This window comes from Phodopus roborovskii, unplaced genomic scaffold, assembly GCF_943737965.1.
Source record: "Phodopus roborovskii unplaced genomic scaffold, PHOROB, whole genome shotgun sequence".
In the NCBI taxonomy this organism is placed as follows: domain Eukaryota; kingdom Metazoa; phylum Chordata; class Mammalia; order Rodentia; family Cricetidae; genus Phodopus; species Phodopus roborovskii.
Genome location: NW_026126480.1, coordinates 10,579,840 through 10,651,928, shown reverse-complemented (window position 1 = coordinate 10,651,928; position 72,089 = coordinate 10,579,840).

The following is a 72,089-nucleotide window of genomic DNA, read 5'->3' as shown; positions in this document are numbered from 1 at the left end:
CTCTGTCTTTTGGGAGCTAGAAGTGAACCAAAGAATAAAGGTCACTGGGCCCAGATGCACCTTACAACTCTTCTATTGGCATCTGGTTTCCTGAACTGGTAGTAGACACAGAAGTTCCATAGGCTTCCACTCAGTTTCTCAAAAGCAGCCATTCCTGACTCTGTAGCCCAAATCACAGGTTCAGCAGTAGAGCACATGGTCCAACTCTAGTCACATGTCCACCCTGACCCAGTCAGGAGTCAGGCCTGTGGCTGGATAAATGTGGTGCTGAGGGCTCTAGCTCTCAGGCCTGACCTCCAGGGAAGTGCTAGTCACTTCAGAAGGTAACTAGTGAATATCAAAGAGGGATCATATTAAGAGAAAACACTTTCACAAGAGACAACAAAAGGAGCTTACAAGACACATGTGAAATCCTACAAGGAGGAAACACAAACCAGGATTTAAAAAAAAAGTGGTAGGCACATTCCAAAGCCCCACTACAAGAGGCCATGACGGGCCCCTAGGTCTCCTCAGAGCTGGCCTTCCTGGCTCTGCAGTGAAGTGAAAAGAAGTAGGAAGCAGACAGATGCCTGGAAAGGCAAGGAGAGCCCTTCTCCTCCTCCCCATCCCCGCCCCCTCATTGCTCTGAGCACCCAATCAGCCTCACTGCTGGGCCAACAAGAACAAAGAGAGCAGCTGTCCTGAGACCTAACACAGAAAGCACCACCTTTGGCAGCTAGCTCTCTTCCTTCCTTTCCTCCTTCACACAAATCTCCCTGTCAAAGATCAAACTGAGGTGCTTCTTAGCTCCTTCATGAGTACCAGGGCAGTTTTTTTCTGGTTTCTCAGGGGTTCCCAACTGAGGAGATGCTAAGGGCTGACCTCGTCTCTTTAATGTACCACACCTTTCATGTTGCTGAGACATAACGGATAAAACGGATAACGGTGTAGGCTTAGTCTCCTCAGCCACCTCCAGGCTGTGTGGGTGTTTGTCTGACAGATGTAAACAGAGGTTGATCTCCCCACCCGCTATGGAGGCTGCTGGCCCACAGGATAGAATTCTGTCTGCCTGGGTCTCCCAAGGAGGAGCGGGCTTGCTGGCTTTCATAGGCCTGAGAACCACAGAGCCTTTGGGGAGCACAGAGCCCTGAGTTCATTGCTTGCCCTCCCTGTCCCAGCCTAGCCTGAGGTTGCTTGGGACACCCAATTCCTCCTGGAATCTCTATTTGGGTTTGGTTTGGGGTTGGAGTTTGTTTCCACTCAGGGCAACTTGATCCCATCCCAGCCTCCACTCTGCTCTACCCTGGGCATGCCTGCCCCTGTGGAGGAAACTTGACTTTGCCACATGCTGACAGGGCAGGGGCTCAGACCTCCCACAGAGGGCGAAGGAGGCTTGGTGGCCTTTGATGTCCCAGAAAGGAGGCCTCTAGCCTCAACCCCCTCTCCCTCAATACCTAAACAACTCAGCTTGAGAAGACCAAAAGCCACCCTGCGGGGAGAACTGTAAGGAGAAATAAGCTTAGGGAGGTGGAGGAGCTAGGGTATGGACACATCCTGGCCAGTTCCTCACTGTTTGATCCAGATGACCTCAACCCTGTGAGAAGTGGCAAAGATGGCAGCCCCAACAAATGGGCCACGTGGCCGATGCGGTCTCATCCAGTGCAGAAATGAACTGTAGGCCTTGCTGTAAGCTGCTTATGGTAGATTACAAAGTCAGAACCATTTTGCTCCTCCCCCAACCTCAAACAACTTGTGTAGATGGGGAACTAAATTCTAGATAATTTACTTGAGTCTCAGAGAAACAGCTACTCCCAGGAGCAGGATAGACTGGACTCAGCCAAGGATGCTGTTCTCTGCTCACTACATATGAGGAAATGGAACAGCATGGATGACTGGTTGTCAGGAAAAGGTTGCAGGGTGGGGGTGATGCCCAAGAAAGGGTTAAGTAAACTGTGCCCTTCCCCGTTGGGTGGAAGTGGGTGTCCTTAGTTCCCTTCCTTGACCTGACACTGCGTTTCTGTCTGTCTACCTCTGAACTTCATCAGGTCCCCAGAGCCTTCCAGAGAGCAAGGTGTTGTTCAGGACCCCACCCACCTGGAAAATGGCTGGAGTCAAGCTGTGTACAGAAGGCCAGAGGTGTGACTGCTATCCAGGCAGGGCTGGTGGGTGCTTCAGGGCTGGGATCAGACACATTCTGTGTGTCCTGCTGTTCTTTCCACCATGAAAAGAACATTGGCCACAGCCTCCATGCTTTGCTTGCTATGTGGCCCCTGACAAGGATCTTCACACATGCCATGGGCAGTGGGGCTTCTGGGTACAGTTTGACATTTTTGACACAGACAAGCTGGCTGGGGATGCTAGGATTTCAAACGTAACGATTCTGAGTATGGAATCTCTGGTTTTAACATAATAAAGTCTTAGATTACCATTGTGGCTTCCTATGATTCCATGATTGGAGGAATCTGGGATTACATCAGTTTAAACTTCTATTATTCTGTGATTCTAAAGTTTTAGAATTCCAATTCTCTTAAGAGCTTGGGCTCTGAGGAATAGGAAAACCCAGCTGGGATGGGGCTGAGGTGGTGAAGGCAGCTTTTCCATAGTGGACCTTTCTAACAGTGAAAGACAATGCGTTGCCTGATTTTCACTGTGTTCAAAGGAAAATGCTCGGTTAAGTGTGGCCAAGCCACATCAGAGTGTAAGTTCATCACCCCAGGGCAGACAGGCTCTGGAGTTGGTGGAGGCAGAGGGGAGGAGGGAGAGGTGGGGGCAGGGGCAGGGGCAGGGGCAGACTCTGTGTCTCCCTCATCCATCTTTTTAAGACAGTGTTTCTCTGTAGAGTCCTGGCTGTCCTAGAACTCATTCTGTAGACCAGGCTGGTGTGGCACACACAGAGATCTATCAGCCTCTGCCTGCCTCTGCTGGAATTAAAGGTATGCACCACTACCACCTGGCTTCATCCATCTTTTGGGAGAAACTGAAGGTGTCCTGCCCTGCAAAGGTCGTCCAGATGTTGAGGAAAGCTGGGGCCATGCACAGCCACTGTGTCCTGCAGAGCCCTTCCCAGAAGCTAGTGAACCCTGGCCTGCCAGAGGCTGGATGGAAACCAGTTCCCAGAGGTAATGGAGAGCCATGCTGCAGTCTGCACATCCTCCTACCCTAGCCACTCACTTCTGTGGGCCCCACCTTTCTGGACACCTGCTGCCACCACTGTTGTTCTTTTGATGCAACTGATGCCTATAAAACACAAACACGAGACTCAGCGCCCACGTGGAGTTTATTGAGAGAAGGGAGAGAAAGAGGGGGTAGCTGGTGGCCAACCGACAGCAGAAGAGAGAGAGAGAGAGAGAGAGAGAGAGAGAGAGAGAGAGAGAGAGAGAGAGGGGGGCAAGAGAGGAACCAGAGAGAGGAACCAGAGAACGAGACCAGAGAGAGCGGCACTCTTGGCGTGCTTGCTTTAAAAGGGGGCCTTGCACATGTGTAACTGAGTCCTCTGGCAGCCAGGTAAGGCTGACAGGGCCATGAGCATCCCGCCCATCTTCGGGGAGGGGGTCAGCTGGCTGCTAGTTCCTAACAACCACAGTTTCAGGTTCCCATCATGCAGCCTGGCTACTACTGGACTAATGGAAACAGTGCCTCCCAGAACCCAGGCTTGAGACCCTCTTAACCAGATGCCAAATGTACTTTAAACCACAGGAGCCACTGTGGGAGCCTCTTTAAGTCAGGAGAAAAGTAAAGCAGGGCCCTCTAGCATCTTCTGTTTGCAAAAAGTAGTAGATTTCCAAGTCCTTAGTCTCCTGCCAATTACTCAGCACTAGAGGACATCATCCTCTCTTAGTTCCTTGGCCTCCACAGATTGCAAATGTCTGCTCACCTCTGCATGTGATTAAGTGTGGTGCCTGCTGCTGCATTCTCTCCCTCAAGTAGGATGTTCCTGGTGGAGGAGTGATACTGGCTAAACATTTCGTCAATCATTTCAGGCTAGGATATCCTGGCTACCAAATGGTGCCATCTTCAAATCTGCAACAAACATCTGGGCCATTATCTACATGTATTCCCTTTAATACTGAGAATGCTGGGACTTCTCTGCAACATTGATGCAGTATATGTCCCTACACATCTCAAGGTCCTAAGGCTAGCTGAGTGTGCCCTATTCCTTCTGAGTGACAGACATTGATAACACCACACATATTTTTGCACTTCTCAAAGTCCACTATGCTGGTTTCTTAGAGAGGCATTTGAGAGAACTTTCATGTCCCTGAGTCCAGAACAGCTGGCTTAGCGAAGAGCCCCATCCATCCCGTCCCCAACTGCTTAGGTAGGTGTGTGTGTGTGTGTGTGTGTGTGTGTGTGTGTGTGTGTGTGTGTATACATATGTGTGCATGCCTGTGGAGGTCAGTGTCAACCCTGACTCTCAGTCCTTGGGATCTTTCACTGGCCTGGGACTCAGTGAGCAAACTAGACTAACTAGCCAGTAACCCTCAAGAATCTGCCTGTCTCTGATGCTCCAGCACCGTCATTGCAAACACATACTGCCATGCCTATTAGGTTCTGTGGATGGGACTTGGGTCCTCAAGCTTACAAAGTAAGCACTTTGCTGGATGGGTAATCTCCCCAGCTCAAACTTTTATTTGTTGTTAAAAAGATTTAGTTTTTGAGCTGGGTGGTGGTGGCTCATGCCTTTAATCCCAGTACTCAGAGGATGGCCTATCTCTGAGTTCAGGGTCAGCCTAGTCTACAGAGTGAGTTCCTGGATAGCTAGGGCTATACAGAGAAATCCTATCTACAAATAAACAATACTGTTTTCGTTGTTTTTGATTATGTGTACACATATGTAACTGGGGTGGGCAATATTCAATGTAGGTACTCAAGGAAGCCATAGGCTTTGGACCCTGTGAATCAGGAGTTACAGGCAGTTGTGAGTGGCCTGATGTGGGGGCTAGAAAGTGATCGTGGGTCTCTGCAAGACCAGTATATGCAGTTGGTAACTGCTAGGCTCTCACTCCAGCCCCCTAGTTTTTAAAAAATATTTCCATCTGTTATAGTTTGGAGATGAAATGTCTCCACCATCTCACTTGTTTGATCCCTCACTCGTGACTCTATTTGGGAACAGTGGACATGAGGCCTAGCTGGCAGCCTTCAGACATCGGGAGGGATTGCAGGCTGTAGGCTGTGTCTGCTTTCAGCCGGAATTCTCTGCCTCCTCCTCCTCCTCCTAGATGTAACAAAAGCTCATCTACACACTCCAGCTGCAATGAACTCCACTGTGCCATGATGGATGGTCCCCTCTCAAACTGTGAGCACAGGTAAAGCCTTCCCCCTTTACCCTTCTTCTGTCAGGTGTGTGTTCACAGGGATGAGAGAAGTAACTAACATACCACCAGGAAATAGTGTCTCTCTTGCCCCACTAAACCCTTACAAATTTCCCATTCTGTCTCCATCTAAAAGACCTGGAAGGCAGATAGAGGGCACACATTCCCAGGACCCATTGCCATGCTGTCCCATGGGTCAGACAGTCACTCATCTGAAAGGAAGCCTGTTCAGACCCTGTCAGATGTGGCTGTATACCCCTCTGTTACTGCAGTCTTATGACAAAGGGTCTGGGAGGCACAACCCCCTCCCAGGTCCAAATCATCCATGTCATGGGTGTTTATCCAAACACAGGGATGCCACATCAATCTGAGAGAGCATCCACAGGCAAAGGCACCACCAGCACACTTCCCAGATAGCACTGCCTTGACCCAGAGTTCACCCTGAGATGACATCGTCTCCAGCAACATCACCCCAACCCAAGGCCTCACTGTTGGAGATGACCTCACCCCTAGCACCAGAGACAATTGCATCCAAACACTCAGTCATTCCTATAAAGTAAAATCCTAGAGTAACAAGCCAACCATCCTGTAGCGAACTGAAGTTCCCAGAAGGAAAGGGGAGGAGAGCGCACCCATCTTAAGGTCCTAAGGGCCAAATAACTAAACTTTCAGATTGTGGAGAGTTTAAATGTTGCAGACTGGAGCCAAATTATCTTTCCCTTTGAAAGCAGTCCAGTGCTCACCCCGGAGTCTGACCTAATATCTTTATGACTGTCAAGACCTTTCAATGGATTCTTAGCAGAACACTAGCTCTGTCAATCCCAGCGCTCAAAGGGTCATCAAATAGCATCTGAAACCTAGAGCAGGATTTCCCAATGTGCTTTAGCCCATCTACCTGTTGCTGCCACCAATGTATTTGCTAAATATTATGAATCATTATTATCTTCAATTTGTAACTAATAGCTTGTACAACCACTTCCATAATGGAACATGGTATTTGGAGAAACCTGAATCTTTGCTCCTGGGCCATAGTCACTCATATTTGGCTCTAGAATAAAATATTGTCCCTTTGTGGAGAGGATTATTTGTATGTTGACAATATCTCCCCTGTCTTTCTTCACACTCTGCTCTGCCTGTCTGCTCTGGACTGGCTGCAGAGCATTCTGAGCTCTGTACCGGCCACACTCCCTCTGGATAGCTCCCTCAAATGCCTCCTATGCCCAAATTCCATTGAACATGGTTTCCCAGAGGCTATCCCTTTGCTTTCCAGACCTGCATCACCAAGCCTGTTGGGCACAAGTAATCACAGACAAGGGAATTGTACACCTGTACTTGTGTTCCTGAAGGATGAGGTGTATCTGTCTACCTGTAAGGTGAGGATGAGCATAGCAGCAAGGACTTCTCCAAGTAAGGGGTGTGTGTTCTGCTACCCTGGACATCCACCTTGCTGGAAACCACCAAATGAACTTGACCCACCCATGATAATGGGGAAGCTTTAGGAGGGATCCCCATACCCTCATACGACCTGGCATCTACAAATGGGCCACACTGGTGACTATCCTGGGACACATGGCCTGTGGGTCACGGGTTGGATGTGCTGGTGAATCTAAGTGTCTAAGGATAATGGTCAGTCCTGCTCTAACCAGGCTGCTCTTCCTGGGGATAAAGAGTGATCACAGGCAAGCAGCTCTAATGGAATTTGAGGCACCAGGGTGAGGCAGAGGGGGTGATAGTTAGAGGCTAAAGCATCCAAACCCCCAGAAATCCCACAATAGCTAAGTGTCAGTCATGGGCAGAACTTCAGAGCGCACCCACCCCCATGATGTCACTGAGCTCTTCCACTACCTTAACAAGGGCAGGAGGGTCTTTCTCGAATTCACAGAGACCGAGGCCCAGAGAGGTGGGGTGACTTCTGTGACATCCAACAACAAATATGGACAGGTGTTAGGGACAGTGAAAAATGGGCCTGGGGTCAAACTTGTAGTCCTCGGTGCCTGTGAGTCCATCACTTATCTCTGGCCATGAGTCTTCTGAATCGGAAAGGAGACTAAAAATCTCCACTTCGCAAGACTACACATGGTTCAAATCCTTCTCAGAAACCTGCTCTGTTCCACCATCCACCCAGCTACCATGCAGCCCCATGGCTAGTGATGTCATGATGGATTCTGAGTAATCAGTCCCAGGACTTCATCTTACACCCAGTACACCCAGTACACTGCCTCCTGCTCTAAGAGTCAGCCCCCTCTCTCAAGCAATATCAGCTAGTTTCCTTATTACTGTTATAAAACTTGATAACCTCAGGAAGGAAGAGTATGTTCTAGTTCACAGTTTGAGGGTACAGAAGGCATGGAGGGGGCAACACGAGGCAGCTGGTGACATAGCAACTATAGTCAGGAAGCAGAGAAATGGGCATTGGTGCTCAGCTCTCTTCCTGATCTGTGGAATGGTACCTACCACCTATATTCAGGCTGGGTCTTCTGACTTCAGCTAACCCAGGTTAGAAACTCCCTCATAGACTTGCCTAGAGGCGTGTCACTGGGGTGAGCCTAAGTTTATAATACTAATAATGTGATAATATGTGTGAATGAATGCTGCCATATGGGTGCCATGATGTATGGGGCGGTCAAAGGACACCTCTCAGGAGTCAGTTCTCACCTCCCATCTCATTATTGAGACAGGGTCTCGGTTTTGTTCTGCTGTGTACTTGAAGCTAGTTGACTTACACCCTTCCGGGCAATTCTCTTATGTTTGCCACCACCCCATCTCAAAGTAGGAGTGCTGAGATGACAGATGCCCCCCGCCCCCACGTCCAGCTTCTTCATGTGGGTCCACAAGCGAAGCTCAGGTTGTTGGGCTTGCATGGGAAGCACTTTGCCTGCTGAGCCATCTCACCAGCCCCTCTAGTGCGGTGGTTCTCAACTTGTGGGTCGTGACTCTTTGAGGGGGGCGTTAAAGGACCCTTTCACAAGGGTCACCTAAGGCCATCGGAAAGCACAGATATTTACATTATGATCTTAACAGTAGCATGATTAGAGTTAGGAAGTAGCAATGAAAATAACTTTATGGTTGGGGGCAGAGGGGGATCACCTCATCCTGAGGAACTGTATTAAAGGGTCACAGTGTTAGGAAGCTTGGGAACCATTGCTCTAGTTGGTTCTACACCCTTTCAACCATCACAGCTGGATTTAAGATTGTTGTCCTGGGACAAGCACCTAAAGTGCCTACAGAATGTTCCCCAGTACCTTCTAGGTGAGGACACTGGGTGGGTCTGTTGTGAGAGTCTTGGACCAGTTACTCTCACTTTCTGAGCCTCAGTTGCTTCAGCCCTAACCATGGAATTATGAAGTCTAGCCTCAAGCTTGTAGTGAGAGTCGAAGGAGAGCATGTAAGCAAAGTCACTCAGCTCAGCACCCAGGCATCTTAAGCACAGAAGTGTTAACTTTGGTGACTATGCCCATTTTATAGAACAGGAAAACTGAGGAGAGGGGCTATGCCCCCTCTGCAGAGAACAGATTCACACCAACTATAGGATTTTGAGTGCTCAGCAGTCAAAGGCCTGCTGATGAAGCCCTTTCTAATTGGGTTTTAGAGAAATCTTTGGGTCCTCTACCCTTTTAGCAAATCCCAGTTGATGTCTGGATCCACCCACAAGGCTACAAATGGACAGCTTGGGTTAGATCCCCCATCCTGGATATTCCAGAAGCCACACCCTGTCTCCAAGCCTCTCTAGAAACTCTGGCAGCCTTATCTGAAAGGGGAGGGAAGGGCTCAGACTGGCTGGGGGAATGTCAGAGGGAGGAGGAAAACAAGAGAGACAAAGATGGAGATAATGAATGAGATCTGGGCACATGAATTTGTAAGTGCTGCTGACCGCCAACCTGAACTCCATCCTATCCTGAAACCTCCTGGCTGACCTAGGATAAACCATTTCTCCTCTCTGGCCTCAGTTTCCCTGTCTCTGAAACAGGAAATAGAGGAGAGTGCTTGGTTGTGGGAAAGCACCTTGGAAAGCAGTTTCCTGAAGCTTGTGGCCTCCCCACTGCACAGCCCCACACCCACCTGCAAGAGTCTCAGAGTCTGTGGTATTTCATTTATCATCCTTGCGGTTCATAGGTACTGAGGCCGGCAGGCAGATTACTCAACAGGCTTATTGGACTCCTTGGTGACTAATAGATTCTTCTTCTGTTTGTGTTTCAAAGCCATAGCAATAGCACTGGATCTTAGGAATGGCATTGAAATCACCATTATTTAGCCTGACTCTACCTACAATGATAAACAAGCCAGCCAAAACATAGCTCCTTAGAGAAAGTAGGGGTCCTCGTCTCCTCTCTGGACCAGTGGCTGTGGTACCATAGCTGTGTGTTAGGGGAGGGCTGGTCTAATGAATTGCTGAGAATCAAGGATTAGATCATTCATCCAGTCCTTTCCAGCTCTGACCTACACATTAAGACTCCTCAAGGGAGAGCTGAATAGATACCATCTTGGCTTTGAAAGGTCGAGAGTGTAGGGTTAAGAGCCCGCCTGGGAGTCAGACAGCCTGGCTGTGGGTTGTGGCTCCACTACCTGCTGGCCAGGTGACCTTAGCAAGTTATATCTTCTTTGGGAGCTTGTCCTTTCTGAAAAGAGACAGAAATAAGATGACGTCAGGCTGAGCAGCGTGGTACATGCCTGTAATCCTAGCAATGGGGAAGCTGGGAAGGAAGATTGTTAAGCTTTTGAGGTCAGCTAGGAGGAAGTACCCCTGAGGAGAAGCACTCAGCACACAGTAGGCCCTGCACACAGTAGGCCCTGCACATACAGGCACTCAGAAGCTACAGCTGTGCCATGGTCTGAAGCTCAGCAGGATGCAGAGGCTCAGGATTGACATCAAGAGGGACTTGACACCAAGGGGGAGCAAGCCAAGGCTGGTCACTGTCAAAGCCACATGGCCTCTTTTTCTCTGTTTATCTGTCAAAGCCCCAAAGAACAAATTAGCTCAGAAACACAGCAGCCCCACGGGACCCCAGCATCTGTGTGCTGTGTAAAACTGCTAGTTGCTAAATTCTTCAGGAGCAGGGACTACATCCCATAGCTATTTGACTCGTTTCCCAGATCTCATAGGTTCAAAGCTTCCCGACTTGTTCTAGAGGCTTCCTGTCACCTGCCATAAGCAGTATGTCCCACTTCCATCTGCATCAGCCTGCAGGCCCCATGCCCCACCATTACATAGAGATGATCGAGGTTGATAACACTGCCTGCTTCCACTCACATGACAAAAGCCAGGGCAGCCGGTGAGCTAGTAAATATTTAACAGTCGCCTCCCTGAAGGAAAAGGAAAACTTGATTTATATCATTTGCCAATTTCCGTGGTGTAAATACTTCCTTCCTGACTGATTTCAACCTCCGGATCTAACAACAGGGAGCAGAGTTAGGAAGACACGGGGGCGCATGCACACTGCGTTCACTCATGTGGCTTGGCTCCGGCACAGCATTTGCAGAGTGAAACTGAGATGTAATAAATGGAAAGGAACTGCTAACACAAACACACAGGTCACCGTCTTCACGCTGGGGCTGGCAGCCCTTGAGGATGGACCAGATGGGTGCATAAGTAGGCTCTCTGTGGTGGCAGTTTCTATACACAGGCTGGGGGCTAGGAATGTCAAACCAGTCCAAAGATGTCCTGAACACAGGACAATCTTTCCCAGGTTAAAAGGTGACTATATTCCTGAAAAAAAAAGTGCACATATGTAAAAGAGTTAGGTCTGAATGATAGGTAATATCTTTTCAGTCATCTGTACATCCTAAAAGATGTCAAATGTCTTCACTCACAGAATGCCAGTGGAAACTCCTACTCATTGTGACCCCTAAAACTCACTCCCACAAGTTTCTAATAAAAAAATCTCCCTAACAGTCCCCCAGTCTAGTTTTGTAATGGCACTTGTTAAGATCTAAATGTGCATTTCTTCACCCCAGTAACCACTCTCTAAGACCCTCTCCCATGTTGGTGGCTTTATTAACTCCCTCACAATCTTCCTTCCAAAGTCTGACTTAAGTTTAACCATCAATCCACTCAAGATCCACCCACCACCATCTACCATCTTTCCATTCACCCATCAGTTCATCCATCCACCATCTACCTACTCCCCGTACACCTATCCATTTACCATTCATCCACCACCCATCTACCCATCCATACATTCACCATTCATAAATCCTTCATTCATCAACTACCTACCCATTCATCTACTATCCAAAACTTACCATTCATCTATCAGTCCATCTATCATCCACTCATTCATCCATTTATTCAACATCCATCCATCCATCCATCCATCCATCCATCCATCTTTTCTATTCCAGACCAACTACTGGCACCTCAGGACTCATGATGTTGTCAGCATGATTCCTGTCCTTTAGAAGCTCTCGGATTCTTGGATAAATGAGACACACATTCAGGTATATACCACAGAGCAGGTCAGTGTGGAGTGCCAAAGGGTGTTGATGAAGCAGGTGTCTTTGGCCAGTGTAGATTATGAGTCCCAATGTTGGTTTTGAACACCTGGATTTGATTTCTACCCCAGTGGGCATTTACTGTATAATCTCAGGAATGTGGTATCAATTTCTAGGTTTTACTTTTCTCAATTATAATATTAGGAAGTATAAAAGCCTGGTCTCACAGAGGTGTTACACTCAGGCGTTGGAATAAAGATCTTGGTGGCCACACGTGTCTAAGCAGGGGTCTCAGAATCCAGGTAGCCAGTCTTCTGGCTCCTAGTGGTGTCTGTAGCCTGACCCTGAAGGTGGGGAAGCTTCTGTCTCACCTAGGGTGGGAAGATTTCCATGGATAGAATGATTCATAGATGGCCCTAGGCTTCCCAGACCAAAACTCATAGTTAATTGGACTTTCCAAACTGACCCAGAGCTCTCACTGTGACCCTGACAGCTGGAGTGACCTGACTTGGGCAGGCCAGACAGCTCCGTAAAGCGGGTCACCCAGCCTGCTCTGGACCAGCCCTCCAAGTCAGGTGAAGCTGGGACATCTAAAGGTAAGTATAGTCCTAACTCAGGAAGCTGCAGTCTGACAAAGAAGGTAAGCCTGTCCCTGCCTCTCACCATCCTTGGCTTGTCCATATTACTCTCCACATTGGCTTCCATGTGACCAGCTGGTGGTCCCCAGCATACTCCATGCCTCCTGATACCTTCCTCCTAGACCCATGGCAGACCCCTGACTCCCTCAGGGGATGCTCCTGACAGGCTTCAGAGCTCTTGACTGCATTATGCCCCCTTGGGGAGGAGGAAATCACCCCACTTCCCTGTCTTCCCTCAACTCCAATATGATCAAGGCCCCATGGCCTACAAAATAGCAAACAGCTGCTGTGACCATGGGCTGCCCAGACCCCAGGGGCCAGAGGGAAGCGAGCCAAGGGGAACTTGGAGAAAGAGCTCTTAATAACATACCTTCCCCAAGCTGCTTCCAAAGAAACTTCTCCTCACAAATCATTCCATAAACACTTAGCAGGCTCTCAGGAAAGCGCACACGGCTCTCACCCGGCTATTAGGGGGCTCCTCACAAGTAAATTGAGACCAGGCAGCAGAGACCTGTGCCAAAACCCCCTTCCTGCCCTCTTCCCATGCGGCCTCTCCCTCCCCCACCCTGGGCCCTTCAGTTCCAAGGACCAGTGTCTCCCACTGTACCTTGGGCCTCTCTGGGGGTGGGTGGGGGCTTCTGTTTCCTTGGAAACCAGTCCAAACCCCTGTAACCCAGCTGCTAAGTTTTCAGAGGGTTCTCCTGGTTGTACATAGGCCTAAATTCTACAGAGATTTCTGAGGGCCACAGCACCAGGCAGGTTATCACGAGATTGGGAGATGCATATCCCCTGTTCTGTCCCCACAACCCCTTAGCTGAGGCTGCTGGTGCCTCTCAGGCTGGAGCTGCTCAGTGGGGAAATAGCACTAGGTTCATCCAAGTCACGCTGGAAAATCCCTCCCATCCAGCAAGCCCCCTCCAGGGAAAGCATTGAGCAACTCGCTTGGGCTGATATCCAGCCCTTGGCTAATATCCAGCCAGGATCAGGGAATGACCATTGTTCAGAAGTTGACACATTTGCTTAGACATTCACAGCTTGTTGTGGGGAATGGCTTTTATATGGATGTCTGAGAACAATGGAGCGGGCTGGTACCCCAGGACAGTTCTGGATCATAATTTGGCTTTGGGAAACACTTCAAAAATGACTTCTCCCTTTTCTTCTCTAGGCCAGTATCATTTTGAAGGTCAGAAAGCTCTAGTGCAAGCAGAAATAAACAAAGCATTTGGATGAAGAAATGTGTGGGTCCATAGAGCTTGAAATTAACACTAGATGGGCCTTGGCTGTGGGTCTTGGGTCGAATCCCAGCTCAGTGCTTACTGCAAGGCTGGTCCTGAGCAAAGCTGAGCTCCTCAGCTTTGCCATGGGGACAGGCCTGTCTGTCTCCTGGAGCTACAGCTTCTCCTGTGCCACCAGCCTTACACATACTCAGAGGAGCCCTCCCAAGGGCACTCACAGGCTGGGCCGTCACACAGCATGCCAGGAGCTGCCATCTGATCACTTCAGGAGATGACTCTGAGGCCATTCATTCTGAAGAGCATCCTCTATGCACTAGTATGCCTACCACAGAGGACACAGGCCTGCTCCATGAGAAGTGAGCAGAGAAAGGGGACACACATAAGGACAAGGGTGACTTGCACTTTTGGCAAGAGTCACTGTATCCCAGAAGTTCACGAATGGGCTTTCTTATGAGAGACAGGGCTCAGGCTGTAGGCTTGAAGCTGCCAGGAAACAGAAATGTAGGCCCAAAAGGCCTCAGTGAGAACCACCTTTCTGATATGTTAACTCCAGAGGAAGAAATGATGGATGGGAGCAAGGAGGTGTGGTGGTATTTTGTTTATGATAAAGCTTTCCTGAAGATCAGAGTGCAAAGCTAGCCACATTAGTTAGCCATAGAGGCCAGGCAGTGGTGGTACACCACCTTTAATCCCAGCACTCGGGAGACAGAAGCAGATGATCTCTGTGTATTCACGGACACCCTGGGCTATACCAGATTGAATCTGTCTAAAAGAGAAACAGAGCTGACAAAAAGGTGATCCCAGCATTTGGGATCAGACATCTTTAATCCCAGCACTAGGGAGGTGGAGACAGGAATGATATGGCTGGACTGAAAGAGGAATATAAGGTGGGAAGAGACAGAAGAGAGATGCAGTCTGCGGATTCGTAGAGACAGTCAGTCTGAGGATGCATTCAGTCTGAGAATCCACGAGACAGGATTGTCCCTTTGGTCAGGGGCAAAGTTAAGAGCCAGGGGCTGGCTGCTTTGCTTCTCTGATCTTTCAGCTTTCCCCCTAATATCTGACTCCGGGTTTTTATTACTAAGAACAATTAGAAAGGTACAAGGCACTGCTCAACACCACACAAAGAGTCATGTTAGCCCACTGTGCATATGTCTGACTTCAAGATAAGGTATTAACAGACCTATTCTCCAGGTCTAGGACAGAGGCTATCACCCCAGAAAGCCAAGCATGGTGGGCCCCACTCTACTCCTCAGTGACTAAAGTACCCAGCACAGAGGCTACAGCCTCTTCCAAAGGTTCTATCCTCTCAGAGTTCAGGGATTTGAGTACTCGTGGTTACTGAAGGGTTTAGCATAGTCTTCTCCAGACACCTCTATGCCATCTATTCTTGGCAGCCAGGGGACTCTTGTTTTTTGTTTTGTTTTGTTTTTTAACTACAAATTATTCAACATGGTACCCAATAATACCTGTCCACTCATAAGTCTGTCCACACACTGTGTTGGTCAGCAGGCCAAACTTCCGTTCCCACATCTTGGCTTTGCTAACGTGCCTTTCCACCTTCTCCCATCAGAGCACCCTTCATGTCCAGATTCCACTTCTTCCCAGAGCTTGTTCTGATTCTTCATCTTCCCAGAAGGCAACTCAAGAGGTGAGAGAAAACACAGTTCTGGCCAGGGCATCAGTGAACATGTGACCAAGAACGAATCTCTTCTCTTAGTCTCTGTGTTTCTTACCTATAAAGCAACAGTAAGATTCCTTGTTTCCTGCATGTTGGGTGATGATTAAATGAGGGGAGAGTATAGAAGATCTCTACAAACTTCATAATGCTCTCACATCATTGTTTGTGATCAATGATCTCATTATCATAGTGTGACAAAAATTAGCTTATGTGTCTAGGGGTAGTGGCATACATATGCAATCCCAGCACTTGGGAGGTGGAGATGGGAGGATCAAGAGTTCAAGGTCATCATGGTCATATGACCAAAACAAAGAGTCTTTCTCAATGGTCTCTATGAATAGTCAAACATTTAATCTCATGCTTCTGATGTCCTTTACTAAACAAGTCCAGGTAGCCAGAAAAAATATAGTTACTGAGGTTTAGGGACCACACTACCTGAAATAAATGAAGTAGTGTGTGAGGATGAGCAGAACAAGGCCACTGTGCAGACCTTTGGTGGTGACAATCATGTATGCTTTTTATTTAGACATAAAATAATACCTTCCTATCTCTTCTCCTCCCCCAAACAGAACAAAGCAAAGGCTTGTGATCACCTAAGTCTGAATCTCTACTTGATTTATAGTCTCTTCCTTCAAAGTTATATGTAGTCTTTGGGTCTTGTCTGCAACAAGCCATGATTACACACTAACAGAGAGAGAATTGGGTCACTGCAACAATTCATACTTCAAGGAAAAGAGAGCCTCTTCCTCTGGTTAAGGAAGGAGATAGTGGATGGAGTGACCAACCTCCTACTCCAAGTGTAAGGATTCAGGCATTATGCTGGCCTGCCCCTGTCACCTGGCAGAATGCACTCAGGCAGTACTCTGGTCAGCCCAGGGTTCCATAGTACTAGTCTGCAGGCAGGTGTAAAGGACCCCTTTAAAAAGTCAGACCCCTGCCCACTTACACTCTCTTTTGCTCTCTCTTTTGCTCTCTCTCTCTCTCTCTCTCCTGCTTTTGGTTGGCCAACAGCTACCCCCCTTCCTCTCTCCCCCTCTCTCCTCTGTTCCCTGTGCCTCTATGTCTCTTCCCTTCTCCCTCATTCCCCTTTCTAAATGAACTCCTCATTTAAGCTCTATCTGTCTGGCGTGTTATTCCCTCTGCCTCGGTCACCCTCACCTGCTATGGAACCTGCTATGCTCTCCCACGTGGTCCCTTACCTTGGGACCCCACTCACTTGGGACCCTCACTGGGGACCACTCACCCCCCTTCTGCAGCCTTTATTCTTATAATTGTAATGAAATAACAACACCAAGGATGCCCATACACTAATCCCTAGACTGTGATTATATAAGATTAAAAGACAAATAATGATTGAGATCCCAGAGGGAGTGAAGCATCAGTGTCACTCAGTTTCCCATGCTGGCATGAAATATTTGTGGCTGGGTAACTAACCAAGAAAAGAGATTTCTTTAGCTCACAGTTTTGAAGGGCAGAAGTCCAAACAGCCCTCTACACATACCACTTACTTCATGGTGGATGACGCTACACTATGGGGCCAGACAGGAAGCCAGAGAGAGGAAAGCCAGTATTGACCTTGTGATGATTAGCTTCACTTTCAACTTGACTGAATATAAAGTCATCATGAAAATACATCTCTTGGTACACCTGTTACAATGTTTCCAGAAAGATTTAACTGAGGGGGGGGGAACCCACTTCAAATGAGGGCAGCCCCGTCCCATAGGCTGAAGAGCTGGACTGGATAAAGAGGAGAAAGTGAGTTGAGCAGTCACTCATGGCTCTCAGATTCTTGATTGCAGGTGCAATGTGCTTCCTGCTTCTGCTGCTTTGTTCTCCCTATCATGATGGACTATGCCTGCAAACCATGAGCCGAAATAAGTTGCTTAGTCAGTTTACTATTTGTCATAGTAACTAGTACAGACTTCTCATAGGCTCTGTCTCTTAAATGTTTATCCTTTTTGTTTGTTTGTTTTTTTGGTTGGTTTTTCAAAACAGGGTTTCTCTGTGTAGCCCTGGCTGTCCTGGAACTGGCTCTGTAGACCAGGCTGGCCACAAACTCAGAGATCCACCTGCCTCTGCCTCCCAAATGCTTGGGATTAGACACATGTGTCACCACAGCCTAACGAGGTTTATTTTTTTTATTTTATATTTTTGTTATTTTTAGATCTATTGATTATTTGTTTGTGCACATGCATATGTGTGTGCACAGACGACAACCTTCTCCTGCTTGTCTTCAGGCCATGGTTTGTCCTCAGGTCATATCCTTGCCCAGCAGGGGGCACTCATGCCCACACACCAACAAAGCCGCAGGCTTCCTGGTGGGGCAGCCCAGAGGAAGGTGGCTGGAGTGTGGGACCATGGCTGACCAGATGATAATTCCGTGGCTGTGCTGGCCTCCTGCTTTCCTGGGAGGAGCACTTCCTGTCCAGACCTAGACTGCTATGCTCCTCTCATCTCTAGCCAACTCAAGGCCGAATCACTCTCAGCTGCACCAGTCTGTTCTGATGGAGGAACGGAGGGGCTTTGTCTCACGATTTATTCTCCTCTCTGTTGTCACCTCTATTCTCATCTGATCTGGGAATGTCCCTGGAGTGTTCCAAGGGAGGAAGGGCCAGTGCCTCCAATTTCTTCCTGACAAATGTGAAATGAGTCAGGGGCCATTGGGGAGGTAAAGAGATCCCTAAAAGTGCTTGTGAGCAGTGTGGGGTAGAGTAAGTTCATGTAGATGTAGGATCCTGAGGGTGCACTCCAGAGGCTATCCCAGCCATCTGACAGGCAGATACAGCTGCCTCCTTCTTTCCCAATGCACTTAACTCATGCAAAGACCCAGGTCACAGCCCTGGCTGAACTGGGAACAACCAAGGGTCCCAGACCACAACACTTAAATGTAGAACCTAGGACCGCCCAGGGAAACATCCAGGTTGATCTATTCATTGGCCCAGAGAAGGGAGTGGGTCACACGGTAAAGGCAGACCTTCTACCTGAATAGGACTTAGTTTTCTATTGGTAAAATACAGGCTCGTGGAGAAACTAGTATAGGCAGAACTTGCTAAACAAGCCAGAATGGGAAATAGCAGCCCTGTGTGGATCAGGCACAGGCTGCATGCAGGACACCTGACCCAGGGTGTGGCAGGCCTCTTCTTGTTCTGCCTTTATAGTGCTCTATGAAACTATCATTCCCCCTTTCTTCCTTCCTCTTTTCTTTCTTTCTTTCTTTCTTTCTTTCTTTCTTTCTTTCTTTCTTTCTTTGATGAAGAACCAAAGCTCCACAAGGGAACGTTTTAGAGAGGTGTGGGTAGCTATGGAAAACGTACATAAGCTATGCATGTCACTCTGCCAATTTTATACCTTTATTTGTTTAGATACTGGGAAACGGGCTCAGAGAAGTTAATGAACTATCTCAAGATTGCACAGCTGGGAAGTGGCAGAGCTCAGTCTTTAACTGTCTGCAAAATCCACAGCCATGCTGCTCAACACACGGTTGTGTCTCATGTCAGCATCCCAGTGACTCTGCCCCAGACATGGTTCCAATTTGCTGGACCCAGAGCCAAGGTGGCTGGAATATCTAGGAGGCTCCAATGGGAGGCAAAGGGATCTACATACAGGGCATTCACAGGCTTCCCAGTTGGCCCTTGTGCAGTACACAACTTAAAGGCCTACAGACATTTCTACACCCCAGGGCTCTAGGGCAATTCAAACCCAACCTCTGTTTCCAGAGCTGTGCCTTCCCCGCCCTCCTTGCAGCCCACAGCCTCTCTCCTCTGCATTTCCCTGCCTGGCCTCTTTCTTCTGTCTTATAGGCTGGACAGACAGGTCTCTAGGGGCCGCCTGCCTGGGGCTGTCTGAGCTCCCTGTGTGGGATGTGTACAAAGCCAGCACTCGAGTGGGGGCAATGGTCCTTGAAAAGCCCGAACACATTCCTTGTCAATGTGACGTGACGGCAGGGATCAGTGGGAAAGGGTGGGAGGGAGGAATGGGTCGTGGGAGAGAGCAAAGTCTAACAGATGCCCCTCTCATTGCTCAGCACCCAGTTGGGTAAGGCCTACCTGCACAGCTTGCCTCCTGAACCTGCTGCAAGTCAGGTGAAGTCAGAGGAGCTCAGAGAGCCCTAGTATTGTGCCCAGGGCACAAGCAGCACAGAAGTCTTGCTGAGCATGAACGCCAGACTGTGGCTCCATCTGAGGCCTCCTTCACCCTCCCCCAGATAGTCCCTGGCTCACATGGGGGGGGCGCTCAGGGAGGCAGGCAGCCCACCTGCCATGTGCACTGAGGCATTGGGGTGTCAGCAAGGATGGCTGAGATGCTTTCTCCTGGGAGGGGTCACGGTCTGGAGATGCTGTAGTTTGCTGGCTCTGTGAACAGGATAGAAAGAGAAGACCCACTTGTACCAGATAGGACTGTGCAGGACCCATGCCCTGATGCAGGGGGGTCTCAGCAGAACCAGAGAGACAGCAACACATGCCTGCTGAAATGGGGTGTTGAGAGATATGGTTCACCAAGCAAAACAGTTGTCACCTTTATCCGATCAGTTGTGCCTGCTTGCAAGAGGCATGAGAAGCCAGCTTGTTGATTGTTGACATTCCCTCAAAAGGAGGTAGAGGGTCATTAGACCCTGTCCTCTCAGTCACAGGCATGCACTAATGCCCTAAATGCACATGGCCTCAGGGTCTTGAGAGGGGCTAGAGTACCCTGGCTGGGCTGACTATAGAGAGGGTTCCATCTACATAGCCTTGGAGGACCATCACCCATGTTGGGTGTAGACTTCTCAAGGTGTCTGCTTTGGGTCACCAATGCTTTACAAGGAAGCCCAAAAACCTTTTTGGTGCCCTAGGGTGAACTCTGGTAAGACTGTATGGTTGTCGGGACCGTATAAGAATTCCAAGGAAGGAATTCCTCAAACCTCCTTTGTGGCTGGAGATGAATGAGAGACTGCCAGGTCAAGAGCAACCTTTCCCAGGCTCCTTGCAAATCAGGCAACAAGCAAGAGTGGAGGTGAGCATGGCAACTTTGGGGTCCCCGGCCTGGATGCAAATTTTAGCTACCTAAGTATGACCAGGGAAGCAAACCCACCTCACAGATGGGGACAGAAAGATCACTGTGGAGAGTGGTTGTGATGTTTCAATTTGAGCCATTTCCAGTATGTTAGGGCCAGGCAAGGATGACAACTCGTTATCTTTCCACAGGGCTTAGAGCTATTTGAGAAGGAACATGCACCAAAACCGCTCCTGGCAGCCCCGCCCACTTCTGGCTTCAGCCTTCCCTCACAAGTGAGTGATTCAGTGTCCAAATCTCCAAGTCCCCGTGGAGTGCCACACCATGCTCTGTTCAGTCCCCTCAGACAGTGAGGGCACAGTAATTAGGTAACTAGCTTCCTCACACCTCTTTGACAATCAAAACAAAGGACTTTTTTCTTTTCTTTTCTTTTCTTTTCTTTTTTTTTTTTTTAGTCTTTGGTGTGCACTGGTAAAGACTGAGGTGGGGCTTAGGACCAGATACACTTTCCCAGCCCACATTTGCCACTGAATGCTGTCTCTAAGGTTCCATTTCATCACATGTAAAATGGGGCTCACTGTCCTCCCTCACATGGGCAGGCTCCCTCACCAGAGCTGGAACTCCCCTGCTTTTTGGTGACTCAGTAAACCACCATAATGCCAGCTCAGGTGGAAGAGGTCCTGATGTGTCTAGGGGCCCCGGAAGACCAGCCTCACTCTTACTTTGCACAAGCATCAGGGTCCCCAGAGAAACCGCTTAGGGCTTCATGCTGGCAAAGGAAATGGTGACCCTCTTCCTTGCCATTGACACAGGAGTATATGGAGGGGAATCTCATGCTGTTCTTTGCAGTCCTGTGTATGCTCTAAATGCTCTACAATTAAAGGTTTTGAGTGTTTTGATGAATCACCTAAGTCATCTCAGATACAACCAGCAGCCTTCAGCAGTCAGCCAGACTTCACCAGGGGCCAGCCCTTCCACTCACTTGGCTTTGCCCACTCCAGACAAGCTCCAGTTGCTCCAGGGCGTCCAGAGAGCTGGCCGCACTCCCAGGCACACCCCCTTCATGGTTTGGTCCCCCCATGCCTCTAGTGATACAATCCCAAGATGAGAAGGCCCTCCTCTGCAGCCTCCCCTTGCTGGCTCCTAGCCTCTCTCCCTTCTATTCCTATCCTGGGTGGCCTGCAGGTGGGCTGAACCCCAGGTGGCAAATATTTGCTGACCGAGGGAATGTATTGTCACAGAAGACACTTGGCAGGTGTTTATGCATACACTCTCAAGAGGTGAACCGGGGGCCAGGGCCAGGGAAGGAAGCCTGCACCTGTTGGGGAGCCTAGGCACTGACCACCCCTAGCTCTAACTGGAGTCAGGTTCAAAGACTGAAGAAGGCCAGAGACAGGTCAGACACTTGAACAACAGACATGAGATGTGAAGACATTATCAGAGACTACAAGACAGCTCTCTAGCTATGGGGGAGGCAAGAATTGGAATGCAGGCCAGGTATGTCTAGCAGGGTGGGGGACTGTGCGTCTAGGAAAGACCTAGAGGCCAGCAGAAGGCTGAACATGCATGGTTGGAGAGAGCACAGCACAATGTAACACATTAAGAAGAAGCTGAGGAGAAGGTAGCTAGCTGTGCCATGTACTGGGCACAGTGCCCCCTACAGTTACAGTGCCATAACACCTCCCTTCTGGGTTCCCTCTGATGTCAGTACCAACGCCTGTGAGGCACTGGGGGACCTTGACTGCAGGCCTTTATAGAAGGGAGATACTCAACTGTCTCTAAGTATCTGAGGCAACCTGGGGCTGCTGGATACTCCTGATTGAGACTGGCCTCAACTGCCACAGGGGCAAACAAGTTCCCAATTAAGTGCCACAGGGGCAAACAAGTTCTGAGTTAATCTGGCCCATGCCTGTAATCCCAGTACTCGGGAGGCTGAAATGAGGAGATTGGGACTTCCAGACCAGCCTATATACATAGACCCAGTCTTGGGGGTGGAAAGAGAGAGAGAAAACAGAAAGGTGACCTCATGACCCCAGGACATCTTATTAAACACTTGCTGAGAGCTACACAGCTACTGCTTTGTGAAGGAAGCCATTCCAAAGGCATTCTGCATAAAATCATGCTTCATGGAGTGTTCCCATAGTGCTCCACCAGAGATGCAGATGTGGTGCTCCCTAAGAACTAGGGAAATAGTGCTCCCAAGATGTTGCTCAAGAGATGCAGATATGATGCTCCCCAAGATATGTTGATGAGCTATTCCTGTGATGCTCTCTGATATGAAGTAGAGCCCTCACAGTGCTCTTTAGGAGATGCAGATACTAGGACTACCTGCTCCAAGGCCAGCACATGCCACAGGATGCTGCGGCCAGCCAGTCCAACTTCAGGGCCCTGTTGGTCGGTGATGTTTTCCTTCCTGCAGCTTGTCACCCATACTGCTCAGAGGTCTCCTGCCTTTGTGGCTCTTAGAGCCTCTAGATGTAGGGACAACTGTGGGTCCGGGGAACTGAGACAATACACAGCCCTTTGGATTCACACTCAAGGCTGGAAGAACTTGGAGAGACATGGACCAGGACATGGGGAATGCCAATGCTGGACAGCCAGGAACCTCTAACATCTTGTCATGCACACTTGCACAGCCAGAGGTGGAAATGGGAAATCCCAGGGGTGTAGTTGGGGAGGGCATTGGTTCACCACCCTTCATGTTCTGGAGCTCAGAAATTTTATTGAGAAAACCTGGCCAAGGTCAGCTAATTGTGTGCTCAGCCTCACCTAGGTTGAGCCGCTAGGATGATAATAGAGGCACCTGTGAGTTACAGGGGCTTTGTTGAACTGGATTAGGAGGATCTTATTGCTTCATTCTGACCTTGGAAATCTCTGGACATTTGATTCTGCTGGTACTGAGAAAGGTCCCTACTCAGACAGCTCAGCCCAGCCTTACTCCATGCCTGCAATGTCCTGTCCCTCAACCTCCCAGTCTCCCCTCCTCCTGCATCTCCCCAGTTCCCCTCAAAGGCTCCAGGCAGAGAAAAGCAGAACATGCCCTGGAGCCTGAAGAACCTGGCTCACTCCACACCAGGGTACCCCTCATATGGCTCAAAGGGAAGTGGTGTGGGCAAGGCTGAGAGCTGAGCTGGTGCCTGAATGCCAGGTGAGGCTGTGAGCGTAAAGAAGTGTTGCCTGTCCTTAGATGGAGGACATAGGAAGACAGAGACCAGCACAGAAGCTCAAGGTACCTGGGAGGTCTGGCCAGGCATGGAGGGGGGGGTCCCAGAGCCTCAGCAGAAGTGTCAGGATGATGATCTGGGGAGTGGGTGCCTACTTCCTGCTTGGGACACTTGCTATGCCCAGGTTTTCCTGCTGTGAGGTAAAGGGAGAGCAGCGGTGCTCAGCTGAAGCTTGGGGCATGGACAGGACTTTCCCAAGAGGATCTGGGCCCACAGGTCAGTACAGTCAATCTGGATGGCATCACAGGAGCTGGCAGTATGACAATCCAAAATGAACTTAGCCAGACACAGGCAGGAAGCTCTCCCTCTCACTAACACCCCAGCCCACCTGACTAAGGCTGGCACACAGTTCCTGCCCAGTCTCTCTTGCCAACAGGGGCCCCCTCTCCCCAGGATTCCCTTGCCCTGGGACTCACCTTCAAGCTTCAGAACCAGATCCCCTTAGAAGCCTTCTTTAAGCCACTCACACTGGGCTTCTATGGTTCAGAGCTTCTCACTCTGATCATGATGCACTGGTGATGCTTTTGGCCTTGTGAGCTGAGGAAATTCAGGTTTGGGACTCTTAAATGTGTCTCTTCATAAATGTGGAATGGGTGGACAGAAAGAAAGGAAGGAAAGGCAAGAGAGAGAGGGAGGGAGAAAGAAAGGAAGGAAGATAGAAAGAACGAAAGGAAGAAAGGAAGGAAAGAAGTAAGAAAGGGAGGAAGGGAGGGAGGGAGGAAGGAAGGCAGACAGACAGGACAGAAGGAAGGAAGGGTGAATAGATGGGTAAATAGGCCAAGCATTGGTGGCGCATGCCTTTAATCCCAGCATTTCGGGAGACAGAGATAGGCACATCTCTGTGAGTTTGAGGCCAGCCTGGTTTACAGAGCGAGTTCCAGGACAGGCTCCAAAGCAATACAGAAAAACCCTGTCTCAAAAAAACTAACTAACTAACTAAATAAATAAATATGGGCAAATAGATAATAGATAGGTAGGTCAATGGATAGATAGCTGGGTGGATGGGTAGGTGGGTGGATGGATCGATGACAGGTGAGTGGATAGATGTGTGTGATGTATGAGTAGATGGATGGATAGGAGGAGGAGACATGGTAGATGGGTGAGTAGATGGGATAGATAGGTGGGTGGGTGGAAGAACAGATGGATGATGGATGGGTGTAGTGAATGGATAGATGGGTGAATAGATAGCTAATGGATAATGTCTTAGTTAGGGTTTCTATTGCTATGAAGAGACACCATGACTATAACTACTCTTATAAAGAAAACATTTAAGTGAGGTGGCTCACTTACAGCTTCAGAGGTTCAGTCCATTATCATCATGGCGGAGAGCATGGCAGCATGAAGGCAGACATGGTGCTGGAAAAGTAGTGAGAGTCCTACATCTTGCAGACAACAGGAAATGGTCTGAGGGTCACACCGAATAAAGCTTGAACAAAAGAGACCTCAAAGCCCACCCCCATAGTGACACACTTCTTCCAACAAGGTCACACCTGCTCATAGTGTCACTCCTTATGAGCTTATAGGGGCCAAGTACATTCAAACTAGTTAGCATTTCTATTTCTGTGAAGAGACACATTGACCACAGCAACCCTTATAAAGAAAACATTTAATTGGGGTGGTTCACTTAAGAGTTTCAGCAGTTTAGTTCATTATCATCATGGTGGGAAACATGGTGGGGAGCATGTGTGCAGGCAGACATGGTGCTGGTTACAGCTTGAGCAGAATGCAACAGGAAGTCAACTGAGATACTGGGTAGTATCTTGAGCATAGGAAAATTAAAAGCCCATCCCCTTACAGTGGCACACTTCCTCCAACAAGGCCATACCTTGATGGGAGATGTCATTCTGTAAATATGTTTCTCATACTGGTTAATGAATAAAGCACTGTTGGCCAATAGGAAAGGAAGATAGGAGGGACTAGGAGACAAGGAGGAAATAGGAAGTAGGAAGGAGGAGTGAAGATGGAGAATCTGGAGAGAATAGAACCGCTAGCTGCCTCTCGCTGGTAAGACCATGTGGAAATACATAGAAATGGGTTAATAATTAAGACAGAGCTAGCCGATAAGAAAGTAGTACCTGGCCAACAGCATAATATCAAATATAGAGTCTCTGTGTGTTAAATGGGACAAGACCAGGCAGCGGGCGGAAAATCCCATACTCATTACAATACCTACTCCAACAAAGCCACCTCTCCTAATAGTGCTGCCCTATGAGCTTATGGGGTCCAGTTACATTCAAACTATCTGAGAGAGAGAGAGAGAGAGAGAGAGAGAGAGAGAGAGAGAGAGAGACATATAATGTGAGAAAATGAAGGGTAAGTTGAGATAATGAGAGAGTATGTGTGTTCAACATTAAGTGTATCAAATTCTCATAGGCAAAGCTATTATGAGCCGTTTTCTGCCAGCCTGGTCCCGCAGCCACACCAGCCCCAAATAACACACAGAGATGCTGTATTATATATAAAGCTGTTGGCCTGTTACTAGTGTTTCTTATTGTCTAGCTCTGTCTTAAATATTAACCAATTTCTATTAATCTAAGTATTTCCATGTGGTCTTATCTTACCGGAGAGAGGGGCTGGCATTCTGCTCTCCCCATCCTACATCTTGAATCTCCTCCCTATTACTTCCTCTCTCCTCCTTGTCTCCTAGTCCCACCTATCTTGCTTTCCTATTGGCCAACAGTATTTTATTCATTAACCAATAGAGAAACATATTTACAGAATGACATCTTCCATCAGCAAACTGGTTAGATCCACCCTAAAATAGGCTCTGGGCTCTTCATGCAACAGAGAATCCACTAGGAGCACCCATCAGGGCCCCAACAAACCCCTCCAGGGCACCCATCAGTGTCAGAGGCTGGAAGCTGTATTGAGCCAGGACCCTGGTAGCTTGGGACATGGAGAAAGGGCATGAGGGTCCAGGGAGTATCTGGCATGAGGAGGGGGAGTGCTAGCACATTCGGGGTCTCCAGTGGTTTGGAGCTTTCATTTTAGGCATTTTAGATATTCCCTCTTCCCATCTGTTGAGCCAGCAGGAGAGGGGACTCGGCCAAGGTCACACTGTAGAAATGGCAGGGCTGTTCTTGTCATCAAAGTCCAGACCCTTTCTTTCTGTAAGGGCTGTTGCCCCCAAAAGAGTGACATGAAAAGTGAACCCACTGAGAATGAATCCCTGAGTAAGAGCCCAGGACAAGGCAAACCAAGGAATCATTGATAGGGAGAGTGGCTGGGGAGGGAGCCCCAAGGGGCCCAGCACTGGACAGGAAACAGTGTGACACTTCCAGGGTGGACAAGTTCTCTGTCCTGAAGTGACTGCCTCCTAAGTTCTGTGGAGTTGGGGTGAGGATAAGGGAAGAGTGTACCACCTGACTGTCTAAAGAGAAGACCCATGTGGCAATAACAAAATTATACAGGGGAAATCAGGATGCCCCTTGGAGGTTCTTAGTCTCGTTAATAAAATAATTGGAGGAAGGACTCAAAATGGAAGCTTAAGGACAATTTTATTGGAGTTTAAAACAAAACCCCCAAGGCAGGCAATCGGTAAACCTCGGCAGATGCCCAGAGGACAAGCATGGAGGAAAGGATAAAGGCCATGTCACTTAAGCTGGCGTGGAGGTCAGACACATGGCAGACAAGCAGCCCTCTGGTGGGAAGTGAGGCTTTAGGGAAAGTGTATGGAAGTCTGAAGAGTTGGAGGGAAAGTCTGAAAAGAAATAATGCTTAGAAAGGAGGCAGAAAGGAAAGGAGAAATTGCACTTTTTTGAATAATTCATAAAAATGGGCAGGACAGACTTAGACATGTTACATGGCTGTAGCCCTAAGTTACTACACTAGGGTCTGGGATTCTGCAAGGAAAAGTACAGTGTCTCACTAAGGCTAGTTATTCTGCCCATCTCTTCAGCACAGCTTAAGGGGATCCCTCCACCCCAAGGTTGGCCCCTTAGCTGAGAGAATGACATGACCCAACTGGAATGTTAGACCTCCACTTAGGCCAGACATTCTAGTCTCTTGACCAGAACTAACTCTAACAAAAACAGGGGTCCATGTTCCCAGGGATGCATGTCCCCAGGGGCGTTTGTACCACTTACTGTGGTACATCCATGCCTCTGGACCAGAGTCCCAATCTATGAAATGGTGCCACAATTGCCCCTAAGCTCACTCCACAGGGCTGCTAGGCCAGTCCTGACTGTGAGGGGAGAGCTCTGGGCATCTTCAGATGTCCCAGCATCCTCCTGTGAGTACGGCTGCCTGGGCTTAGCTCCTGGGTTCTGTGGAGAAAAGGGAGGGAGAAAGGAGGCCTCTCATCTGTCCTTGGTCTCAATGCAACACCTGTACCTCAGGGCCTTACCCAGCCTGCCCCTCCCTGCCCCTGCTCTGTCAGTCCCGGAAGCAGGTCCCCCAGGTCCCCATTGTTCTGGATGCTTCCCCAGATCACCCTCCTAATGTAAGTTCTGGGGACAATGCACATTTCATTCCAGGGATTCCATAGCACCCTCCTCCCCCACCCTCCCGCCCCTGCCCAGTCTCCTTCAGAGAGGTGTGGGGCTGGGATCTGTCCCTGAAGAGGTGCCAAGCTGCATGCCTCTCCCACCTCTCCGAGCTTAGGGCCTCTGAAGTCCTTCCAGCTGGCCCTTAAGAGGGGCCTGTGCTGGATGTTGTGGCCAGGCCAGGCCTCGTAGGAGGATTGGGCTCCACTCTCCTGGACTTGGGCCAGGATCTTCCTCAGACAGCCGGGGCAGTTCCATACAGCCACTGCTGGCTTCCACTTGGGACTTCATCCCCTCTCTGTGAAGGATGGTAGAGTCAGCAGAGTATGGTCATGAACAGGCCATAAGCTTTGCAGTCTGAGCCCCAGGCTGCTGCTCTTGGCTTTGACTCATGTGAGCCACTGGGTTGCCTCTAGTTCCCTCTGCCACGGAGGATGGTGCCAGCACTTGGCTCTCAGGTGGCATGTGGTTAGGCGAGCTGGAAAGGCACTCCACTGTACCACAGACAGGGTCTCCCTGGATTCATTGTTGGTCCCCATAAACTCCAGTGTGATCAAAGGTGGAACTTTTGGAAGTAATTATGTCATGGGGATGGAGCCCTCATGCTGGGATTCATGCCTTTTCCAGAGACATTTGGGCCTAGGAGAGGGCTCACCTGTTAAGCCTGACAGCCTGAGTCCCATCCCTGAAACTCACATGGCAGAGGAGAGAGAGAGAAATCCTCCACAACCCTGCCATGGCATATATATATATATATATATATATATATATATATATATATATATATATATATATTTCACATACTCTGCACACAAAAAATAAGTAAGTGTAAAAAATAAAAAATGAGAAAGCCCATTTCCTTTGTTTTTCACCATGAGATGGCTCTGTATGCAGACAGGCCAACTGTGAGCCCCTCGGTGGCCACGCATCTGTTTGTGTCTTGACCTGGGACTTCTAGCCAGAATGAAGAAAGAAGACCGTTGGTGCTAAGTGTTTTAGCATGAACCTGTATCTGTACTCTGGAGGCAGAGGCAGGAGGATCACTGTCATTGAGGTCAGCCTAGTCTACATAGTTTCAGGCCAGCCAAGGCTATATAGTGAGGCCTTGTCAAAACATCAAAACAAAACAAACAAAACTCCTAAATAAAAACCACACAAAGCCCCACCAAACCACACCACATGCATTGGCTAACTGCCCTTTTATAGAAATCATATTAGATCCATATAGAAGTCAGGGCCTGCCACCCACCTCAGGTCACTCATGTCAATAGCTGTCATCGCCCACATATACCGGGTTTGAAGGCCCCGGGAGGTAGGATCTGAGCCTGTCCTGTCATCAATCCCCTTTCCACCCAGGGCAGGCTTTGGCTTTACTGCTAAACAGAGGGCTGGATGATGGAAGGCAGGGTGGTAAATGGTGGGTTAATGGCCCTCCTGGGGCCCCAGGGCAGCTGTCCTGGGCCTGGTACCCCCTGATTCAGCTTCTCGGGGAGGGCGAAATATCCTCCCCTACCAGGTCTGATTTGTGCAGTCCCTGAGGCGGTAAGAGCAGTCTGCCCTCTCTTCTCAGCTTATCCTACATGGTCCCCTCAGAATCTTCCTGTCAGAGAGTTCTCCTAAGCCAATGGTTCTCAACCATAAAGATACTTTGTTTCTACTTCATAACTGTAATTTTGCTACTGCTATGAATCATAGTGCAAACATCTGATAAGCAGGATATCTGATATACAAACCCCAAGAGGTCACGACCCACAGGTGGGAGACATCTCTCAACAGCACCAGAGGACAGACATAGCCCTGTTCAACACCTGACTGCATTGCTTCACAGGGAAAAGCTCTGGTCTCCCTCCATGGTGAATTTCCCTTGGAGCCCTTTCCTAGGGCTGTCTTCTCCCCATGAGCACGACCTGCTCATTTCCTTCTGCAAACAAGACTTCCTGGCTTTGCAGGGAACCAGCGGGTGAAATGGACCATGGTCCAAGAAAAGTCTCAGTACCCCAGGCAGGCTGTGCCAGGATGGCCCCTCCCTAGCACATACCATCCTCCCAGAAGCCTCTGTGGGGACTTGAGGAGGGGCAGGCAGTGTGTCATTCAGTCAATGTCACCTGCTCCTCAGCTTCACCTTCTCCCAGGCTCCCAGCATGGGTGACAAGGGACACACCCTGTCTTTCCTCCAAGGCCTGGAGAAGAGAAGCCCAGGGCTGTCACTCCAGATTGGGTCCAAGTCCTGACTGGGCCAACCCAAGGCTGGGTGTCCCAGTGAGGATCCCCAGACCTTGGCACTGGATGCAGACAGGACAGGGCTGTGAATGGCTCAGGAGAGAGGTGCTCGTTGATATGAAACAGGCAACTGGGACAGAAATATTCAAACTAAGCAAGCAGTTCCTGCCAGAGACGCAAGACCTTTGCAAACAGGGATACATTGAGAAGAGCCACCGAGAGGCCCCACTGGAGACTGGAGGTTGGACTCTCTAAGGCCCCAGAGCCTGGCTTACTGTTGTACAGGAGGGAACACAGAGATCCCTAGAGGACCAGGATTGTCTCAGGTGCAGAACCAGGTTGTGACAATGGCTGGGATGGGAGATGCTGGAAGCCAGGTTCCATGTAGAAATCATATTACTGAAGGGAAGTCTCTGAAGCCTCCCACGAACCCGTGCCCAGGCTCTTTGTATCACAGAGAATTGAATAAGACACAGATAAAGCAGTAGTGGAGGGAGAAGCACCCTCCACAGGGTGGGAGCAGACTCGAGTAAGCCTGCTGCTCTACAGATCCTCTTTCTGAGTCCAGAGGGGAAGAGTAGCTCCCCAAAGGGGTGACCCTTCCTTGACTGGCATTGGTGAATGGCATTCTAAGTTATATAAAGTTATGTTCATTGTGTATGTACCACTCCACTGTCCTCTGCTGTAACCACAGTCAGGAGATGCAGTCCAGATGCATTAGGCTGTAAGTGGTTTATGATGTCTTGGGACACTCTTGTCCCTGGAATGCATGTCTATTTCCAGGGGAATTAGTTCTGTGTTTTCATCATGGTCAACTGCTTTCCATTTGTTGGAGGAAGTCTGTATGACTTGCAGTTGTGGGTATATGACCCTACCCTGTTCCCTCAGTCCTAGCACCTTAGGCAAAGAGGTATGCAGAGGGAGGGGAGAAAGATGTGGAGGACAAGGTCCAAGGCAGGTAGAGGATTAAGACTGGCTTGTAGGTGAGGGAGGAGCATGTGAATAAATGTGTTTATGCCCAGCCACCCTCAGACAGCCTGACTTTGTTGGACCCCTGGATATTCCCCAGCCTGTAGTTTCAACCCAGAATCAATGCAGGGCAATGATCACTTCCTGGGCCACCAGGTTATCAGAGGGTTCACCTGATGACACACTGAGACGGGTATGTTTACATCTTGTGACATTTCCTCTTTGTAAACTAAGCTTCCGGAAAGATTAGCCCTCCCTCCCCTACCTCTTTTTTCCTGAACAGTCTCCTGTAGTGTAGATTGTTCAAGACTTGAACTTGCTATATAGCCGGGGATAGCCTTGAACTTCTGATCCTTCTGCCTCCCTTCCCAAATGCTGGGAGTATAGGAATGTGCCATCAGACCTGTTTGCTAAGGCTTTGTGTTTGTTAGGCAAGCCTTTGACCAATTAACCCACACCCTCAGCCCCTCAAAAAAAAAAAAACTTTCCATTTAAAAAGGCAACAACCATAATTCCCCCTGTCAGTTATCCTTCTCCCCTTCCCCCACCCCCTGCCCATTCAGGCCATCATAAAGTCCCCTGGACCACAATTCTGGCTTTAGCTCCATCCTTGCTCCAAACTGGAGCTGCCACAATAAGTAATAAAAGTAAAAATACCCTCCCCTTAAAACCATTCATTTTAGGAATTGCAGATTTAACTTGATATGTGTATTTGACCCAATACCACTGACCCTAGTTTCCTGAGAGCCCTGGTCCTGGCTACTTAAGCCCTGTCCCAGATCCCCAAGTGATGGGGTCCACCTAAGTTCTTGAGAATGGTTTTCTCAGCTTCCAGACCCTTCTAGATTCTTTCATTCCTGTATCTCCCACACCAAAGCTACAGTAATGTTGTTAAGATTTATCCATCTCTCCACTCATTCAGAAGTTATTTACCAAGTGCTTATGAGTACTTATTGTGTATCCGCCTCTGCCCCAGCTGTGAGAGACTCTCCACAGCACTGTCATTTTGCAGGTGCTGTTCTGCCTAGGAATCCCTCCAGAGTTTAGCTAGCTGATTAATCCATCTTCAACATTCAGGTCAAGTTCCCACTACCCTCCCAGGGGATTCCCTGACCCTCCTGCCCTCAGGCAGTTTTGGGGGGGCTATCCTCAGGTTTCTCTTTGTCTCAGATGAGCACACTGGTTTGTCATTGTCACTGCCTGTGTCCACACCTGTCTCTCCATCAGTCTGTGACTTCATCCTGGACAAAGGCCAGGTCTGACTCATCTCAGGGTCCCCAGGCTCGCCTCAGAGCCTGGAGCATAGCTGGCACCAGGAAAGGTGTGTGGAGCATGGGGAGGAATGGGTGATAAATAAGCCAGTGTTCTGTCTATCTTTCCAGGTGCTCCCCCTAAGAACCCAGCTAGTATCAGACCACATGTCTTAACTGCAGCTTTGGTGCACATGTCCCCATCCACAGGAGATGCCCAGAGCCTGGGGTATGGTGACACACAGTGACCAGCAGCTGAACTGGAGGTTCTAGCTCCATCTCTACCTCAGTCTGTCACTGTCTCGGGCCCTCCCCAGCCTCTGCCCTGATGCTCTGAATAGGGCTGTGGAGACTGGAGGGCATCTGAGTGATCTTGCCACATGGCCATTTCAGTCCTCACTTGTCTTCTTCAAGCAGCCATGGGGCTCACGCTCCGTCGCCTCAGGCTGTGGGAGTTGACACCAACAGCAGCAGAGGTGAAACCCTGGTGCATTAATGGGGCCCCTGTTTACCCAGGCTGGGCCCATAAAATGCCTCAAGTGGAACTGAATTTAACTCAGAGCTGTGCAGCACTGTCCGTTCCAGCTGCTGATCTTTGGAATGGACCACCCGGAGGGCCTTTCCTTCCATAGACACCCTAGAAAACTGTAAAGGGAAGTCTGGGAATGCCTGGGAGCTGGAGAGTGAACAGGGGTGGATATGGGAGTAATAGGCTCTTGGTGGTGGGGGGGGGTCAAGCTTTGCCAGGGTCCCCTGGAAGCCATCTAATGACCCAAAGGAAGAAAGACATAGACTTCTGCTTGCTGCCTCTAAGCAGAAGTCTGCACTGGCACCCAACAGACAAGACTCGGGAACATGTCACCTCTGCCTAGTCTGTGTTCTCTTTCCCTATACTTGTGGAGATCTGGGGTAGAGCCCCTCTGGGTCTCCTGGTCCCTCTGTTTGCAACCTTGTCCTTTTCTGCCTCCATCTTCTGTGCCTTTCCCTGTGGTGAGCTCTCAGGACAAGAGATATGCCAGATTCAGTATTGCTTTGGGGAGTTTATTTCTAACCTAGACAATAGCTGGATACCCAACAGATTTGAGAATATAGCAAGAATCCATCCACCCATCCACCCACCCACCAATCCACTTCTTGAGAACAGTCGATCAGTTTCTTGAGCACAGAGTTACTAGTAAAGGTTCTAGGGTCCCATAAGCCTGACTTTAAACTTGCCTCTTATCATGTTGTCTCTGTCTTCCTAGACCTTAGCCACAGAGCTCTGTGGATTATAGTAGGGACTGGCACTGTGGCCAATGTACCAGGAAACTGATGAAATCCACAATGCAGGGCCTTTCTTTGAAATTCTTCCTCTGAAAGAAACCCTAGCAATGTGTTACCTTGGCAGTGTTCTGTGAAAATCTTGTAAAAAAGTGAGCTATGCTAGCCACAGAAGTTTGGACCACAGTTTCCTTCCACGCTGAGTTCCTTCCACCCTCCACAGGAGTGTTGAATGGTTGAGGCATTTGGGGACTTAGCCAAAAGGAACTGAGTTGAGGATTAGTGATGTATATTTACATGGTTTGCGGTCACTTATGGGTACAGTTTTTGCTAAAGGTCCCCATGTAGGAAGAGCTTCCAGAATGAACACCCTGCTGTCCACTGCACTCACATGACATCCTTAGAAGCCAGTAGAGAGTTAAAGAAACAAGTTTTGAAATGTTTGGCACTGGAATCTAGTCAGTGGAGTGTTCGTTCTTTCAGGCATCCAAAGTGTCAGAGTGTAGGCAAAGAGCTTGGGAACTAGCAAAACAGATTCTCTTCTGTCAAGAATATAACTGAAGGGCTGAGGAAATGGCTTAGATGGCACAGAACTTGCTACCCAAGCATGAGGATCTGAGTTGGGTCCCCAGGATCCATGTAAAAAGCCAGACCTGGTGGCATGCACTTGTGATCACAGCACTGGGAAGGCAGATATGGGAAGATCACTGAGGTTTGCTGACCAGCCAGTCTAGCCTCATCACCAAGCCCAAGGTTCTACAGCTAGACTCTCCCTTCCTCAAACAAAAAATAGCAAAAGAAACAAGGCGAGAAAATTCGGAGCAACAACACCCAACGTTGACTTCTGTCTCTACATGCAAGAGTGCACACATGCACGCACACACACACACACACACACACACACACACACACACAAATCATAGGTATGTGCAGCAAAAATATAACTGATAGTGCAGCCTATATAATTAGAGAACATAGCTGTATCTTTGTTTCCTTCTTGATTGAGAGTGTGTGAAGCAGAAGCTAGCAGCTGCTCTGTATTTGTCAGGCACCAAGGTAGAGCAGTACTGAAACCAGCAAGTGTATTTGGGTCTGAAGCTGTGTACTCTATACTGTAACTGTCAGCCATAGCAATCGATTCCAATGTCAGGGAGGATTGGACTGCCTTTCTCTTCTATGAGAAACATTTAAAAGTTATTATAATATAAAGCAGAAAACAAAAGGGGTAAGGTCCCAATTTGGATGGGGTGGGGTGGGGGTGGGAGGAAGGTTCAAGACAGGGTTTCTCTGCATAGCCCTGGCTGTTCTGAAACTTCTGTAAAACAAGCTGGCCTCAAATTCAGAGATCTGCCTTCCAAGTGCTAGGATTAAAGGCATGTGCCACCACCAGCAGCAAGGCCCAAACTTCTTTTAAGAAAATAATATTGAAGAGAAATTTCTGGTAGTTAAAAAATATATTATTTTTCTGTATTTGCTGATATCTGTTGCCTTTTAAATTTTTCCTAACTGGGGGCCAGCTAGGTGGCTCAGTAAGGGAAGGCACCAGCTGAACAAGACTGACCACCTGGATTCAATCCCAGGAACCCATAAAATGCGGAAGGAGAGCACCAACGCCACAAAGTTGTCCTCCGATGGCTACATGCACACTATGCATGCACATGCACATACACACACACATACAGAGAGAGAGATGCCCCCCATTCACACAATAATAAAGTTTAAATGTGTTTTAATTGACCTTGACTGTGATTTCTCTTATTCTAAATAAATGTTCATGTTTGTACTTGATTTTAATATTTTTATTTGAGCCAGCTACCTCCAAACTGGACACAAGCCTGCCTAGCGCATGGTAAGACTCTAAGTACTGGTTTCTCATTGAGCCTGTTCATCCGAACTAGGACTTCAGTCAAGGTCTACCCACTCTGCCATCATGGAACCCAAAGTCTGCTTCCTATATTTCAGTTACAGAGGCCCTCCGGCTCCCAGGAGAGTCCTGTACCTCTAACCTAAGTGGAAACGTCATTGAACACACCCAACTACTGACCTTTGCAGCACGGAGCTGGGCAGTGTCACAGAACTCCACGCAGTGTCCTTGTTCACCCTGTGATCTCATGGCTGCCTGCAGCTGCGGTTTGCTCACACTGCCCAGCATCTTGGGGAATTATGACACTGCTTACCACCAGCCTAGGAAGAGATCCACCTCCGAATTTTGAAGAGCGAGGGGTCATGCCCCAAAATTTTCTTGTTCCAGCTATGTGGGGGTTGAAATGAGATGACTGAGTTTAAGACAAGACTGGCAACATAAGGAAACCCCCTTGTACTCCCTCAAAAACAATACAAAACAAACAAAAACCTAAAAGGTGAGATACATTTCCTACTGGCCGGATCACTTCTGTGCTATCAAAGTCAAAACATCTTAATTTGGAAGACCACGGGTCAGTATAAACAGATGCATGACAACACAGGGCACAGTACAAGGTCAGCCCCAGCTGCTTCTGAACGCCATTCAGTCAGCCAAACCCTGCCTCTCCCTCCAGAGACTGAGCACACAGACTGGGCCATGTATGACTCATGTGGGTCCCAGAACAGAATCCTGGCTTGGAGGAGGTTCTCAGACACACGGGGGACTCAGATTTCCCTGGCATTCTTCCCTTTGTACCCCACAGATAAAGAAGACACGGGGGCTGGAGAACTGTTAAAGGCTAGGCTCACAGCCAAAGTATATGAAGATCATAGCCTAGTGCTTGTAAATGGTGCCTTCCTTATCCTCAGTGGGGCTCCAGAAGCAGCCATGATACTGAAATAAAGTCCTAGGGGTTGAGACTCGTTTTAGTTACTTTTCTCATCCGTGTGGCAAAGTATGTGACAGGATCAATCTAAGAGAGCAGTCATTTTGGCTCACAGTTTCAGAGGGCTCTAGGTCATCTCAGTGTGGAGGGCCTGGTGGCATGGCAGTAAGAACACAAAGTGAAAGCCCTCATAGGAAGGCTGGACCAGGGAACTGAGGGCTGGGCTGTAATCTAGGCCCTTGGGTCACCCACCTCTGTGGCTAGGTGCCTGTGCTTCATCTTCCTCCTCCTCCTCTGTGTTGCTGTAGCTAATTTTTATTTATTTTATGTATATTGAGATTTTGCCTGTCTGTATGTCTAGAGGGTGTCGGATCCCCTGGGACTGGAGTTATGGATGACTGCAAGACACTAGGTAGGTGCTAGAACTGAACCCCGGTCCTCTGGGAGAGCAGTCAATGCTCTTAACTGCTGAGCCATCTCTCCGGCCCCGACCCACTTCTTAAAGGTGCTGTAACCAGATAGGTTTTCAAACATATCAGGGGCATTTTGGATTTAAACAGTAACAGACTCCAAGTCCCCTTACCCCCTTCAAGATTGTTAGTTTATCCTCACGACATGGCAGTAACTACTGATTCACTATGGATGCCCCATGTTCCCTGGCTTAACCCAACTCTGCACTGTTTCTTGTCCTTAGTCTGTAGACAGCCCTGCTCCAGGTCCTCTACCCGCCTAAGCAGTACCCTGGGCTGGATTTAGAACTGGTCCACATGGCCTTGTCATTTCCCTTCAGGTCCTGCAGCCCTGGTGACCATGCTGGGCTTCAGTCTTAGGACTAGGTCCAGTATGAATACTGAAAATAACAACAGAATGGCCCACGTTCATGGAAGGCCCACTCCCTGGACTTCACCAAGTCACAGGTATTAACTAACCCTGAAGCACGCAGAGTTCCATGAGTAAGAAGTTAGCAGAACCTGGATGAAACTGTTGAAGCCTGGCTCCTGAGCTCTGAGTGACAACCCTGGGACTGGGGACAAAGGCACCTCCAGTTGGAACACTCACAAAACACAAGATGTAGCACTCGAACATTGAAAGCCACAATCATTCCCACTCTCAGATGAGGTGGCTGAGCTCATTGAGATGGAGTCGCAGAGGGTAGCCCAGTCTTATGGAAGGGAAGAAAGGGACCCCGGGACTCCACATCTGAGTGCCCAGGTCCCTAAGTCCCTGGCCTTGTCACCTATGCTGCTATCCTTCCCAGGCAGGCATCAAGTTGATGCTCCTGCTTCCCTGGCTCTTATGGAATGCTGACCCTTGGCCTCTCCTCAGCTCCTGATTAGACCCTGTCTTTAAGAAGTAGCACCTTCTGTTCAGATGGAAGGATCCCTTAAATGCCCCACCAGGTACTGTGGGTAAGTAGAGGGATTTCTCTGAGCCTCCACTTCTTCACCTGTAATTTGATACTGGAAAAAGGGATGGGCATGAGAGTCAGTAAAACAAAGCTTGTGCAACTAACTAACTGGCAGGTGGAACAGACTGCACTCAGAAGCACTCAAACGCCAACTTCACTTTCTCATCACTATCTCCAATCCTGCCCTACAAGGCCTCCCTCCCTCACTCCTCTGGGATGGAAGCAGAGGGCTTGCTGGGGCTGCCGGATTCCCTCTAGGGCTCTCCTCAGGACCACAGCACCCAAGAGTAGACCTTGGCTTTTCACTGACCACCTCTTGTAGCAACCTCCAACTTCAGTTCACTGACCTGGGTGGTGCTGCTTCCTGCTGTCCTCGGCTGTCTTTTCACCCCACCCATATCCTCAATCTTCTCTACCGTCACCTTGGCAGCAGCCAATGTCCTAGCCTGGTCCTGGCTAAATATAGCAGAGTATCCATGTTAACCCCGTGGCGTCTCTCCTATCCTTTCAATCCAAATCTCCAGATGACTGAATCCACAAGGAAGACACATATCCCGATGATGCCGAGCCCCACAGTCCTTGCCCACCAAGGACTTCCAACTCCAGCCTCCTTCATACTTGGCAGGGAATGAGTGCCATTGCAGAACTGGTTTGATGCCAACACTTCCTATTCCTCACAGATGTCTTAAAATGTGAGTGTAGGACTGGGTGGTGGTGGTGCATGCCTTTAATCCCAGCTCTCAGGAGGCAGGGGCAGGAAGATTTTTGTGAGTTCAAAGCCAGCCTGGGCTACAGAGTGAGTTCCAGGATAGCCCAGGCTACACAGAGAAACCCTGTCTCAAAAGTTAAAAAAAAAAAAAAAAAAAAAAAAAAAAAAAGTGAGTGTGGAACTTGAAGCAGAGATGTCCACAAAGACTTCCAGACACTTCTCTTACAAAAACAGTGGGAGACAGAATCTACAGGAGGAAAATAGAGAGCACAAAGCAGGTCAATGTGAACCACCAGACAGCAGGACCCCTGCAGGCTCCTGGAGATGGACATAAAACCAGGGATTGGGAGGGATTCGTTTTTAATTAAAAAGCCATCAAGGCCCAGATATAAAGTATCATGACACTAATAGTCCAGGAAATCTGGAACCTTAAATCACAACAATTCCTCCCCGAGGGCAAGCCTGGGGCCTTGGGATTGGATGGGATCTTGCCATGTGTCCGAGCAGGAAGTATTGATGGTGAACTCTGACTCCTCCCTCCTAGAGCTTCCAGAGGAAAACAGGCAAGTGCTCAGAGCCTCCAACCTAGCTGGCACCATCACTTCCTAAATGGGGAAACCGAGGAAGGGGTGGAGGCACCTGCAATCTCCCAGGGAGCAGGTTTCTCATTTTAGAACTGTCTTGTAATCACTCTCAGGCTGCCTGATGGTGGTGGGTGGGGCTAACAGCGAGACTGCAGATGGGCCAAGCCAGACATCCCTGTGGAGCAGAGGCTATCTGCATCCAACATGGCCCTCTCCCACATGGGCAACAACTTCCCACAGGGGCTCCTTCACTTGTTGATCTAGGGATCAGTGCCCACCTCCCTCTGTCCCAGCATCAGCCTCCCACGCTGTGTGGTGAGGAGATCGGCTAGACTCTCTGTAGAGGCCCTTCTACTGCTAACAACCTTCAACTCTGTTAGTCAATTTATCCCGCTGTTCCGCTCCTGAGAAAGATGGATCATGGAGGCAGAAGGCGGCCAGCAGGGAGCAGTGATGAATGGGGAGACAGGAAATACTTTGAGCTCTCAAAGCAAAACTCTTGCAACCACCTCCAACTTTGAGGGTCCCCCTTGTGCCACCTGATTCTCCAGAATTTTCATCTCAGGGCTGGCCTGAGCCAAAAGCCAGACACTTCATTCATTCTTCTTACAAGGATTTATTGCTTCCCTGGAATGTTCTTGCTTCTATAACTCTGACGTTGTCTGAGAGCATCCAGCTAAAGTGGGAGGACTTCCCTGCCGCAGCAGAGGAGAAAACAAGATGCCAAGCAAACAGCCACCCATCTCTTGGGCCACATTCACAAAGATACTGTACCCAAATCCAAGGAGATGATATTCTCAATCTAGACTACATTAACTAGACTTCCAGAGAGTTGCGAGCAGTGTAGAAACAGAACTTTAAATATAGCCTGAAGAGGTAACCAGGAAACTGGGATTTACAACATTTAAGATTGCTAAGCCAGCTCAGCTCAAAGACTGAAACCCAAAGGGTTTGGGTCCTAGGTTCAAGTCTCTATCAGCAGTTGTGTAGCAGAGGACATGGGTGTTTGGGAGGATTACAGGCCCAAAGTTCTCCCTAAATAGCTTCCATGGGTATACTGCAGTACCCCAGATGCGCCATGGAGCATGTCCCCTGAAAGTTTCTTCCTCCTATGATGATCTGAAGCTGGATATGGTGGCACATGCCTTTAATCCTAGCAGGAGCAGAAGTAGGTGGATCTCTGAGTTCAAGGCCAGCCTGGTATTCACAGTGAGTTCTAGGACAATCAGGGTTATGTAAAGAGACCCTGTCCCCCACCTCCCCCCAAAAAGATTTGAGCTGATAGGATGGTCTGTTCATTTGTGCCATCCCAAGAGCATCCACCTCACATGCTATCCCAATCCTTCTTCATTTAATTCTCACAACACTGAATTACCTCTTGTTTCTACAAATCCTAGGCTGAGAGTATGCCAGGAAGCTCCCTCAACCCCAGACAGGCAGCCAAAGCAAGCTGAGAGGCAGCCTTGCATCTCTGTGGTTCCAAAGTTATTGATCCCACAGAGCTCTCTCCTTTCCTACTTCTGCCACTCTTGTCCCCTCCTTTCCCAGGCCTAATCTTCTGAGAGCCTCTGCTTTTCCATGAGGCTCCTAGCGCCCCGGAAGCCGCCCCTTCATGTCTGGGAGGTGCAAACCTCCTCTTGGAGGCTATGTCCTTCTCACTACTGTGTCACACCTGGCCACCTCCTGGGCTCTGGCACTGCTTCCAATAGGTACTTGGCCTTTGAGTGCTTGGGCCATCCTGTCCTTAACTGTCCTTAACTCAGCTCTCCCTGACAACAGACCTTCAGAGTGAGCAGGCTCTTCCGGGTTCCCCACTCCACGTCCAGCTCTGATGTCACTTTTGACCCCAACACTGGCACAAAGGCAAAAAGCATGTGGACACCAGGCAACACTGGATCACTAGTGAAACTCAGGGGCGGCCTCACCTAATCCCTTGCTGGCTGTTGCAGAAGGAGAAACTGGAGTCCCAAGGGACAGGGTGTGCGTGCGTGCGTGCGTGCGTGCGTGCGTGCGTGTGCGTGTGCGTGTGCGTGTGCGTGTGCGTGTGCGTGTGTGTGTGTGTGTACAACTGGAGGTTAGGATCTAAACAGCAAGTTTCCATTCCACTAGATGTCCTGAACAAGGAAACAAAGGAAAGGAAGGGGAGGCCTGTGGTAGCCCCAGCTAGCCCCTCAAGCCAGCTACCCTGCAGTGGTCTCAGACCTGCCCCTGGGGCTTTGGAGAGGTGATCCAGAGGTCAGGGGGAGTTGCTGAGGCTTCTGTATCCCCCACAGAGGCCTCTTATGTTCCAAACTGAGGGCTTACTCCTCAGCTGGCAGGAGAAAAGGCCCCTGGTGGGTACTGAGTATCAGCCTGAGGTTCAAAGGCCGCCTGAAACAGGCACCAGCCCTGGCTTCCACCACAAATTTACAAACCCCCCCAAAAGTCCTGTATGCCGGGAGACAATTTTCCATGGCTGGCCCTGCTGCCCCAACTTACTGGAAAGTCAGAGTGAGAAAAAGTGGCTTGTTCATGCTGGGGAAAGGCGGGGCTTGGTCTGAGAAAACAGACCCTGCCTAGGTGGGCCTCACATACCATGCTATGGGCACCCCATCTGAGAAGGCCATGTCCTAGGGCTCCTCAGCTTCTGAAAATAGAGCTCAGATCCTGGGATCTAGAGGAACAATTAGGGGTTACTAAGATAGGAAGGAGATTACCCCTCCTGCCCTCCTGCCCTCTTGTCCCCCTGATGAACATGGGGCTCCCTGGGCCCACAGACAGGCAAGCCTGGCAGAGATTCCCAGACCTGTAAACTGCAGACAGGAGTCTGCAGCAACAGTGAAGGCTGGTTGGGACACAGTGAGCAGGGGACTCAAGGCTGCAGGATGAGCCCCGAGAGAAAATATCAAGAAGATACAGTTCCTGGGGTGGGGGGGGGCTTCTGTGGCATGCAGCTGGGGCTACCTGAGACCCCTTCCATAGGCCTCAAGTTTCATAGCTCTTGGAAGCTAGTATCAACACCTCTATTTGAGTGTACTGACTTATACCAGACTTTATGGGATCCCCAAGCACCAGATGCAGGAGAAACCAAGTGGGTCCCTGATACCGAACTCAGCTTTGTGCAAAATGGGACAGTAGACCTGGAGGAAGGGAACGACTGTCCCAGGCTAGAGTTGAAATGGGTAGGAAATGAGACACGCCTGGTCCTCCTGTGGTATAACCTGGCTTTGGAGTGGCACCAGGGCACTAGCCAGGAGAGCTGCAGGCAACACCTAGCCCAAGCGTCTCCTGATCCAGGTTGCCTCAGTATGTGACCCTGAGACCCCCGTACTCAGATCTGCTACAGGCCTCTTTGTGAGACAGACACTGAAGGCAGAGCCTGTGCTCAGAGGGATAAAGGTAGGGACAGGGACAGAGTAATGTCATGGGAAAGTGGGAGAGAAAGACTCTAGACAGTGGGCCAACATGTTCAAAAATCTGGAAGGTATACCCAGCAAGGAGTACACCCAGCCAGAGGTGTGGGTAGGTTTGGAGCATCCCAGGATACAGGGTAGAGTCAAGATGGCCAGGAGTAAGGAAGAAGGAGTTAGGGCAGGAGAGGTGTGGTGGGCTGGGCTGGGCTGGGTTTTGTGACTCTTGTGCAAAAGGCAGGCTTTCCCCTGAATTCAGGAAGGGTTCGAGTGCATCCCTCAAGTTTGTTGTGACAGAACAAAGCCCATGCCAGGTACCTTGTTCTCTCTGCATTCACCCACTCACCACAAACAGCTGCATGTCCCCAGGCCTGCAATAACAAAACACAAAGACTGGGCCATGCCCAGTCCAAGGCTGCCCCAGTGAGCTCATCAAGGTCCTATTCTAGGCCCTTGGGAATCCTATTCATGGCCAGACCTACTAGTCCTTGCCCTCTCTAACCAGAAGTTAGCTTCCTGCAGTCTCTAATTGGGATCATTTTCTTCTGCACATGACACCCAAACAAAAACAAAACAACAAACCTTGTTCTCTGTTGCTTGGGGACAGATTTTCCTACCCAAGAGCCAGTAGCCTCCACACACTCCTCCCTATCATTAGCCACAACTCCCAGTGTGGGCCAGACTAGGGGGTCAAGGTGTGGTGGGTCAGCCTGCCCACCACAGTCTGCAGGAGGGGCCAGAGAATAGAGTCTATATAAATTAATTTAATTGGGCCCTATTATCACTTTGCTCTGAGCCTGCAAGTCTAATCTAGCGTTGAAGTAATTCATTGGGTGTGAAGTGTCCCCAGCCAAGACTTCCCTCTGCTCACGGAACAAACCTATCCACACTTGGCGGAGACCCTGGGCCACTGCAGCCTGGCTCTAGCAGAGGGGCTGTGCAGGGAGCAGGGCCAGTAGGGGAAGACTTAAAATAGCTCCAGCCTTGGCTGGCTCCCCTGACTTTCCCAGAATGAGGCCCCAGCCCACACCCCACCAACCCCCCCAAAGAACACATATGCTCAGGCACACAAGTACAAGATGGAGTGACATTAAGGCCTTTGCAGACCCAGAGGATGGCTACAGAAGTCCCAGAAAATGCAGGTGAATCCCAAATTACTAGGAAAGGTTGGACAAGTCTTTTCTCTTTGTCCCATGCCTCAGTTTGCCTTCCTAAAAAATGTCCTCATTTCTCACTTCAGTATCAAGTTATTTAGCTTCTAAGACTTGGCCTCCTCACCTACAAAACAGACTCTCCAAACAGCTAATAGAGTTGCTGGAAGGGTTAAATGAATTACCAAATGATGAGGACACAATGGCATGTAGTAAGTGCTCTGTAAATGTTCACACATTGTGAGATTCAGGCAGGACAGGGCAGGGAGCCTTCTGCGGTTGTAATTGCTGAGGCCAAGGTACACACACTCGCTATAATTTCAGAGATGTAGAAGGGCATGGGATGGTGTGGTTCCCACGGGAGCTTTACCCCAGGGTTGGGGGCACCTGAGAGCTGAGAGAATGCAAGTTGCTCAGCTTGATGTGTTATGATTTGATTTGCATAATTTATGGTGCAATTATTCATACCTTGATGTCAAGCTCATTAAGTAATCAGGAACCATGAACCTGCTAGTTGAGCCCAAATCTGAGGTGGGGGAGACACAACTTTGGGGAACCTGGGAACCCTAGCCTGAGGATATAAGCAGGATGCTCATGCACGAAGACATGTATGCATAGTGTACCCACATGGGGGCCTTTCCCCCCCATCCCAAACACTCCTTAGGAAGGGTTGCTGGTTGTAAAGGCCTAGGGGAAGTAGAGGATATCATGAGCTGTGGGCCCCTCAACCTCAGATACTGAAATAACACCAGCTTTATTATTATTATTATTAGCTGGTTAGCTGGCTTGGAACTCACTGTATAAACCTCTCTGGCCTCAAACTCACAGAGATACACCTTCCTCTGCCTCCCCAGTACTGGGATTAAAGGTGTGCAGCCACAATGCCCAGCATTGCCAGCTTTTGTCTGGCTCCTACTCCTGGTCTGAGCTAACCTTGGAATCTGAACTACACCACAGCCATATGAACAGCCATCAACAGATGGGGAAAGTGATGGGTGGCAGGTCCAACCAGAACCTCTCCTAGCAAGTGACAAAGTTCCGGGTCCCCCCAATTCAGTTAGTACAGCACCCTGGCTCCAGCTCGGAGGAAGTATCTGGGATACTGAGAGGCCTGGGTTGAGACTTGGGAGCTCAGAGTAAGCCCTGTCTCTTCTCCAGATCCTGTGTCCTGCTCAGATCCTGAGCGTGCTGATCTCTCACTAGGGCTCACTCTGCCCTCAATCTCCCCTCAGCAATGGGTTGCTTCAGAACTCAGCCCTAGAGACACCAAGCCAGGAAACATTCAAACAGCCCTTTCCTTCTAAGTCCCTGTCTCATGAAGAGAAGAGGCCTATGACGAACCCTGGCCCTGCTTAAAGCCTGAGGGGATGGGAGCTCTCCTGCTGGCTGGATCTCAGGACTCTAGCCTCATTACCCACAATGCAACCTTCAGAGTTCTCTTGCGATGGCTCACTGAGTGGCTAGGAGATGGGCAGTGTTCTTCTTCCCTTTTCTTTTCTCTGCTCAGCACCCACAGCTTAGCAGAATCCAGCCAAAAGCATTCAGACTGCATTCACACTGGGATCTATCTACAGCCAGACAGGTTTAACCTGTCCTCTGCCAGTGGTGGCAGTAGGGGATAGGGACACAGCCTGACATATTCTTTACACTCACTCGAGGACTACCAAGGCTCTGGGGGGGGGGGGGGGGGTGGCAGGTCATACTTCAAATCACTCTTGAATTCTTTTCCTCTCCCCTGGCTCCCCACGGCTTACCATTTGATTCACTATAGTGCCAGTAAGTGGCATTCCCTGGCAGAGTGGTGAGAACTCCAGCAACGTGCAGAAAGCTGTCGGTAAAGCACTTGGGAAACCGTGAGTATGACTGGGTGTTGGTGTTTTGTTGTGCTTTGCTGTTTAGCTTGTCTAATCCATGTCCTGGGAATGGCAGGGCCAAGCTAGGCCCTACCTATCCTGCCCCTTGTTAACACTGTACTGATGTTACCTGCTGGCTCTCAGCCAGGACCCAGTTCCTGTCTCTGAAGAGCATGGGACCAGGAATGCCACCCACAGGAGCCAAGTGAGGGTAGTTCTGAGGCTGTGAAGTTCCAGCAGGAGATCCCAGAGTCTCCTCCCTGATACTGTCTTAGATAACCCAGACCGGCCTCAAACTCCCTGTGTAGCTGAAGGTGATCTTGAGCTGCTGATCCTCCTTCCTGCACCTCACAAGTGATGGGATTATAGGTGTGGCCAACCAGACCCCATTTATGCAGTGCTGGGGATCATGCACGCTAAGCTAAACTACGTTTCTAGTCCCCGGTTATGGTTTGAATGTGTTCTTCAAAGTTTGAGTGCTAGGAACTTAGTACCCATTGCACAGCATTGTGAGGTGGGGCCTCTAAGAAGTACCTTAGCCACAAGAACCCTCCCTCCCGAATGGATTCATATGGAGTGTGTCTCATAGGAAACACGAGATGCCTTTACCATGCTCCATGAGATGCCTTCACCATGTTACGACTCAGCAAGACTGCCCTCCCAGGATGTGTTCCCAATCTTGGGCTGCCTACAGCTGTGAACCAAATCACATCCCTGATTCACTGCAAATTCCCTAGTCTGTGGCATTCTTTACAGCAACGTAAAATATACTAAGATACTGTACATGAGTGAAGACGCTCCCCTGTGTGAGGAGTGACCCTGTTATGCATGAACTCTGCTGGGCTGTCCCCATCCCTCTTCAGGAAGGAAGCGTGGCAGCCTTGACTGTCAGTGCTTTGGGAAGGGATAGCTCAGCTGAAGAAAATGACTTGTGCAGGATCACTCCCTCTTGAGGGATAGATTGCAGCTAGCCTCACCTCAGCCTGGGACAACTCTGCATCTCACCCAACTCCCAGAGTTCATGTGGCCATTTATAGCTCAGTGTCTCCCTGGGCCCAGGACTGCTTCCCCTTCTCTTGAGTAAGAGAGATTCTAAGAGTGCTCACATTCATTCTGCATGTGCCTCCTCCACAAAGGCTGTGCACAAGGAAGCAGCTGTCACAGATAGACTCTGATCCACAGATTCATGGCTTTGTTGAACTGCAATGAGACACCAGGACAGTTTCAGAGAAACACCATCAGAGCTGGTTTGAAAAGACATTCCTTACCACATGGAAGATTGGTAAGAACAACACTTCTGGTCAGGATGAAACTATGAGCCTATGAGCAGAATCAGTGAGAGCTTGGGAGAGCCAGATGAGGCAGAAGCTCATGGGACCAGCTTTCACAGGCTTGACTGCTTTCTTGTTTGCAGGGTAGATGAGGGGAGAGAACACTCTAAGAAGATTCTTGGGTTTTTTTTTTCTTTAATTTTATGTGCATTGCTGTTTTGCCATGGGTGTCGGATCCCCTGGAACTGGAGTTAGCCAGTTGTGAGCTGCCATGTGGGTGCCGGGAATTGAACCTGGGTCCTACTGCAGAACAGATCAGTGCTCTCAACCACTGTGCCATCTCTCCAGCCCCGAAGATGCTTGATTTTAAGCCTAGCTCTGAATGGATAGTGAGTTCATTTACTGACCTGAAGAAACATGAAAGAAAACTAGTTGGGTGAGGCAGGGAATTACATTAAAGTTCTGATCCAAGGAAGCTGTGGCCAGCCAAAGAGTGAAGCCCAGGCATTGTGAAGTAAATAACTGGGGCATCTTAAAGACATACTGTGAATATATGAAAGGAGAACCTTGAGCGGTCTCTCTGCAACCCAGCCTAAGTCTGGGATAGAGACCTAGGATAAATATTGGCCATGTGGGTAGATAGAAGGATAATGAACTGATTGGTGAATGGATGGATAAGTGAGTGGGTGGATAGATGAACATAGAGATAGATGGATGAATAATGGGCACATGAATGGTCATACAGATATATATGTATGGGCTGATGGATGGATGGTACAGTGGGTGGGTGGATGGATGAATGGAGGGATAAAAGGATGGTGAATGAATGAATGGATGAATAAATAGGTGGATAGATGGACATATGGATGGATAAATGTGTGGGTAGATGAAAGTAGGGGAGAGTAGGTGGATAGATGGATAGAAGGATAAATGGGTAGGTGGACAGGTGGACATGTGGATGGGTGGTTAGGTAGTTGAACATATGGAGGTATGGGTACATGGATAGATGAATGGAAAGTAGGTAAATAGGTAGGCGGATGGATAAAGGATAGGTGGACAGATGGGCAGATGGGTAAATAGGTAAGTGGATAGACTGAAAAACAGACATGTTCCCTGGAGCACTTCAGATTCTCCAACAGTAAGGAGCAGGCCCATCTCTGACGCTCACAACTAGCCCAGGACTCAGAAGTAACCAGTAACTTTGACTCCTGCTGTAGTCACCAACCTCACTGGCAAATGGAGAAAATGAATGGGAAGGACAGCAGTGCTGAGACGGACCAGTCCCAACCAGCATCATTGGGAACACTGGGCAGCAGGAAAAAGAAAAACTGAAGCCCGTGGGGCATTGCTTGCTCCCCCAAATGTACACCTTCAGGCAGTGCTTCAGATGGAATGAATGGGGGTTTGAGTCTAAGGCCTGATTTCAGTTCCTCATGAAGGGCACCAAGTACTGAGTGCTCAGTCTAGCCAAGCTCCCCTGTGGGTCCCACCTCCCACAGTGACCAAACGAAACCGGAGAGGCCTGCTCTCTTGGGTTTGGGCAAGGTATGTCATAGACTAAGCAGAAACATAGTCAACTTTCCAACCCTGTAGGTGGCTGCCACGCACTGCACTGCACCGTCTCATCATCCAGCCCCCTGCAGGCCTTGCTGATGTCAGTGGGTTGCCAGCCAAGTGGGCTGGCCTGCAGCAAGGGATCAGAGCTGAGATCGAGGTTCCTAAGGCTGTGTGGGCTGAACACAACCTGACAGGCCTTTCCCTATCCTCTCTGGAGTGCTCTGCTGAAAGGGGCATGGCCATCCATCTGCCTATATGCAGATCTCCCGTCCCCCGCCCATACTCATTTCAAGGGCTCACAAGGGGACCCATTACCTATAGGTCAGGTGGGTGGTAGAAATCAGGGTAGGATAGGCTTTGCCCAGTGCCACTCTGGCTGCTAGTAGGTTTACACACTGGAAAGAAATTTTCCCCCAACCCCCTCTGCAACCCTTTCTGAGAAGGAAAGACCCTGCCAGGAGGAACTTGGTCTGCCAGGGAAACAACCACATACCTAGTCAATGACAACATGGAACTATGAGACAGCAGCCCACAAGGGCTGGGGGGAGCCCAGAGGCAGCCCACTAAGGGCTCAGGTGCTGAGAGGCCTTTTGGAAGAGGCTGAGTCTGCAGAAAAGTGCTCTGAGCATGGGCAGCACAGAGGAGTGCAAGCACAGGACCCAGGGGACCCCATCCCACTGGTCACTCAGCCTGTGCCCCCCCCAGAGTCTATTCCTATCATTTCCTCACACCTACCGCTGTCTCAATGGTGTGGGGCAAGTGAGGAAATGACAGTCCTGCAAACTGATGATGTCCTCAGGTCTGGGGGTGAGGACTCCTCTTCCTCCATCTCAGCAGCCGTGTGTGCACACTCTAATGTTGGGGAGGGCCAGTGCAGACCATCTCATGCTGTGGCCCTGAGGCCCAGTTCACTCAATCATTAAGCAAGTGTCAATCAAACCCCTACTATGAGGGAGTTGTTTCCACCCTCACAATCACTCTAGGAAGAAATAACGGGTGAAAATGATTTCCATACAGGCATACAGTGAGATTTGGGAAAGAGACTGAATGCGGACTCCAAGTTCCAATCAAGAACTGGTTCCCCAGTAATAAGTGGGCAGTTTAAGTCTTAGTAGATCAGGGAGAACAAAGAAACCCACACCACATGAAAGAGGGGAAGGCGTCTATACAAATGTGTCCAAGTGCCCTATGTGTATATTCTCTGGAGGCGGTGAATGATTCAGGGATGAGGCAGGGAGTGGAAATCAGGCAGAGAGGCTATGGGGCAAGCCAAGATTTGTCTTACTTCCCACCTGTGGTGGAATGATGCTTTCCCTCTCATGTCACCCGAGGTGAGATAATGGCACCATCCCAAGAGCTGATCTGGTTTTTCTCACTGGGAAATTGTCAGGGACCTCTCCTTGCATACCACAGCTGGACAACAGTGGCCAGAGAGTCCCACCATCCAGGGCAGGGTGGAGGTAGATAGAGGCACCCCATCCTGATCATTACTTGCCTCTCAAATGCACCCCTTGGGTGCATCAAGAAGCCACAGGACCTTGTGGGAGCCACCGGGGAAATGCCACAAAGATGACTTCTCCAAGTGGTGTGATGCTGGCTGGCAGCAGGTGGGCGCCATGTCCAGCATACCTAACTGACATCTCTCTTTCCCCAGCAACCCTACAATGTCCTTCTCCACATATTCCCTCAAAGATGCTCTGCTAGAAGGAGGAGGGCACACTGGGGGAAGCTCCCAGCACTGTCTTCTCACTCACAGGAGGAGAGGATAGACTAGCTGCCATTGAGACCCAGGCTGTACCAAGTACACACTGCCAGGCTCTCCGGAGAGGATTCCAGTGGAATTCTTGAAAGAATAGGAAGCACTGGAGGGAGCCAGGAATCACCTGCATTCTGGCCCTGGCTCACTGTGGGGCCTGGACAGGGGCAATCCTCTCCATGCTTCTTTCTCCTTCAGATCACCATGGGTTTCCAGAAGTGTCCAACCTTTAGATGTTGCAATGTAATGTTGTCACCTACGAAGTTTACACACAACAACTTCGTAATAGTTACAGAAACAAAAAAATCCTCAATGTGTTAAAGAACTTCTATGATTTTTGTGTTGGGTGGCATGCATAGCTGTCTGCAGAGGCATGTACCCCACAATGAGCCACAGTTTGGACATATCTAGCAGCTTTAGCTACTGAATCCCCCTCCCACCACCTCTGGCTGCTCATAGCTCAGTACTACAGGGACACTGAACCCAGAACCCCCAGGGGAACTCCAGGCCAAATCGTCCTAATTGGTACCTAAAGGCCCCAAGTCACATCATGAGATGAGGACCCTCGCAGCACTTACTCCATGACCTAGAAGCCTGAGCCCACTCTGGCAGCTTTTTCTCCCCTCTCCTATACCCATGTTGTGTTTCTCAGCAGTAAGTGTTCTCATCCTGTTGCTGTACCCTGCCTGCCCAGGGGCAGCCACATCACTACCCTCCTTGCCTTGTGGCACCAGCCGACTGGTCCTTGTCACTTCGTTGGCCCCTAGCTGGTCACAGACACCACGCCAATGTCTTTGATGGCCAGGTGTCTGGCTGACTCAACAGTTGGGGCTCATAGGAAGCGAGGGAGCCTCACTTCTTTTTAATCATCTTTATTTTTAATTATGTGGTATGCATTTAGGTAAGTACATGGGTACAGGTGTTCATAGGGCCAGACATCGGATACCCAGAGCTGAAGTTCCAGGCAGTCATGAGCTGGAAAGCAAACGTGGGTCCTGTACAAGAGCAGTGTAAGCTCTTAACTAATGGGCCATCTCTTCAGCCCCAAACCTCACGTCTTGAGAACACTCTGCTGCAGGAACACCAACTAGCCTCTTGAGAGCTCCATACCAGCCCCGTAGCCCCCAGCATGACCGACTGAGCTCAAGCAATCCCTTTAGTCATAGTCCTGGGCTTTGCAGTAGTAGCCAGTGTATGGAGCCTGTGAAGTCCCTGCTCCTCTCAGGGCTTATGTCCCCATGTCAAGAACACCAAGACAATCATTCCATCCTGACCTCTCACCAGAATGTCAGCAGCTGTAGGGGAAAGCAAGAGCACAAAGCCTGGTTCCCTGAAGGTGGGCAGTGGCAAGGTCCCCCAGAGTGCTGTTCATCCAAAATGGCTGTGCTGAGTCCTGTGACAGTGGATGGAGGTTAATCAGGTATCAGGATTCCTGCCTGAAGGCTTTGAGTCATCCAGAAGAGTAGGCAGACACAGGGCTTCAGGCACACAGGGTGTCACAGGCAGAGGGACCCGGGAGGAGCACCTAGTCTTCCATGTCCCTGAGGCCTCCACCAAATCAGCTTAACCAGAGAGCAATGCAGGGGCAGGGGAGATGCATGAGGGCCAGCATGACTAGGCCAGGGGACCTAGGCGATTTGCATGCTACGAGAACATGGGTGTCTGTCACAGACCCTTCTGCAAGGCTGAACAACCAGTGGGTGACCAGGACAAGAACGGATTTTAGCAGGAAAGTGTGATGAAAGGATCAGTGGATAAAAAGGACCCTGGATTTGGGGGAAGGACTTGGACAGTCATGGAAAAGACCAACAGTCTGGGGACCTGTAAGAAGGCTGGGCAGTTCTGTGCTGGAGAGGCAGATGGTTAACGAAGGAACAGGGGGGTGGCAGGAAGGAGGCAGGAAGGGAGCTCCCATCTGGTACACGAAACCCTCCCTGTTCTACTAACCTATCCAGTGACTCAGGCAGCCCCTTCCTCACCAAGGCCTTAGTTTCCCCATCTGGAAAAGAGGCGTCTGGGCCAGAGTAGCCCCAGAGGCCACACCGCCCCCCCCCCACGAGAGATTTTAAGCACGATCTTTTTGTTCTTTAAGAGTGGGGGTATCTTCCCCCCACAATTCAGCATCTCTCTCAGTCTGAACACTGGAGTTAGGGGTCTTCACCCACCCCCAGGTAAGGGCAGGTAACCGAGCCCAGAGGCTGAATTACAGAGCGTTAGCGCCACCTACTGGAAACCATCTGGAAAACCCACCAGGTCCAGGCCCTTGTTTGGACTCAAGTCCCTGTGGAGGAAAACACTTCTGGCTGCTCCCCAGGCCAAACCTCTCCAGGTGACTCACTGGACACAGAACATCTCTTTCTCAAGGATTCTAAGCACACCGGTCCTTCGCAGGAGGGGCGCCGGGTGAGGAGGCACCACCTGCCCTGGCTTCCTCCTGGGAAGGCTCTCCGTTCTGCTCATTTCGCTCTCTGTTCTGCTCATTTCACTCTCCCTGGCCCAACAGCCAAGCTACTTCAAAAGTCAGCTCCTTCTCTGTCGTCCCACCGCTGCCACCTTGGCCCAGCCACCCCATCTCGTGTCCTCACTCCTGTCACCTCACTCTTGTCCCACACTGGAGGGGCCTTCTATTAAAGTGAAGGCTGGAGGGCCCAACTTCTCCAGCAGCTTTTCTAACCACACTTTCCAGCATAGTGTGCCTTAAACTCAGTATTTCCGTGACACATATATGACAGAAGGCCACCTCTTGCCCTTTACATACCTTTTCTCTCAATTATCCCACCTTTCAGAACTTTTAAAAACCATCTCCAAGAATCCTGGGTTGAATGGGGAAGCCTCCTGCTGCCGCCCACCCCGAAGCCTGCACACTTCTCTGTTGCATCCCAGATACCCTTCTAGTGACCAAGACAAAAGGTGCACTGAAAAGCTGGTTTCTGTGCCTGCCTGTCCCCACCCCCAGCCAGTAACATTTATGTTCCAAGGGCTTGAGGGGAGGGGATGCAGGTTGCAGGAGCTCAGGAAGCTCCTTGCACCTGGGTTGTCCACAGTGGGAGATGGGGAGTGCTAGGGGGTGCTTGTGGAGGCTGCTCTGAACCCTCCAGCAGCCTGGAAGGGGAGAGTCCCCATCCTGCTTGCTTCCTGCACTGGCTGACCCGTGAAGGTGGGAAGAAGCTTTCTAGGGAGGCAGGTGTGGCACTCCTCTGTGTAGGTGGCTGTTACAGAGGCAGGCACTTCTTCCTGGAACATTATAACCTGGCTCGCTTCCCAGTCGGGAAACTGAAGCATCCCAAAGCTAGATAGAAGGGCCTGCTCTATCCACTTTGCCTTTGGCAACTGTAGACCCAGGGAAGCTCACTCATAGATGAGCACAACAGATAATCAATGCATACATGAACACATGTTCAGTATCTGTAGCTTCTAGGAAAAATACCATCCAAAACAACATGGAGAATCAGTATGAGGGCTCCTGAGAAAACTAAAAACAGAACTGCCATGTGATCCAGATATACCACTCCTGGGTATACACCCAAAGGAATAGAAAGCTGGCGCATTAAAAGCCTTTCACTTCTGTGTGTGTCTAGTAGCCAAGCCATGGAACCAGCCTCTCACCGATACATGGAAGAAGAAACTGTGAGCAGATGAGTACAGTGAGTATTACTCAGCGGTAAAGGAAAATGAAGTGCATCTGTAGGAAAATGGATGGACCTGGGCATCATCATCATAAGCTATATAAGACAAGTACAGTTTCTTCTCTCAGAATCTAGAAAGTGCAGCATCGGCGTGGATGGGGACTATGAGAGAAGAAGGAGGGAAGCATGGGGAGGAGCATAAGAGAGGGTAATGGGAAGGTAAGAGCAAATTCCCTATATGTATACGTGAAGATGTCATAATGAAACCCATTATTTTATACATCAATGACAACTGCAGTGAGGTCTTGGAATAGCTCAGTTTGCTCAGCATGAATAAAGCCCTGGGTTTGAGCCCCAGCACCAGATGAAGTCTGTCATACTGACACATTCCTATAATCCTAGCATTCAGGAAGTAGAAGCAGAAAGATCGAGAGTTTAAGGTCATCTCTAGCTGTAAGTTTGAGGCCAGCCTGGGCTACATGATAAGAGCCTGTCTCAAATTATAATGAGAGAGAGAAAAAAAGCAATCACTGGGGACATCTGATAACATGAAGATTCTAATCCCATATCCTACAGACTAGGTAAATGTCAAGTAAGACAGGCAGGCAGCGGAGCCACACACATGATGACACACTGTTGAACACTTCAGAAGGTTCTCTGAGCCAATGATCTGATAAAATTAGACTAGACAGGGTGGGGATGCAAAGGGCTGGACTTGGAAGGGAAGGGTTTGAATCCAAAAGCCAGAGCTTTGCAGCTGTGAGGTTAACCTCTGCATCCCAGAGAGTGTTCAGCCCACCAGTTCCTGTAACACCAGAGTGTTACACACCAGTGGCTGCACTTTTTACCCCAGCCCTGGTTATTATTACAGTCATTGCAGGTTCTCTATGAGAGAAGCCTGGCTGAGACTGGGTGGGTGGTGGGCTCAGCAGCCTCCTGCAACGCCATCCTGAGCCAGCCACATAGAGTGAAGTCCCTCTGAGCCACACCCAATCCTACTTCTCCTATAGGCCTTTTCCCTGTGTTTACACTGACTTCAGTATATGTGTCCATTTCTCACCAGAATGTGACCTCTTCCTTCAGGTCCGCAGTGGCAGAGGGCCTAGAGGGAGGGGATAGACCTGAGCTCAAATTCTAGTTCTGTCAAAGCTGTGGGATATTGGTCTGTGGATCAACTTCCCTGAACCCCTGTAGCTAGGAAATGCAATGCGTAAATGAAACGGCACCAGCAAAGGACTAACATCTGTCACTGGATTGGCCCAATCAGGTCAGGCAAGATATGAGCTTGGGAGGCAAGAAGGCATCAGAAGATGTGGCTTTGGACTTAAGCGTTTAGAGCCGGAATAGGTCAGAATGGGGTGGGTGGAGTGAAAGGGTTCCTCTGCACCACCCCACCCGGCTCCACCTCTCCCCAAAGGTCTGGTTACACTATGTTGATGTTTGTAAGTTGGCAGCAAATCAGCCAGACACAAGCAGCAAACCAGACACAAGCTGTTGTTCTTCTTTAAGAACTGAAGTTAGGTAAAGATAGCAAGCTGAGCTTGTCCCGTGATCTTTCCTGAAACCAATCAAATCAATGTAAAGGGATTTATCAAAACATTAGAAAGCAGACTTGTAATGGTAACTGGCTGAGTGCTAAACAGGCAAGAAAGGGGTGGAAAACATCCCAGAGCACAGCCCTTTGGTCGAACACCTCCGTGAAATTTACATTCCAATTCATAACAGTAGCAAAATTACAGTTATGAAGTAACAACGAAAATCATTTTATGGTTGGGGGTCACCACTGATAAATATTAGATCCCTAGTTATTGGGAATCTTCCATCAATGCAATAAGCCAAATCAAACCGAGTTAATAAATCCAGATTTAATAAGCAGAGCAAACTCCTGGGTGACTCTCAGGAAGGCAGGAGAGAGATCATGTGTCAGGTCTATGGGCCAGGTCTTAAATACTCCTACATGTGGTCTTGAGCAGCTCTTGGGGAAGGGATGACCCTTGGTGTGCTTTCTGAGGGGTCTAAAATGGGAGGAGTGAGAACAGATGGGAGATTCCCAACAACCACAACATGCGGAACTGTATTAAAGGGTCACAGAGTTATGAAGGTTGAGAGCCACTGCCTTAGATGCTTCTGGAATTTGCTGTGCCAGGTAATTCTGAAACTGGGTAGGTACAGAGGCTAACTATGGGAAGGCTGCATGGAAATCTATTTAAGAAACAAACTCCGAGGCTAGAGAGACAGTTCAGTGGTCAGAGCACTGCTATTCTTGCAAAGGATGGCAGTGCAGTTCCCAGCACCCACATAGTAGTTCACAACTGTCTATAACTCCAGTTCCAGTAGATCTGATGCCCTCCTCTGAATTCCATTGTACCAGGCATGCACATGGTACACATACATACATGCAAGCACTCATACACATAAAATAAAAATAAATACTTTGTTAAAGTTGGTAGGGATGGAGGGAGAGGTAGACTCCTAGGTTCCCCATCCCACCCACCCCGCTGCAAAATACTAATAAGTAGTTCAGGAAGAATCAATACAATTCTTTAGGCAGAGCCAGGCATTGTGTCACACGCCTTAATTCCAGCACTTGGGAAGCAGAGGCAGGAGGATCTCTGGGTTTGAGGCCTGGTCTACAGCACTAGTTTCAGGATAGCAAGGATTACACAGAGAAACCCTGTCTCAAAAACAAAAACAAAACAAGACAAACAACAACAAAAAGAGTTCAGACAGAAAAAAGGAGGAGCTTTTCTCTTGATTAGTCTTGAAAAGATGTGAAATGCCTCAACCAGATCCTTATACACAGTTCTATCTCGTTCCCAGAGAACCAAGTCTGTGCTGTAAGGTTCCATTATCAGATATAAGTGGATGAGATGAGCAGGCACTTGAGGACACCCACATTGGAACAGTCAGAGATTTTAAAGGCTAAAGGTGAAATTACAGCAAAACCCCAGGGGGAACTAAAAAGGAATTTAGATAAGAGTCTACAGAAAGCAGGCTTCAAACTGAAAAGAACAATTTGTACTCTAAAAAAACGAGGTATATCCATGGATAAGAATGGGATGAAGTAAAAAAGAATTCCTGGGGATTAAATAAAAAACAGTAAAACGTGGGGATTAAAAAAGAATGGTTGGACCGGGCCATGGTGGCGCATGCCTTTAGTCCCAGCATATGGGAGGCAGAGGCAGGTGGATTTCTGTGAGTTCCAGGACAGCCAGGCTAAACAGAGAAACCCTCTCTCAAAAACAAAACAAAACAAAACAAAAATGGTTGGGAGAACATTTTTGAAAAATAGAACAGAAAGATAAAGAGAAAACAGAAAAGATAAGAGGAACACAAGGGAATTCAGCATCTGAATGACAGGAAGGCTAGAACGAGTGGAGAGAATACTGTGAAGGCGACAAGGAGTTCAAGATCGGAGTAACCCCGGGTCAGCAAAGATGCTCAGCAGGTAAGGGGCCTTGCCTAAGACCCATGTCCTGAGTTCAGTCCCCGCAACCATTGGAATCTGGGACCTCTGCCGTCCTTATTAAATTAGCCCTGTTTACTTGTGAGAGTCCAGTACAATCTGGCCTATAGAGATCCCCTCAGAGAAGAGCGGGGTCATTGGATCATCCCCAATCCAGCCATTCTTTCCAGCCCTCTGTATGCCCATTCTGCCTGTACATGGCCTTGTCCTACATTCCATAGGCTGTGGGAGTCGAGGGGAAGGAGATCCCACCTATGCAGCTTTGGGGATGTCATCATCAAGGCTGGGTGAAGACTTTCCAGTAGGTCTCATCTCTCCCACATCACAAGTTTGGCTAGAAGAACTCTTTGCAGCACCAGATCAAGTCAACGCTACCAACAATGTAGCTGTATAATATTCTGTGGTTATGTTTCCTTCCCTACATAGCAGCTACAGTGTTCTCAGTCTCAGCCTGAGTGTGCACTGGCTAATTATTGAAGGGCTCTCTCAGCCTCCCATCCTGTGCTCTGAAGTCTCCTAAGGACAGTGACTTCAGCACAGATTGGCGGCTCTTTGCCCCATGTGTGAATGATAGCAGCTACCAAGCACCAGGCACACACTTACAGAACAATATGACCCTTGCTGCTTAGTCATAGGAATGATTATCCTTAGTCTTGCCCTACCTCGTGGTTCTAGTACAAAGCAAACACTCGATTAATTGTCCTATTTGTGTGACTGAGACTCCTGCACTCCCAGTGTGCAGTAGGATTTGAACAACCCTCAGAACCTTCTAGCAAAGCTATTCCTATATATCAGTAGAAATGATGCAGCAGAGAATGGCCTCTGGGTCTGAGAGGTGTGACCTGGGAATGGAGTGTGGGGAGAAAGAATGTGGTGATGGGGTCCTGTGGGGTTTGTGGTGTCTTGAAGACCTGCTGTAGGAGGATGGGAGCAGGAGGAGATAGGGAATCAGGGTATCAGCTACATAGCAGCCTGGCTGGAGGGGTGACTCATCTTGGCTTGTCCCACCCTGCTCCTTGGTTTGGCTTCCAATGTCCAGCCTGCCGAGGTCTCCATCTGGAAAGATGTTTGAGCCAGATTCTTCCCACACTCTGGAATCGGGTGGATGGGGTCCCAGGCCCAGGCCTATGTCTCTTAGCTGGTGCATCACTGAAGATGCTGACTCAAGGGCTCCAGAAGAATAGGACATTAGAGCATTTAATCCAGAAGGTTCCCAACTTTTATGGATTGGCAAATTTGAACTAAAGAGATGACAACCAATATCAAGTTACTGATTTTTTTTATTTTGTTAAGAACAGTACAATAAATGATCTCTAAAAAATAAAAAATAAATAAAAAAGTATTTGTGCATCACGTGCATTTGAAGACCAGAAGAGGAAGTCAAATGTAAAAATAAATTTAGTCCCAAATGCAAGGGTGGCTATGACATAACCTGACTGGGGTGATTGAGGGAATGAAGAAAGCACAGAAAAGCTGGAGTCAGGCGGGCTGTGTGCTCTGATAGAGTTATGCCTACTGTGCAGCAACCCAGACCTTAGCATTTATGTACAGCAGAGCACGGGGAGGGGTTAGCTAGTCTTGGTAGAGGATTTTTGTCTGCCAGCCGGCTCTGGCTGTACACCTCCAGAAGCTGCAGTTGCTAGGTTTTTGCATACACGTGTCAATCATTTGTAAACATCTGCACTTGTGTACACTGTCAACAATTATGTATCAGAGCAGAGGAAGGCTTTGCCATTCCTCTGAGACTCACCCCAGTGGAGCAGGGGGGCTTTGCCACTCCCATGGATCTGAGGCATTGGATCCTTGACATGGCTGTGCCCATGTCAAACAATATACATCAGGCTTCTGAGGTCCCCACATATGAGAAAGTTACGGTCTGAAGGACGGACAGTCTAGTCACCCTAAATAAAAGGGGAGTACAATGGTAAAACTTAAGTAGCTTATTTCATATGTATAATAACACAACTTCCAGGGTAAAAGTGAGCAAAACCTCACTCCATGGCTCTCTCACACATTGGCTTTCAAAAATTGCGGCAGAGGTTTCACACCCAGCCCAGGCTTCCAGTACTGACACCTCTATGGAAAATCCAGTTCCTCCTGGTTATCTGCGAGTGGAAGCCACACCCAGAATACTTCCATTGACTCTGCACTGTTCTTAGATGGAGGCTGAGAATGCCAGCTCTGCTACCCTCCTGCCCTGAAGGCACATGGAGAGGCCTCCACCATCATGTGTCTTAATCACATGAAACACGTGATCAGAACTTGGTCTGAAACAAATGCTGTAGACCCAAGAGACCCTGGTCAGTCCCTCCATTGACAAGCTTTGGGGGAATGTCAGCATCCCTTGTGTGAAAACCGAGACCCAGAGAGGGTTGGCTCACTCAAAGTCACACAGCAATCTGGAGAAAGAACCTGGGCTCTGGGGCCAGCCAGCCCTATGCAATCTACCCCGGGCTGAAAGGTTCACTGGTAACCCGCTCCTGGCCTTGAGAACTGCTCACAGGTCTCACGATGAGGCTGTAATTCCTTCAGGCATCCAGGGCTGATGCTGAGCTGCACAGAATGGTTTGAGTTACTAGCATGAAGACTTCTCCTCAGAGGCCAGACCGCATTCTCTGGTTGGCAGGAAGACAGCTCAGAAGGGCTGGGCTCCTGCAAGAGGCCAGGGCTGTTACAATGGAGGGCTTCAGCTACCCAACACCTCTTCAGGGCTGCTGTCACCAAGCTTAGGTTGACACCCTGGCTCTGGCAGAGAACCGGTTGGGGCAGAAGGGGAGGTTAGGAAGGCTCTGCCAGGTGGTTTGGGAGGGTTATTTGGCCTCTGCAAAATGGATCTCTTTCCATCTGGAGAGCTTGGCCCAGCTGGCCTCCTACTTGCTTCTTTCTTCTCAGCACAGTCTCCATTGACTGCATAAATTAAAGCCTCTTTCATTAATGAGGCCAGGAAGAAGCTTCTACACTGGGCTTCACCACCCAATCTGTAAAGTGGGTAGTTACACATGATAATCTTCTAAAAGGATTTATTTTTATTATTTTAAAGTGTGTGTGTGTGTGTGTGTGTGTGTGTGTGTGTGTGTGTGTACAGTGCCCACAGAAGCCAGAAGCTAGTGTCAGATCCCATGGAGCTGGAGCTAGAGGGGGCTGTGAGCTGCCTGTAGCAGGTGCTGGGAACTGAACTTGAGCCCTCTGAAAGAACAGTAAATGCTCTTAACAGCAGAACCATCTCTCCAGCCTTACAAGCAATAATCTTCAGTCTTTTGGCACCTAAACTGAGTTCTGGGACGTTTGTTACCTGCCCATTACTGCCCTGAGCAGAGGGGTAATGACCTTCAAGTCTTCTCACACACAACAGAGAGATTCAAGCCAGGAAGATGATCTAAGAACTAGGTTTCAGGTATCTTGAGGTGTAGTATTTGTGGAATGAATGAAAGAATAATTAAGTTCAGCTTACGATAATTTTACTTTTGTTTTGTAGCACAGAAGATACAGGGAAGGCAAGCATTTCCACTAACAAGCCACAGCCTCAGCTCTGTTTAATATTATCTTAAATAGGGGATAGAAAGATGATTCAGCGGTTAAGGACACTTGCTGCTCTCGCTTAGGACCTAGCTTTGGTTCCCAGTACCCATATGGTGTCTCACAACTGCCCATAACTCCAGTACCAGGGGGATCGTATAGCTTTTTCTAGCCTCTGCAGGCATCAGCCATATATACATATGATACACATAAATAAAGCAGGCAGAACTTAACATATATATGATAAAAATAAAATCTTTAAGAATTACCTTAAAGCAAAGATGCCATTGCCTCATCAAACCAGAGGCTGACTCTGGCAGCCTGCATCTGAAAGAGAGAGCCCTTTTAGCTGAGGTCATGGGGAGGGCACATGGGGATCAGGCTGGCCAAACTTAGCTATTAGACAGCTAACTGCTTGTCTGATAGCTGAGGATCTGCCCTGGCCAGGGCTGGAAACTGTGACAAATATGTAGCTTCCATGACATGTGAAGCCTTCAGGTGCTTGAAAGTTTCTGTCTTCTAGCTGGTGAGCCCACTTTTCACTGAACATGCCCATGGTTGGCTGCGTGGCTTGAGTCTCCGTCTCAAGAATTTGAGAGGAGCAGGACTGACCCCACAGAGCTCTAGTCCAGATCCTGCATGGTAAGGCAGGCCTGTGTGCCATGCACACAAGGCCCAGGGCCAATTCCTGCATGATACAGGAATGCTGGGCTCAGGTTTACAGGTGGCATGTGTATGCAGCAGCTGTAAGGACAGCTCTGGAAGCACTCTTTAGTACATGGTCTCCTGTCAAGGACCAGTCAATAACTATTATTTAGGCTTGAGGTGCCTACACTCCCCACCATGATGCTGTGTACACTGAGCATACTGAGCACACTGGATGGGTACCAGTGTGGCTAGAAAAATCTTATTTCATGCACTTAAGAAAAAAATGAGGCTTTAATCCCAGCACTCAGGAGGCAAAGGAAGGTGGATCTCTGTGAGACCAGCCTGGTCTACAGAGCGAGTGCCAGGAAATCTTCCAAAGCAATACAGAGAAAACCAGTCTTGAAAAGCCAAAATAAAATAAAACAAAATAGAAATTTAGGCAGTCTCCTGTATTTCAGTCTGGCCTTGAGTTCTCTATGTAGTTGAAGGTGACCTTGAACTTCTGATCCTTCTACTTCCTCAGTGCTGGAATGATAGATATGTATCACCCTGCCCAGTCCACGTGTCCTGAAGCTGATCTCAGGCTTTTAATGAATGCTGGGCAAGTACACTATCTCCAACTAAAACCCTTTTAAAACCTAAAAGCCTCATAGCTTGAGGGCCATAACAAAGAAAAAAAAAAAAAGAAAAGAAAAAGAAAAAAGAAAGGATCCAGGGGAGATTTTTGCCAGAGCATACCCCACTGCTTTGTTTGAAACAGATTCAAACCATTAGTACATGACAACATCCTCAAAATATGACCCCTCACTTCCTGTGATGGTTTACATTATCAGCTCAACAGGGTCCAGAAGCACCTAGAAGCCAAAACCCTTAGGCACATCTATGAGAGATTGTCATGGTTAGGTTAACTGAGGTGGGAAAATCCACTCTAAAACCTACTCTAAAAGTGGGTAGCATGATCCCCTGGGCTTGGGCCCCAGACTATGTAAAAAGAAGAAAGCTGGCCAGTGGGAGTAATTGGTCCCAGCACTCAGGAGGCAGATGCAGGAGGAACTCTGTAAGTTTGAGGCAGCCTGGTCTGCATAGTGAGGTCCAGGGTAGCCTGGGACACACACACACACACACACACACACACACACACACACACACACACACCCCAAGCTGTCAGGAAGAAACTAACATGCACATGATACGTTGTATTGGTAAATTTTCATGTGTTGTTTGATCTCACTCTAAAGCTGATTCTGGAAGCAGAGTAGCCCCTCCCCCATTTCAGACCTAAGTGTGGTTGTCTCAAAATGCCCTCTAAGGTTCGGGATGTGCTGGCCTCTAACTGTGACAGGGAAGGGGGAGAGAGTACAAAACAGCCCAAGAGTAAAAGCACCATGATCCTGAGGGCAGCCAGAAGGTACCAGGCAACTACTGTTTATCCCTTGGCATTAGTGTCTGTAATGGGAAATTCAGCCATGGACAGAAAGCTCAGTTGGGAACCTCATGTGCCTCGACTACCCTATGTGTCTCTGCTGGATATCTGTAAGCCTCCAATCCTATGGTGGTGTTTTTCTACTGAGATTTGCTTTTTTCTTGAAAGCTTCACCTGAGAGGACAATCTGCTCTGCCCACCTCTCTCTCATTTGGGAACTCCAGCTGGCTGTCCTGAAAGGGCTTTCCTCAGTTTCTACTGGACGATTTGGGTACTCAATATGATGATGTTTTGTGCTCTCTTATTCTCTCAAGCTCTCATTCTTTCTGTTTTTAAAACTAATAAGCTCATTCAAACAGAAACAGAAAATATAGCCATCATTCTCTGAACTGTGAAAAACACCTCTTCCAAACAAGGATGTTCCTTGAAACACAGGGGTTTGCAGTAATATAGTTTTGGCAATGTCTTAGTTAGGCAATGTATTGCTCTGACAAAACACTATAACTAAAAGTAATTTGGGGAGGAAAGGGTTTATTTTGCTTACTCCTCCACATATTGGTGGGAAGTCAGAACAGAAACTCAAACAGGGCAGAAATCTGGAAGCAAAAGGTGATGTAGAGGCTGTGCTTACTGGCTTCATCAGCCTTCTTTCTTTCATTTTTTGTTGTTTTGTTTTGTTTCAAGACAGGGTTTCTCTGTTTAACAGCCGTAGCTGTCCTGGAACTAACTCTGTACACCAGGCTGACCTCAAACTCACAGAGATCAGCTTGCCTCTGCCTCCTGACTACTGGGATTAAAGGTGTCCACCACCACCACCAGACCAGCCTGCTTTCTTATAGTACCCAGTACCACCATCCCGGAGATGGCATTCCCCACAATGGACTAGGCTCTCCTTACAGGCCTGCCTACAACTTGATCTTATGGAGGCATTTTCTCAATTAAGTCTTCCTCCTCTCTGGTGACTCTAGCTGTGTTAAGTCGCCATAAAAATTAGCCAGCACAGGTGTATACTGGGTGCTTTGCTGCACAATTTGGGGTAGAGTGGCCTTTACAATGAATGGCATCTCTACCTTGTGAACCCATTGACATATTGGTGCTTCTCAAGTTTGTTACTGGGACCATATTTGCAGGCAGCATCTCTGAAGACTAGCGTCTGTGGATGGGTTTGGGGTCACTGCCTCTAAAAAAGCACAAATGCCTTCACCCCTGGACACATACGCTGTATTCCACATCACTTCCTGAAGTGTACTCCTGTGAGATGCTGCTTTATGGAAGGAAATACTGCTCCACCGCAGTGAATGACAGTGTGCTCACATCTCCACCTTTGCTCATGCAGTTCCTTCCAATGCCACTGCTTTTTTTGGATCCCATTTCTCAGCCCAAGTCCTATCTCACACAGCAAAGTTTTTTTGTCTCATGCTTCCTGCAGTGAGACTAAGGCCTCTTGAATTGCTTGACAGGTGCTCCCCGTTAGTCACCAGAAGCAGAGCTTCTGAGGAATGACTGACCGGAGGCACAAGGAAGGGACGAGGGGATGCTGGGTAGAAGGATGCCTGAGATTGGATGCAGAATGTTGGACCCGTCTTCAGTTCCACTCATGCAGACACTTGCATCTTGCAGGTCTGAGGGTGCCAGCTCTTGGGCAGTCCCCAGGGACTGATGGGAATCCTTTTCTCCTAAGCGCACCCAGATCTCTGGATGTGCATCTGGAAGCACCCTGCTGAGTTTGACTTTGAGATAGTCCCTTGGGCAATGCATGGAAGCAACATGTGAGTTATACTGACCACAGCACTGGTGGGGCTCTGTGGAAAGTGAGCAGTCTCTGCTTGTACCCAGACTCAGTGAACACCCCACACTGCCATTTCTCCCAGCCCCTTGAGGGTGGTATGGATGTAAAATGACAAGAGGCCAATTGACCTGCATGACTTAAATTTCCTACCAGCTAATTGCCTCCCTCTTCCTGAACTCGGCAATGTGGGCACCAGCCTCTCTGGTTACTCTGGCTAAGGAATTAAATAACACAGGAAGTGCTGGCATGTGGTGGGCATTCAGCTGCACTCTCCTGTCTACTTTTCCCCCAGTCAGTGATGATTTCTGAGCTGCTAGAGGAAAAAAATCCTTCATTTTCTCTTTGTGGCATCAGGACATACACCAGGATGAAGGATAAATTGGGAGGGAAGCTGTGGCTCAGCCCAATAAAACATAGACCTGACCCCCTCCAGGGCAGCCTGAACCCCATCAGACCTGCCCCTCCAGGGCAGCCTGAACCTCAAGAGTGGCTTTGCTAACCCTTCCCCTCTGAGATTGACCTGGATGGCTTGGAACTAGCCAGATTTCTTACCAGTCTGCCTCCCCCCCCCCCAACAATCCCACAGTAAGCGCCCTCATATCAAGTGCCAGGACATCTCAGCTCTGTGTCATCAAGTCCTTCAAGGGCTTGGCCCAGAGTGGGTCTGCCTGATAGAATTATGAGCGGGCTGTTATCTATAGTTGTTGATGAAATGCCCTTGAAGAGCAGCTTCTCTTGACTCTGAGAGGGTGTCGAGCTCTTGGCAAGAGAGAATGGGCACTGGGAGGCCAGGCAAAGGGAGAGGAGGGGCAGGGATGCACGGAGCTCACACGAACACACCAGCTTGTGTTTTTCCCTTGGCATTCATTCATCAAACCCCATAAGCATTAAGCACCTAGGCTTGCCAGGATTGTGGGCCAGTCTGGCTTGGGGTGCTGCTGAGTGTCTCAGTTGAGTGCTGCACATCTGGTGCTGCACATTCTTGAGTAAGTTATTTAAGGTCTCTAAGCCCTGGTGACAGCAACCCATAGCCATAACATCCAGGGTTCTACAAGGTTGTTCTGAGGGATACAGGAGTTTATTTGTATACATTTCTTGGCGCAGACCTTGTTGGATACAGGCTCATTACTATAACTTAAAGACAGCATTCTTTCAGCCCTGAATGGTTAGAGCAGGCACTGGGGTCTTGTCTCCTAACCAGCATTTTTATCTGGTAGAGAAAACCGAGGCTGGAGCAAGGTACCAAGGCCCTGCTCCCCCACCCCCACCCCGAGTTCATAGAGCACACATGCTCAACGACTTCCCAAGTGCTCCTTTGGGGAAAGTGGTATGTGCACAGCAAGGCACAGTTCACATATAGCAGCACAGCCTGGGTGACTCCTAGACACACAGCTGAGGATGTACTTAAGAAACAGAACACCATGGACCTGCAGCTTGCTGAGGAGAACCCTACCTCTTCCCCCCCCCACTCCCCCCACTCACAAGCTGCGCCCCTACAATCCTGCTGCTGAGTTACAGCCTGGCCCAGGAGAGAATTGCTTCGCTCCAGAACATTCTATTACCAGGTTGAGTCTGAGGCAATCATAGTGATACAGTGTATCTGAAAGATTTTCAGCTGTTTCCATGGTGCTAGCATACCCTCGATTTCATTGGACCCTCACAGAACTTTTTAAAATTACATTCAAGGTGTGTGTGTGTGTGTGTGTGTGTGTGTGTGTGTGTGTGTGTGTGTGTGAAAAAGGACTAGTGAGCATGAGCACTTATGTGTGCCATAGCATGCATGGAGGTCAGAGGACAACCCTTGGGAGTTGGTTTTCTTTCCATCATATGGGTCCTAGGGATCAGACTTGGGCTGTCAGGCTTGGTTACAAGTGCATTCACTGACAGAGCCATCTTGACAGCCTCTTTTTTTTTCCCCCTAACACACCACAGCCCTATTTTGTCAGTCTTCTCAACAAAGGCCACTAAGGAATAGAGGTCAAGGAAACAACCCCAAAATACACAGCCAATCCAGGCACCTGGGCTCTATGTCAGGAACTAATAGATGCAAGCATATCCTTCTTGCTTAAATAGCAGTCTGTACCTTTAAGTCTCCCCTGCATTGTAGGATATATTGCTGCCCTCCTGGCTCCTGTTCCCTGTTCCCTTGATGCTGGGAGTCCTCCCCTTTCCATAGTTCTGAGAGCCAAAAATGTCTTCAGACACAGGCAAACACAACACAAAGCCCCTGGGTGAGAAGAGCTGCTCTCATGCTACCCTGACAAAAAGCAGAGCTGTTTTGAAAACACAGCAGCTTCTAATTAGACAAACACCATTTCTGCAGATCTCTTTTCAAAACAAATGGATACTGAGATTCAAATCAGCCTTAACTGCTCATCCCCCAACCATGGCATTTTATAGACCAGCATGAGAATGCGCTGATCAGAGCAATCAAGTTTCCGGCCTGCAATAACAAAGCTGGTCTGTGGAAGAACCGGAATTGGAATGCTGGCCTTGAATTCCATATTTCTAACTCAAAAACGGCAGATCATTATTCTCTCTATCCTAAGATATACAGTCCTTTGATTTAATGGGCTTGGACTTGAGATGCAATTTAAAACCAGTGCATGCATGGTAGAAGTGCTTTTTAGTTCCCCTGAACACTATTATTCAATCAAAAATATGTCTCAACCGTTTCTTAGAATCCAGAGTCAGGACATGAGCCATGAGGATTGAAGGCACAGAAGGAGGAAGACCTGGAGGAGACCAGTGATCGCTTTCCCTGCTCTAAGCTCTGGTGCCTCTCCACCATGCTGCCCACCTCAGCCAGCATCCTGACTTGCTGATGACATCCAGAAAGACTTCCAGGTAAGGTGAACCTCACCTGTGTTTCAATTAAGTACTAGAGTATTATGAGTGACTGGGCATCTTCTCCTTTGTTGTGAAGGATGTACACCCCTGCTTTACAGATGAGGAGAGGTCCAGAGAGGGACTAGAAGGCAGGCTACCCACATGCTGGTTTGATCACCCAAGGCTCCAGTCTCTAGAATGGTTGGGTTCTAAGTGCACCACAAAAGCTCATGCATTAAAAGCTTGAACCCAGCAAAATAATACAAAAGTTTGATCTGGATCAATCCATGACCAGACCATAGCCTACCAGGCTACTGTGAGGTGGTAAAAGCTTCTGGAGGTAGAAGGAAGTCACTGGAGATGTCGCTGAAGGGGATATTCTGTACACAGCCCCTCCCTGCTTCAGGCCTCTCAAGGTGGACAGTTTGTTTCTCCTCACTCTCTGATGCAATATCTTCCTCGACACAGGCCCAGGAATGGCAGAGCCAGCTGGCCCCAGGCTGAAACCTTTGAAACTCAGAGCCAAGATGAATCTGTCCTTTTTCTTGGGTAGTAATCACAGTAAGGAAAACTGACAAACAGAGCGCCTCAAGTCAGCCCAGGCTTCATTTAAATGCCTGCTTTCTCCTGTTGATGTCTTACCTGACCCTGTCATTCAAGCTCCCAGACCTGCCCCTACTCTCCTCAGCAAGAAAGACTCAGGAGCCTCTCCCAGGCCTCTCCAAGGATGAGGAGCCTCACCTCACCTCTCTTCCCACAGATGGCATAGGCCTGCCATTTCAGCATGCTCTACCTGTGCTCCAAGTCTTCACTGCTAAGATTAGACCCCTCCAACCAGCACAGGGTGTGCAGGGCCCTGCTGAAAAAGTCACAGGGACAGAGGCCTAAGGCCTAGGCGATGCCCAGTATTGCTGTATTCAACAAGTCTCTCAGGGATAGCGCCTCCAGCTGAGAAGCTATTAGGAGGATTGAGTAGGCAAAAGGTCTATGGTGCACTCTTAAGACCTGTGATGGGGATGAGGCTGGCCACACTGTTGTGCAGACCATTGCCTCTGGTTTTGCACAGAGGCTGACCTTAGACAAATGACCTCTTTGAAATTTGGTTGACTTGTAGGGACAATACATCAACTATGTCAAATTCTGGGCCTCAGATGAGATGATATGCCCAACTCATCTCACACAGCCTGGCAGAGGAGGCATTTGATAAACATTCTGTCCCTTCTAAATGTGAGTAATGCCAGCCGTTTGTGGCACAAACCTTTAATCCCAGCATCAGCAGGCAGAAGCAGGCATATCTCTGTGAGTTCAAGGCCAATCTGATCTACAAAGCAAACACCAGGACAGGCTCCAAAGCTACAGAGAAACCTTGTCTCAGGAAAAAAAAAATAAAAATATGAGCACTGAACACATGAAGGACAGAAGTTGATTCTAACTGCTATGGGGTGTGGCTTAGTGGGAGAATTCTTGACCAGCAGCTTGCAGAATTCAATCCCGGGTTTCTATCATTTAAGCACAGGGATAAATTCCATGCTATGCAGAGGAAATTTATCCTTGAGTAGGCACCACCATTACTAGAGAGCTTAAATTATCTCTTAATTATCTCTCTTCCTGGAAACTCCAAAGCAGAAGGAGCTGTCATTCTGGGGGAAATACCACTGTGGTAGATAATTTAGAGGGACACAGCTTCTCATTCATCCATTTCAGGTCTGTTATCCATCTCTGTAGAAGGCAGGAGCTCAGACAGAAGCCTGCTCTGAAGACAGCAATGAAACTATATGGGCTGTGGTTTGAGAAGGGAAGGAAAGCCCAAGGTAGGGATTACTTGACTAGGAAAGAAGATATAAGATAGTGGTACATTTGAAGGTATTAAATAGCAGGGAGTCCCATGCCAGGGTCCCATGCCAGGGTCATTAATGAAGTGGGGCCCAGGGTACTTGTCTCAAAATCTTGGAACATTCTGGGAGAAAGACTTTACCAATCACAGACTTATTAATAATCATAGTTAGCAGTGACCAAGATGTTTGAGTTTGACTGCATCTCTCACTTTCCAAACATGTCTAGAAACTGCAAGGACACTAAGCTCAGCCTCTCTTGAATACCCCTTGACCAGAGACTGATGGGAAGCACCTGAGTAGAACTTCTAAAGCTTTAGATTGGCTTCTGAAACTCTTCCTTTCCTTTGATCCTCAAGCCACTCTGAATTCCCCATTGGTCCTAAGAATCCTTTGCTCATTCACTAGAAAGGCACAGAGCAACTGGCACCTACCTGGATTGGTCTGACAGCTACAACCACAGTGCATAGGACCTGGGTCTAGAACTTGTAGAGAGGAGAAGCCACTTCTAGAGAAGGAAGCCTGGTTTTGGGAAGCATCTAGCAGTGGCTCTCGACCTTCCTAATGCTGCAGCCCTTTAATTCCTCATGATGTGGTCACCCCCCCCCCAACAGAAAATTATATCATTGTTACTTCACTAACAGCAATTTTGCTAGTTATGAACCTTATTGTAAATATCTGATATGCAACCCCCCAAAGGAGTTGCAACCCACAGGCTGAGAACCACTGAAACCAATGATCTAGAGAAAACTCCTCTGTGGAGGTCAACGCAGACAGCAAAAGGTGAATGATTTAAAAAGCAAGCTAAGAGTAAATGAGGCTGACGCACAGACACAGTGAACTTGGGCCTCTCCTACAATAGGAAGTGTTCTTTCAGTGGCTTTGAAAGGGCATCCTGAACATGCTTCTCTGCATAGGCTGGGTGAAAGAGAGAAGTCCAAGAGAACCATTAAGGTTGAGGTCATTGGTGGGCACAGAGAAGTTCACACTCATGATCAGTGGCCTCAGCGTGGAGCACTTGTGCTCCAACCACACTGGAAGAGGAGGAATTCAGATGGAAAGGTGGAGTAAAAGATGATGGCAGTTTGGACTAGGGTGGCAGCAAGAAAGGGCGGTAACTGGGGGAAATTGATAGATAGTAGGCATTTGGGCTTGAAGAATAAGCAGACTAGCATTTTGCCTCTAGGGTGCAACCTTTGCAGACAAAACACCTACAATAAGGACTGGTATGATATGATGTATATTAAGGGAACTGAAATAACATGTTCTTGAAGGAAAATGTTGTCATAAATAATGAAATGTCTTTAGAGTGCTACTGGAGATTTCTTTAGAGTGCTACTGGGGTCTAAGGCAAGAAAAACATGTGTTATAGAACATACAACATTATAGAAAACATGTAAATGCATTCATGCACATTCGTACTTTGAAAAAATGTCATTAATATCAAGTATTTTTAGAGCAAACTTTTATGGTAACAAAACCCACTGGTGTGCCAAGCACTAACCCCAGAGCCTTGCCTGCTTAATAAATCTCTCCCCTGTAAAGCTGACACCCATCCAGGATTACTGTTTATATTAGTACTAGTTGAAAGGGCAGATACTGCTCACCTGCCAAGACATGATTCAGTCTTTCTTCTGTGTAGTATGACAAAACACAACACTCACATGACACTTCTGCTCACCCCTGGCCTCTGCCACCGTCCAGGGGTGTGATTTGGAGAAAGCTGTCCTGTTCAGTCCTTTGTAAAATGAATGGCTGCCTCCCAGCTCTCCATCTCTATATTATGGCTAATCTTGGTTGTCAGCTAGACTACATCTGGAATCAACTAAAACCCATACTGCTGGGTATTCTTAATCAGATTATTTGCAGCAGGAAGATCCACACTAAATCTGGGCCACACCTGGTGCAGCAAAGATAAAAGGACATGAAAGGAAACAATTGCCTTTGTCTGCTTGCCCTCACTCTCACTGGCAAGTTTTTCTTGTTGCTGTAGCTGGCATTAAATTCACCTTCTTCAGGATTCCAATGTGAACTGAAAACCAGCATCTCCAGGAATCCTCTAGGACTCCAGCACCAGATTGGGACTGGTGAGCCATACATCCCTGAGGACTGAAAAACTACTGGATTCTTAGGTCTTTCCTTTGAGATAGCCATTATTGGACTGCCTGGACCACAGCTTAAATACACACACACACACACACACACACAAAAAAAAACCTGGTCCGTTCCTTTAGAGAATCCCAATTAGTATACTCTCTACTATGCAGAATTCAATGTAACATGATAATGTCAGGAGGCAGCATTACATACTCATAGACCTTGCATACAAGATATCAGTTATTAATATTTTATCTCTTTGGGAGATGACTGTCAAAATAACAGCCCTGTTTTCACCAGGAAGGATACAATAGAAAGTTGGTAAACACCACTTTCAAAGGTCCATCTCTTAGCAAATGTTATTTTTCAGTGGCTTCAAACGTGTTCCCTAGACAGTGGCAAACCTGGTGCAGTTATATGCCATCATCCTTGGTAGTTAAAGGGGGATGTTTGGGAAACAACTGGTGCTGTTATAGACTTCTGCAAAGACTATTGCTCTTCCTGTCAACTTCCTGTATTCAATGATGTCCACGCTGAGCTTTAAGACTGGAGGTACAACCACAGAGGTTCAACCACAGGACTTCCATCAATGAATGTCCTGGGCAAACCCAGGAACACAGGTAAGGGCTCCTTGACCCAGGGAAGCCCCTACAAAAAGTGGCATCTAAGCTGTGGTAAGAAGGCTGAGCAGCTAGGCTAGTGACATGCCACACAGGGTATTAC